Genomic DNA, 65915 nt, shown 5'->3' with positions numbered 1-65915 from the left:
CTCAGGCAAGCACTGGATGTCTGTGTAGCGGGGCCCTTACAGTTAACTTTGCTCCTGGCAACAGTTTTAGACCAAGAATGAGGGTAACATTCATCTTAGGGAAAAAAAAAGTGTGGATGTTTTATATACAGAACCAAACATTCTGAATTGAATCAAAAGACAGATTTTTGAAGCCAGGGTTCTGCTGATTGCCAGGGCTATGATGAAATCTCTTTACTCAATGTTCAAACTTTGTAATATTCTGTAACTTAGAATTCTGTCTGGAGCAGTTTTGAATAAAGCCAGGCTTTACAGTGGGTGGGAGAAACCAGATGGCACATTCAACGTTTACTTCTTCATCCATCACGTGTTTGCAAAGTACTGGGAACCCGGATGTGGACACAGCACGGGCAAGGAAGGCATGGACCCTTCCCTCGAGGGGAGCACTTGGGAGCAGAAGTGTCAGCTATCACACAACGCTTTAAAAAATTACAAATATGGGAAGTGCTACCAAGGAGATAGAACCTGCCGGGGCTGGGGTGGGGGGTGAGTTACAGGGCTGTGGGCGTGGGTGTAATCTCAAATAGCTCGGGGAAGCTTTAGGGAGACGAGGTCCTCAGGACTAGCATACATCAATGGGTAAGGGAGCTTCTGAGACGGCGACCCCGGTGCCGTGAGCGCCACCTGTGCTTCAGGTGTGTGTGTGGACCAGACACTCAACGTTCATCAACTGAGCAGGTGATTCTTCGTCAGGATGGTGCGGGTTATATCTGAATCCCGAAAAGTTAGCAGAAAAGGTTGAGGAATAATAACAACATGATAATAATTAGGAGGAAAGAAACATTCAGGTAACTGGTATTTTTCCCATTTGAAGTTTGTTCTTCAGTCTGGTGTTTGAACGCTGGCTGATTTGTGTGTGTACAGAGTGATCGGCCCTTGTAAGTACAAAGATGAAGTGAGGAAACACTTTTATTGGGAGAAGGAAATGGAGGGGGGGGGTGACTGGAAATAGAGAAAGAGGCTAATCTGGGTTAACTCTCGGATTGTTAGCAATTCCGGGGAAGACCGAATGCTTCCTAATACTGCAAAAAAAACACAGGCCCATCCTTCAGTGCCATGCCTGCCGCTAGGGATGAACTCCGCCCCAGCTCAGGCAGGCGCAGAACGGGGGGAGGACGTGTAGATGCTCTTTTAAATTCACTTTGAACTCATTTAGAGCCCACTGCCTTCTCCTGTCTGGGAACCGGCTGGGACCCAGCCAAGAAGGAATCTCCCAATAAAGCCCAGGACATGGATGGACCTAGAGATTATCATACTAAGTGAAGTAAGTCAGACAGAGAAAGACATATCTCCCAAAAAGCCCAGCTTTTTCTTTATAAGACAAAGAAAAAGCTTTGTGATGCAAAACACACACACACACACACACACACACACACACACACACACGCACATACACACGTCTCTTAGGGAGAGCAGGGATTTCCCAGAGAAGAAATTGGCCTGCATGGAGGACTTAAAAAAACCCTCTGCAAGAAAACAAGGAAGAATTGCAGAAAGAGGGAGAAGATGGGAGAGACAGGGTACCTCCTGGGGTCAGATCCAGGAGGCTGTCAATGACAGGGTGGTACAAGGGAGTGATTTGGGACCACGTGAACTAAAAATTCTCTCCTTGGTGTTTCTGATCTTATACCATGGCTCTGAGAGCCAGCGGACTCTTCCGAAAGAAACACCACCCAGGGCTGATGTAATTGATCAGGGGTGGACTGTCCAGGTGGATAGCATCCTGAAAAAGGGAAGATTCTCCACTGCCAACCATCTTATGAGAGAGCTGGGGTGAAGGATGCAGACTGACTTGGGTGGAGAGGGGAGACCCTCGGGGCTGGCCACATCAGACCCTCCAGTGGTATGGACAGTGGGATTAACTCCCTGATCGCCACTCCACTCCACTCTCCCCTCCACAGCGCTCTAAGCTAAGAACATCTTTGGATATATGAAAAAAAGCAGGGACCCTTTCCCAATGAGGTTGTATAAGTGTTTTTGCTCTAAGGATTTGAACTTGGATAAGCTTAGCAGAGCGTACTCTGCATGCAGACTGCGTGTTTGGGCGTTTATTGACACACCTGATAATAGGATCCCATCATTACGGAACCCTCTGGGGACAGATCATTAAGACTCTTTGATGGGAACCAACCTTGTGTTTACGACTTGAGTTACTAGGAGACAGTCTGCCTTTCATTAGCACACAGTAACATCTCACTTTTATGGGCCATTCCTTCAGTTCCTTTTCTTCATTAGATTTAACTGAAGGATGAAAGTCCAACGTTCCTCCACAAAGCCCAGGAAGGAAGATCCCTGTGTTTCACGCACTAATTGAATATGAAAGCCACAGACTTCAAAGGTGCACACAAATAAGAAAATTATGTTTTCTAAAGATACCTGGACCAGTGAAGGGTAATTTCAGAGGGACCCAGGGTTTCAAATTTAAGAGAAAATGTCCATATTGGGACTAGACGTGGGTGCAACACAGGCACCATTATGCATCTTCTAAAAGATGCACAAAACGGCACCCAACAGCACGCAGCTCAGCAGGTAGTGTGCAAGATTATGGAGCGTCCAAATTCCTGAATAGAAATGAGTGTGCTAGCCAAACTGAGGAATAAGTAGGTGGAGTCTTCTTTACCAAAGACGTTTCCCAAGGAGAATCTCTCTCTGCTTTCAGAAATAGTTGCTCTTTTTCCTGAGCAATTAATTTGTTCAAGTCATATGAAATTGTAAGTCATGTTACCTCTTTGGCTTCTAGAAAGCCTGACATTAACTATGTATGGCTCCCCTCTAGGGAGGGGCCAAGGTTTACCAGCACATCCTGAGAACACCCAGGTCACATCTGGCTTGTTCTTATTTTTGTAGCCTTTGATTTTGTTTGCCCAGATGCACTCAGCTATTTTTATATTCCACTTGGTCTCTTGAATTGTAGGTATTTCCGTAAGCTGCCTTGAATCATTTTTGGAATAAAGTGGGATAAAAATAAGTAACTAAAGAAATATTGATTGCAAGTTAAAAAACTCAAACTATTTAACCGTGCTAAACTACTGCCGTAAGATCTAAACTAATGCAGTAAGAGCAAAGCCAAGAGTATACATTTTCAAAAGCATAAACAATAAAGAACTGATAAGCAAAATATAAGTTTAGAACCACTCCTCTATGCTAAATACAACCACTTGCCATCAGACCAAGGTGATGTTCCCTATTTGATCTTCCCCCCGGAAAAGATGTCAAATTCTTGAAGCTTCTTGGTTCCACATGGAAACAAAACCCAGAGGTCATGCCAAACACACCCTAACATCTTGCCCTGCGGACTGATCTGGTTCTTTCATTGCAATTAAGTATCTTCTGTGAGTTTTGATAAGCAGTGAATCTGTCAAAGGTAAAATATTTTAACAAGTATCTTCACGCAGCATCTGTTATTTTGTGGATTATATATGATGCATGCCTTGGATGCCAGACACGAGGTGGGTAAAGCTGATGTTGCATTGGAATAGCTTCTAGACAGACGCAACCAATACGTACCTAAATTATTTCCTTATTAAAAAATATCTGATTCTTCTCAAGTTTCTTTTAGCAATGGTTTGTTGAGTCCTGACATTTCTACGCCATGCAACATAAAATTTCAATTTCTAAATATTTAAGGACACCAGTGCCAAAAATGAATGTCTTCTTTTTAAAACTATAATTTATTGATTCCACCAGAGTTGGTCTAGAATAGGGGAAGTAGTGGTAATAATATTATTTTCATTGGTCCATCTATATCTATGATATTTTATTCAGTATTTTAAGAGAACTGTTAATTTTCCAAACTGAAGCTTAACTAAATAAGAAAGAATGGAGCAATGATTTGCAGTACCGGATGCAAATCGTATTAGGAAAGTGTGAAAAAACTTTACCAAAGAAAAGAATTGGGGAGAACAGTTATTTGGAAGTCTGTCAAGTGGAGAAAGAGTCTAATTTCTGCTGACAGAACTAGGGTCTTGGGTGGAACTAGGGTCTAATATTCATCCCAATATTAGAAAGAATTTTTAAAGAATTACAAGTGTTCAGAAATGGAATGACATGCCTTGGAGGTTTCAGCAATGTTTCTGGAAATGTTCAAGCTGACCCTGGATGGCTTCGTGAGTTTCAACACCGAGGGGGTCACTGCATTGGGTATGTGATAGAACTAGATAGATCTAAATTTTCTTTGAATGTAAAGTCCTCTATTTGTTGCGACATAATTGTTATTCCTAGATGGTGGAAGGGCATAGTCTAACGATTGGTTTACTTCATGTTGGTCATGTTAAAATAAGTGAAGAATAATCAAAATAAACATTTGAACCTTAGAGTAATTTACGTAAGTCATGCCACCTAGGATTAGCTGAGCTGCCTGCACCACTGTGCTGTGTAGCATGACTCCTGGTAAAAAGCAGCCGGGCTGTGTAATCGGCCTGGAGGAAGATGCTGGGACTTCACAGACTTTACAATAACAGGTTGAATAACTGTTTTTATTTTATTTTATTTGTTATTTTATATTGGAGCATAGTTGATTAACAGTGTTGTGTTAGTTTCAGGTGTACAGCATGAGTAATTTTTTAAACTTGTTCGCTCATAGACGTTTGCATGTGTGGCCAAATTTTGCACAGAGTTCCTGTGAATTTTTATCACCACCATTTTCTCCAATATCCCGACGCTCTTTGAGTGAACTGTAACGGAGAAGATAACTTACTGGCTCTCTGTGGTCTGGAAAAATGATGAGACACAAGGCACCAGTGAACAAGTGGGCGAAGTACCATGGTGTTAAGGCCTCCATCACTCCTGGGGAGAAAGGTTACTCCAGAAACAGAAAGCATGGTTTGTTTTATTTCCAATCAGGCCGCTCACGTGAATTCATATTCTCTGCTTTATTATGCTGAAAATGACACGCGACTTCTGCCTATCTCTGGATCAATCATCACTTTGATGTTTTATTTATTGATGCACAAAAGGACTTGCCTTTCAAGTTTGTAATCTCTCATTTCAATGGAATTTTTCAAAGTATTAAGAGACTAGCTCTACAGGACTGTCTACCCAGTTGGAAATTGGCACAAGATTCTGAAGTGTTATTGGTGCCCCTGGGTGTTTCCTGCCATTTAGTTTCAAGCTAATAAGGAAATGCAGAGGTTGGCTGGAGTTTGCTGTGAATACTGTAGGTAGACATTTGTGCTGGAACAAACTCAAAGAAGGTTCTTTAGAGAATGCATTTTATCGTACCAGGGACTTTGTTTCCTTGGCTATTGAAATGACTCTTGTTTGGAAATCAGAGCTATTTCTCATCTTTGACCAGCTCTTTTGTAAAGTCTGCACTTCCATGTTTATACCATTCATTTATGACATCATCCAGTTGTTTCCACAGCAAAAATAGTCAGAGAAGAGAAAACAGAACTTTTTTTTTTGAGAAATGTCTATTCAAATCCTTTGACCATTTTTTAAAGCAAGTTATTTGGGGGGTTTTGGGTTTTTTTTTTTTTCCTGCTGCTATTGAGTTGTAGGAGTTCCTTATGTATTTTGGAGATTAACCCTTATCAGATATATGGTTTGCCATATTTTCTCTCATTCCATGGGTTGCTTTTTCCCTGTGTTGATTTTTTTCTTTGCTGTGAAGAAGCTTTTTTTTTTTTTTTTTGCGGTATGCGGGCCTCTCACTGTTGTGGCCTCTCCCGTTGAGGAGCACAGGCTCCGGATGCACAGGCTCAGCGGCCATGGCTCACAGGCCCAGCCGCTCCGCGGCATGTGGGATCCTACCGGATCGGGGCACGAACCCGTGTCCCCTGCATCGGCAGGCAGACCCTCAACCACTGCGCCACCAGGGAAGCCCTGTGAAGAAGATTTTTGGTTTGACATAATCCATTTGTTTATTTTTGCTTTTGTTGCCTATGCTTTTAGAATCATATCCATGAAATCACTGTCAAGACCAATGTCATGAAACTTTTCCCTTATGTTTTCTTCTTAGGAGTTTAACAGTTTTGGGTCTTATGTTTAAGCCTTGAATCCATTTTGACTTTGTGTTTTGCTTTGTTTTGTTTTGTCTATGGTGTAAGGGCCCAATTTCACTCTTTTGCATGTGAATATCCAGCCTTTCCAACACCATTCGTTGAAGAGACTCTTCTTGTGTATTCCTGGCACCCTTGTCAAGAGACCAGGTGACTGTGTGTCTGGCTTTGTGTCAGTACCCCACAGGACCGTGGGCTTGCAATAAATTCTGAAATCAGGAAATGTGATGCCTCCAGTTTTGCTCTTTCTCAAGATAGCTTTGGCTACTCAGGGTCCTTTATGGTTCCACATACATTTTAGGGTTGTTTTTTCTATTTCTGAAAAAAATGCCATTGAGATTTTGATGGGAATTGCATTGAATCTGCAGATCTCTTCGGGTAGTATGGCCATTTTAACAATGTTATTTCTTCCAATCCATGACCAAGATGTCTTCCCATTTATTTGTGCCTCCCTTAGTTTCTTTCATCAATGTTTTGTAGTTTTCAACGTACAAGTCTTTTACTTCCTTAGTTAAGATTATTCATATAATGAAAAGATAACCTATGAATTGGAGAAAACATTTTAAAACCATGTATCTAATAAAGGGTTAATAGCCAAAATAGAGAAGGAACTCCTACAACCCAACAGCAAAAAAGCCCACACACAGTCACCCCTCACACACAACAGACTGCACCATGTGGCTCTCTGAGCCCATGAACCCTTGCCCCTCTGAATTCCAATGTAACAGCTACATGGGATTCCTTAAATGAAGGGGGATGGGATTCCTTAAATGAAGGGGGATGGGATTTCTGGGTGGTATTCTCCAGGGCGTAGGGGCCACAGAGGTGGCTGTACAACAAATGGCAGAAACTAAGAGACCCAAATGCATCCATGGAAACCATGGCCTTGCTCTTTGAATGAGAGGCACTAGTTAGACCCTGAGACTCGCTTTCCAGTGGGCAGTGAGCTTGAGTAAAGGAGATGTATTTGTCCGGCCTCACACTGTTGGTGGCTGACAACTAGGTGTCAGTTCAGTCTCCCCCAGAGGGATGCTGCCGTATTAAGTGTCGGCTCCGTCACATCTTAGCTTCACATCTTAATGAGAAGTTGGAGGTCATGACTTGGCCAATATTCTTCCTTGTGATAGTGTTAATTCTGCCTAACGACACCAAGGAAATGGGGTTGCGATAAAACAGGGGCTCCAAATACATCAGCAATTGTCTACCCTGTGAGCCAGAAACACTCTTGGACCATCATAGGGATTTGAATAATTCAACTGGTATTTTAGGACATGTGATTCTCCTACTGGTATGAAAAGAATGCTTATGCATTTTCTCCAGAACCTAGAAATCAGTGGGAAACATTTATTATCCAGCTGCCTTTATTTGCTCTTATTTGCAGTTGTATCCTAATGAAGGCTGTTTGGGTTCATGAACCCTCGGATGTGTCAAGAAGGCCAGAAAAGTCTGTGCGGGGGAGAAAAGAGAGGACCTGCTCTCCCTGTCCCACCCACCACCCCTTCTCCCCCACCCCAACTCAGGTGGTCCAGCATCTCCCTTTGAGGACAGTGTCCTGAAATACCTAATTACATGCTGTCTGTTGGCTTCTGTAGTCCACTGCCAGGGACCCAGTATGTGTTACAGGGATGGGCTGTACCATTTAAAATAAAACATCGTGATGTTTCTGTGGACGGCTGTGAACATCATCTTTGTTTTCAAGAATATATTTAAAGAGTTGGTGGACTAGAGAACAGCGCTCTTACTATCGTAAAGCTTTTCCTTCAACCAGGAACCACAAGACTCTTACACTCAAGTTGTTTCCATCAGGTGTGGGTATGAGGCCCCACCAAGGATGCCCTGGGCTGCCAGCTCCTCTAACAGGGATCCTTCGTGTTGAGCAGCACAGAGAGTCACCCTGGTGGGCTGCACAGCACGGGAACCCGGAGACGGACTACTTAGGATGGACGGTGCCCGGCAGTTCCAGATGCTGGACATGATGGGCGATGTTCCTCTAGGACAGACGGCTGGGCTTGTCCTGTCTGAACAAACTCCCTTCGTTCTGTACAGGAGACACTGGGACCCTAGGAAACTCCTTCCTGAGTCCAGGGTCAACTGGATTTTATAGAGTCTGAAGCCTAGATCACAACCAAATTGCATTGTTGCCCAAGGTTCAACTTTCTGACCCCGTGCCTGACCGGCCTGCTTCTGGGGACGAGAAGTCTAGTCCCCAGAGGCCAACGACACCTAGGAGAGTTGTCCTATATTCACTCCCTACCTCCCCCAAATCTCGGAGTTACAGGAACCACCCACTTCTAACTTAGGGGTAGACTTGCCAGGGCCCGAGTGCCTGTCATGGAGTCTTTTCTGCTTGTCATGGAATATTCTAGAGTCAGCCATTCCTTCCTCAGAGATAGCATCTTGGTCTTGAGTTAAAATTTCCAGCTCTCAAACCTTAAAGATTGGTCATTATGTTTCTTCAAGGTGACGGGAAACCACTTAAAATGACGATCTTCATAGGCTGCACAGGCGGTTTAGTTTTAGGACGTGATGTATGTGGTGAGACGGTAACTAACAGCCATAAATCCAACTGACAATAATCTGTGAATAAACTATACTGGTCATTCTCTGTAGTGGATCAGAAAGTGAATTTCATGTCATCCCTAAGACACATATACATATAGTCACACACTGTATACACGTTAATGCCTATATATTTGGGTATATGTACCTATGTGTGTGTATACATAGGTGGAGTGTACGTTTAAACAGTGTGAATAGCTAAGTCCAGGTGAGTGGCTGTGAATTACGTGGCTATAAACCTATCATTTTTATGGTAAATCACTGAAGTATTCTCTAGCAGTGATCATCGCTTTTTACATAATTTTATTATATTCTTTAAAGATAGCATTAGTATTAATTAAATAGACCCACAGGTAAAATGTGTATTGTGGGAGTATTTTTGACATCTCTGTTTATAAACTTGGCAGACATTAAGTTAGTACTTTCATTTGAATAAGCCCCCTCAACCACAACGTCAAATATCATCTAGAGGTAAAGCACTGTGGTCCTCCGTGCCCCACTTATAACTTAACATCACAGCATCTCGTAAGGGTAACTCTTAAATATAGGTGTGACTCTAGACCTTGACCGTGGTTTCCACACTGGTCTTTAGTTATGTCCAGGCTTTCTGTCCTTTACTCACCATTTCCCTCCATCGGTCTCCCCTGGCAACCACCTTTGGCGTCCTGAGCGCACCATTCGTAATAATCCAAAGTGACATGCAGATGTCACTCATGCGCCCTCACAGACTCTGTAGAAGGAGGTGCCCTGAGACCCTCTGCAGTGACACAGCCGGGTCGGGCCGGCCCGTCCCGTGAGGAGGGTGGATGGTCTCGTGGGGCAGCCGGCTAGGATCCCCCCACCGCCTTCTCTGCACAGCCAGGCCCGTGGCGCCCACGCGTGGCCTCTGAGTCTTGGTCTTTGAAGTGACAGAGATGACAGACTGAAGCTCCAGACACGACGTGAGCCGGGATGCGGTCCCACGGAGACGAGGCCAGACCGAATGGGCACTGCGTCACTCGGGTCACCATCAGGCACCGTCACCCTCCCTGCACTGCTGCTCCTGTCCGTCTGTAGCGGGACAGCCTCCATCTGACACATACTCCACCACCCTGTCCCCCGGGCAGGTAAGAGCAGCGTGCATCCTGCAGCCACCCAGAGACCAGCATCAACATCTCCCAACAAGTTAAAACAACCAACGTTTAAATGACTCTGAAACTTTAATTACAGATACTTTTCAACATTTGAAAGTGTGGATTTGCTCTCTTTTTGCATAAAGCTGTCAAGGTGGTTCCGTTACACCAGTGTCTTTTCCTGCACCCCTATCTCTTCTTTATTTCATCAAAGGTGTCTGGATCGCAGTCCCAAACCAACTCTGCACTGCATTCCAGGTTGGAAAACTCGGAGAGTGAAACAGGCTCAAAGGAGCAGAAGGCAACCGCAGTGAAGCAGCAGGAAAAGCTGAAGCTGCTATTTGCTTCTCCTCAGTTCCCCCCCGAAATGCAATAATCATGAAGAGGAAGAAAAGAAGATGGAGCGCTTACCCTGCTCCCTCTGCCAACACGCTCGCCTGAACCTCTCTGTGGTCTTAAAGTGCAATTATATGGTGAGGACGCCCAGGCCTGGGATCCGACTGGATGCAGTTCAAAGCCAAAACTTCAAACAGCTCATGACTCAGGCCAGGCGGGCGGGGGCCAGGCGGGGGAGGAGGACTGTTCTCAGCCGCTCAAGTGCATCCGAGGAAGAAGTGTCTTTTCTTTCTGTAAAGAAAATCTGTAAATTGTAAGGCATCCTGGTTTGGAAAAATCAAACTCTGTAAGCGCTTCTATCCAAGACTGTGCCAGGGCTGCAGAGTCCAAAGGCCAGCGAGCCCAGCCAGCAGCAGGGGACACGGGCCGCTCCCAGGTGCCCGGCTCCGGTGCTGATGCTGCCCGGAGTCCTCAGAGAAGTCCTCAGCCCTGGGCGCCGAGGAGGCACACTGGACCAAGGGCATCTGGTAGGATGTGGCTCTCTTCTCGGGTCTGTCTGGGCTGGAGCCGTCGCTGGGCCTCTGGCCGTTGAAGAGCAGGTAGCGGCCGCGGGCATCCTGCTCCATCTTGAAGATCTCGTATTCCGTGTGAGGTAGTTTGATGCCCAGTGCCACACAGCCATTGGTATGGGTCACGTCCTGCTGGACACCCACCTGCCAGGAGCCCTCGGCCCCGCACTCGTTCCCGTTGAAGACATTGAGGAGCGAGGCAGTGGCTGCGTCCATGGGGGTGACCTTCATGTGGTTCACTGCCAAGGACACAGGACAGCTCCGTGATTCAAGGATGCCGGGGGCACCAAGCCTCACAGGCTTCTGCGCTCAAACCCACCCTGCAGACCAACCCACCAGACCGTAGCCCACAGAAAAGACCCTCAGATGGAAAAGGTTCCATGTCTGGACGTGACCGGTGGCCACACCAAGCACCCTGAAGGCGCCACCAGGCAAAGTCCAGCCCATCTGGCAGTAAAGGCTGAGCCCAGACTACAACTGGCCAAGCCCGTTCCTGTGAAGACACTGCTCTTTGGGATGGACACAGTATTCAACGAAGACTGGCATTTGTTTTTACGAATAGGTTTTGAGGTTTTTAAATAGTTTTGGTGTCAAGACACCTATATTAGTGAGCAGTCTATACTGGCCCGTACATCAGGCAACTAAAATAAATTAGGTTGCAAGCAAGAAAAATCTGCTCCAATCTGCTCAAAGGAAATCCCAGCCCTTGTAGAGGACCGCTTCTGAGGCTCTCCCAGGGGCCCATATCCTGCGTACACGTGAGAGCTTTGGAGGGGACTGAGACCCAGACAGCTGTTCTCTGGGCGACAGCTACCAAAGGCCCATTGTCCCTAGCGCCAATCTTCCTCCCTAAGGTCGGGGGGAGGGCAGTAAAATGCCCCAGGGCTTATCTGGGTTGGCAGAAATACTTCATATTAAATGGACTGAATCACAGGATGCTATCCTGGGAGGGGTATCTAGGCCAACCCTCTTATTTGTCCATGACAGGGTTGACACCTTCCTAAAAAGATGCACAAGCTTAAAAAAAAGTCTAGAAATAGAGATCACAAGGCCCCCACCACCCCTTGCTCACAGCCTTGCAGCCTGGAGAATGTCACCCTTTACCTGCCTTACTTAGGTGATCACCAGGCACACCGCCCGCCCGCCTGCAAGCACGTGGCATCGTCTCAAGGGCACGACGGGCACACTCTGCGCACCTGGGCGTCACTAACGCCAGCTCCGAGGCTGCAGAGAACGATGCAGGCAGGCAGTCCACTCCCCAACATCCCTAGCAGAGAAGATGCCCTTTGCCCCTGGCTCCGCCTCCACAAACACGTCCCCAAACTGCTGCCGTGACCTCGGGGTATGGGGTGTGGAGCAGGAGCCCTACCTTTGAACACAAACTCCGTGCCGCCCATGACCCTGGCGGAGTGCACGCCGCGGCTGTAGCGACCCTTGGCGTAGATGGTGAAGGTGGGATGCTTGCACACGGGGTCGGAGTAGTGGTAGTAGTGCCCCTCCCAGGTGTGGTTGTTGTCGTGGAAGATGAAGTGGCGCGTGAGGAAGAGGACCTCGGGCCGCACCTCGCAGCGCTGGCTCACCCACTCGCCGTGCAGGCCCACCGTCAGGTCCGCCTTGGGGGGCAGCAGGGGCGGCCGGTGCTCGTCCGACCGGTGGATGATGCGGCAGGCAATGCAGGCGTGGTCGTGGTTCTGGAGCCAAAACACAAACACGGGGGGGAAAAAAGTCTCCATGAGAGCAGTGCGCATGCGCTGCGTTCGACGCGGCTCACGGCAGAGGCGCCGGCAGCCCCTCAGGCACCGCCACCAGTAACCTGGGTACCCCAGGGGCAACTGGAGCCACAGACCGGGTGTGTGTGCCTGCGTGTGCTCACAAGTACATAAGTGTGTTTGGCTAACAGTAGAGCCTTGCCTAAATATTTCAGTTGTGATCTGGACCCCCTTTAGAATCCTGTTACATTTTCAGACCACTTGTCCCGGACACTTGATTCCAAAAAGAAAGGCTGGCATCACCTCACCCCAAGTAGGATGGCTACTATCAGAACGAGCAAAAAATGACAGCATTGGCGGGGCCGTGGAGAAACTGGAACTCTCGTGCACTGCTGGTAGGAACGGAAAGGGGTGCAGCTGCTGTGGAAAAGGATCACCTTAGGACCCAGCAACCCCACTTCTGGTTTATACCCCAAAGAACTGAAATCAGGGTCTCAAAGAGGTATTTGTTCACCCACGTTCACAGCAGCACGATTTGCAATAACCTAAAAACGGAAACAACACAATGTACATCGATGGCTGAATGGATCATCAAAACGTGGTCTAGACACACACTGGACTATGGTTCAGCCTCACAAAAGGACGGGAATCCTGACACACACGTTGTTACAAGGATGAACCGTGAGGGCGTCATTCTGAGTGAAATAAGCCAGTCACAGAAGGACAAATTCTGTGCGATCCCACTTATAGGAGGGACCTCAAGTCATCAAATCCATGGAGACAGAAAGCAGAATAGAGTTACCAGGGGCTGGGGTGGGGAGTTCGTGGCCAGATGGAGATGAAGATCGTATGACAATGTGAATGTCCTTGATGTCACTGAACTGACACCTAAACATGGCTAAGATGGTAAATTTTATGTGACGCGTATTTTACAACTAGATTCTTCCATTAAAAATAATTATGAGACACAAAAGAAGAAAAAGGACAGTACTCCAGTCGCCGTGGGTGACACAGGGCACTGTGTAGTGAGGGCAGAGGTCCCCATGAAGGAGGCATGAAGGACACAGCCCCAAAGGAGGCAAGAGCAGAGGCCCGGAGAGGCCGTGGGCACTCCTGTCCCTACCTGCGTCTGCTGGCCTGAGGCCTGGATGGTTTATGGGCTCTGAATGCTTCCTGCTTTACAGCTTCACACCATCTAATCAGTGCAAGAGAGTGGCCGCCCCGTCTTTCGGGAGCGCCTCTCTGGCCGGGCCTGCTTAGAGCACCAACATGGACCTGGCACAAGGGCTGTCTAGGGTTGCCACTTAGAAAACCTCCTCCGAGTAGAGTAGGGGGGCCCGAGACTGTCAGCCACGTAGATGCTGTTTGCCTGGAGGGCTCGGGGCTCACACAAAAAGCCAGGTCTGGAGACACAGGAGCTAGCTCCTTGCCCAGACTGCCATCCGCTGTTGGACCCAAGTCACCGGAGGCCCATGCGCCAGGGCCGCCTCCGCAGATGGGGCATCTCCACTAGTGGGCATCTCCACTACTCCCCCTCCCACGCAGGTCTGTAAAGCCTCCTGGGCTGCCAGACACCAGCCACACTAGAGGCCCACGTGAATGTGCCCGGCGCTGTGGCAGGAGGGCGACACTGGCCCTGCCCCTGCCCGGGGCCCACCGTGCAGCAGCTCCTGGTCCAGCAGCTCCTGGCCTGTAGACAGGGACTGACAGGTGGCCACTCGGGCGGGCAGGCAGGCACTTGTTTTCTGGGCAGAAATCCAAACCTCCAGGCCTTTCCATCGCCGGCACTGACTGCATGCGGGGCTACAGCGGTTCTTTGGTTGAAGGCTGGGTTGCCTGGGAGAGTAGGTGAGAATTGCAGGGGGCCAGGGTTCCCCAGCCACCCCTTCCACACTCTCCTCCCAGGACAGCTCAGCGCCCGCGGACAGTCCCTGTGCTCATCAGCTGAGCCTGGAGTTGTTATTTACGGGAGAGGAGGTCTGTTCGGGGCCTGCGGACAATGAGATCAAACAGGCAGCACAGAGGCCTCGCTGTCCCGGGGCCCATGCGTCTGTGGGCCTACAGTTTCCTACCAAGGCCTCTGGGACACACGGGAGAAAGTGCCCTGCAGCCTGTGGTCAGCAGTGAGCCGTCTGCAAGCTACAGCAAGGAAACAGACAGGAAGGACACGTGTACACAGACCACGAGGCCTGCACTTAACTGCACAGAAAGAGATGGTTCTGGCCTTGGCAGGAGATCCCCGGGCCAGTGACTGCAGCTGGGGACCCTGGGCCTAAATACCATAAGAAATGAGGATTAGACTAAGGTGGGTCCCACTCGGGCTCCCAGAACCACCATGAGGAGAAGTTTCTCGGCATGCGGTTGCACGCGTGCATGGCACTCAGTGGGAAAACCAAACAAATGGCACGGCTCCTGCTATATGTGCCACTATCTTTCAAACGCATAACAGGGTGAAAAAGACACAAATTCAGCTAAAAAAAAGCATCACTGAATTCAGTAATTCTGCCACTATGTATTTTCTTGTAAACTACTAGGAAGTGAAGGTTCCAATTTTTTACCCCAAAAGGGGGTTTTTACTGAAAGTCTGGGATGGAAAGTTAATATGATTTCTGTGACATCATATTAACTCCCACACCCAGGAAGTAGCCCCTTCCTTAATGGCTAACAAGCGTTATCATGATCAGCACCTTGATCAAACTGTACCTGCTGCCCCTGCTCCCGTGCCCCAGCCCCACATGGTCTGTGTGAAACCAGCCCTGTACTCAGACTCAAGTCTCTGAGATTTCACAGACAGGACGGGGGAGGGGGAAATCTGGTGCCGGTACCTGTTAGCCAGCACACTGAGTGGTGCAGGAGACGGCCCTGGAAAGAGAGAGGAACCTCTGAGAACATACACCAGGCAGCTTCCAAAACACCCACGAGGAGTGATGGCTCAGCTACTCCACTGGGAGCTCGCCAGCTGGAAGCTTGCTGACTGCCCCCCCGCCCAACACTCGCTCACTGAGCAGATCCTACGCAGCCCACGTGCACTGCAGGTCCCTACACGCCGACCCAGCCTCCATCCCCTTCTTTCTGTTCCCCACCACTCGGTTCGCTATCTGTGATTTGGGAATTTAAAAACATCAGTTGTGACCACTTCTTTTCTGAACATTCCAGGAAGACACGAGCCTCAATCCCTGAAAAGATTTGTTTTCTCAAATACCAATATCATTCAGGAAGTGCCCAGAAAGCTTCTTAGATTGAGCAGGCGGGGCAGGAACAAGGGGTCTTAGTTCTTGCAAGAGCCACTGCTCAGATGACACCAGGGATCAACTGCTCTTCAGAAAAGGAACCGGCTCGGAGGGGAGGGGGCACCAACGTGGGGCCCAGGCTGTTCCATGCCCAACACGCTGGAGTTTGGTGTTTTTCTTTAAGAATGACAGGGCACGGGTCCTGAGCTCCGAGATGAGTATCTGGCTGGGCTGTGGTCCTTCAGGCGAGAGATGGTCCCGGCTGAAGGGTTTCTGGTCGGCAGCAGAGAAAGGCAGGCCGGGTAGTTTCAGGGAAGCTTGTCACCCATCGGTAGGGAAGGCGTGGGAGGAAGCTGCCCCTTGGGTATTGGTCTCACCAAATTCCTGAACTAGCTACTTTACTTCATTGTGGTCAGACGTACATAACATGAAACTTCCCATCTAAGTAATTCACACTGTCGTGCAGCCACCCCCACCATCATCTCCAGAACTTTTTCATCTTCCCCAACTGCAACTCGATCCCCATTAAATACAACTCTCCATCCCACCCCCCATCGCAGCCCTTGACAACCACCATCCTACTTCCTTTGTCTATGGATCTGACTACTAGAGGGCCCACATGTAAGTGGGATCATACAGTATTTGTCCTTCTTGTAACTGGCTTATTTCTCGTAACATAATGTCTTCAAGGTTCATCCATGTTGTAGCAGGTGTCAGAATTTCCCTCCTTTTTAAGGCTGAATAGTTTTCCACTGTATGGATGGACCACATTTCGTTTATGCATTCATCCGTCAATGGACACCTGGGTTGCTTTCACTTTTTGGCTATTGTGAATAATGCTGCCGTGAACATGGGTGTCCAATCTATGTGAGAACATGCTTTCAATTCTTTTGGGTATCTACCTAGAAGTGGAATTGCTAGATTATATGGTGATTCTGTGTTCAATATTTTTTGAGAACCTGCCATATTGTTTTCCACAGCAGCTGCACCATTGTACATTCTCACCAGCAAAGCACGACGGTTCCAATTTCTCTACACCCTCACCAGCAGTTGTTATTTTCTTTTTTTTTTTTTGATAACAGCCAACCTAATAAGTGTGATGTGCTACCTCACTGAAGTTTTGACTTGCATTTCCCTCATGATTAGAAATGCTGAGCATCTTTTCATGTGCTTATGGCCTATGTGTACATCTGCTTTGGAGAAATGTCTATTCAAGTCCTTTGCCCATCTTTTAATCGGGTTGCTTTTTGCTGTTGTCGAGTTGACTAGTTACCGTTTTAACCAACTCTCTGGCTGGCATTAAGGAACCAAAGATGTCATAAGTCAGTGTGGGAGGTTTGGCCTCTCTGGGGATGCTGTCAACAAGGGGACAGTTTCAGCCAAGGTTGGATAAAGGGAACACCTTTCTGTTTTGTGGACAGATTTTTTAAAAATCTGATTTGTGCTCTTAATTACCACTCTCTTTGGCTTGAATAAAACCCCAAAGACCTACAGGAACAACCATGGAGAAGCAGAAATTAAGGCCCAGATATCACACTGGCTCTAAAGTTTCTCTTTTCCAAGATGCTTTTCTCAAAGAGCGGCCATTCACAATGACGAAAGGGGAAGAGTTTTTCAACATGAAGAGTGATTTGTACCATGAAATCTCGTTTGCTTCATGAAGTTACTCTGTTTGGTCCATGCTATGATCCATGGGTCTCATCTGAGAAGCCGTCTTTCCCAGGCTCTCCCGTTAGGCTTCACATCGCTCCCTCCCTTGCATCTCAGATAGGCTATTTTAACGTCAGGGTTCCTGTGCACAAGAAGCTGAGGGCTAGAGCCGAGGGACCAGAACGTGTTCCTTGCTGCTCTTCTTTACACCAACTATAAAAAGCTTTCATTCCTGGGTGGGGGTGGGGAATCCCTATACCATTATTAATCTCTTAAGAAAGAAATCAAGCTTATTCTAAAACATCACATTTTATCAGTGAGATGTCCTAGGCAGAGGGGGGTTTTCCCACTGTGCTTCCTGATCCTGGCCCGGCCCTGGGAACAGTTAAATAGCACAGTTTGCATGTACAGGGCGTTTGATGCCGGGGAAGTTCAAGTACATCATCTCTTACGCTTCTCAGTCTCCCAAAGAGACCACAGTACACGTCACAGATGAGGCCACCGAAGCACAGAGAGAGAGAGAATGACAGGGCTCGGAGGGATCTGGGACAGAACTCGGCTGTGGGGCTTGCAGAGTGCTCCCTTCCGGCCCCAGGCTGCCCCTTAGGCTGGGGTCTGCAAGGAACACACGTCTCCCTACCGAGGGCTCTGGTCCCTTGAAAAGGTCCTCTCTGGCCGATGACTGACGCGGTTCTCTAGGCTTTGCCCTGTTCCCTGCCAACATTTATTTCTGGAGAGCTGGTTCGTCAGCATTTGCTGACAGATCCACTTGTTTCCCAGCATCTTCCCAGAATGGAAAATGTTACTTGACGTGATCTTGTCGTGAATAAGTCAACTAGAGAAGCAGCCTGCGTAAGACATTTCTTGGGCTAAATGTTCTGTTTGAGGAGGAGAAATGGGGATAGATGATGAAATGCCCCTTCCTAGAGTTCTGCTCCCCCGGGTCACGTTTCTCAGGAAGAAACCTCCACGGGTGGCCAAGGATGATGCTGAAAGCTGTCTTCCCGGGTGCCATTCACCACATGTGTGACTGAACTGCAGACGCCCTACGGTAGGGCTTTCTACACGGACATCCTTCCCGGCTCCTCTCCGTGACATGGCAGGTATTTGAGGCCAAGACCAGCGCCCTCCCGTTTTCCTACGTCCCACGACACCTAGGAGAATACAGTAGGTGTGATACAGGCTCATGGCTCAGGGGCTGATGGATGGTTAGAAAGTTGTCCTCGGATACGCAACAAGATGAACAGAGCAGCCAGCATTCATCACAACCGTGAGCGCTGCCCGTCTTGTGGGAGGGGCCTCTTGGGGTGCCTTTCAGAGCTGGGATCCTGGGATGTTGTGGACTCGGGCTCATTCTGACCTCCCAAAGGAGCCGTGATGATTCCCCTTTCAGAAGAAAGTAGGGGAAATGGCCGTGGCCACACAGGTTGGGTCTCTGTAACTTCAGCCTTGGGGCCACACCCGGAGGCTGGCAGTGTGTCTGGCCAGGCCGGCGCAGCCAATGCCACGTGCACACGGCAGCGCTCGGACCCCCTCAGCCTGGCCACCGCCTGCCAGGAGCAGGTGGCAGGCGTTGAGGACAGAAGGACTTAGCCTCACAAGGACTCTGCACAGCAACCCTGTAGCTGTGATGCAACCACCACAGAGGGGCCCGGGCTGGAAGGACGATGGAAAAGGGTAAGAGAGGCACGGCCGGTTCCACGGGGCCTGCATTTGGCTGCCAGGTCTTCTGCGAGCGGAACCGACAGAACACCGCTTCCTGGAGGGAAAAAGGAGCATCGGTGGGTGCCCGGGAGCAGCACTGCATTTTCTAGAAATGGGATTTCCGTGAAGCTTAGACTCTGAGATGTGAGCTCCCAAAGGCCTTTCCTGTAAATCACATAAAAGATCATTTCATCTCCACCTTGCCTGTACATACACACTTTGCACAGAGCCCAGAGCTCGATAAAAGGACCATAAGAAGGTGGTGACTATACAAATGACTATAAGAATGGTTTCAGAAGAAAATGCTGATTAAGTTTTACTTGTTTGTTTCTTCCCCCCCTATTAATTTAAACGTATTTAAAGAGTTGAAGGAGACTCATCTTCATAATCACACTGGCTGTAAAGGCAGCAGACCCCACGTTTGGCCCCCTTCTCCCCTGCCCTCTGCCCACAGTGGCCAATGCCCCGCACACAGGACTTGACCCAGACTCTCCCATGGTCGATTTCCTGCCGCCCAGGTGTTCACGCTGTCCTCTCAGCTTCTGGACTTTTAAGGGATGAAACGTTTACCACTTGCATTGTCCCTGACGACGACTTCCTGGTCTGCTGACTCCTTAAATAAAAATCTTGCACTCAGGAATCCAGAAAAATAATGAACCGTTTCTGCACTCACAGCAGAGGCCAGCAGCTGTGCAGCGTGGCAATCGTGTGACTCTTCATATCTCGACCCAAATAAAATGTCCACGTGAGCAAGCCTTTCGGAGGCCAGACCCCATCACCCGACCCCCATCGCCGGCTCTTTTTTCATCCTGCGGGCAGCGCGTGCGGCCTGGCAGTGAGCGCCCGGCCCTGGGGCAGGGTCACGGTGTTCTGTAGGGGGCATACTGATTGAACAGAAGGTGGGCTTCTGACACTGTCTCGGTCACGACTCCTTGAAGGCCCTGGTCCTCTACCGCCTCTTCTGACTACCGTCACCTCCGCAAAACCCTCTTCTCTTTGCCCTGCGCTGACAGAAAGAGCAGGGACAGCGATTCCGCCAGGAGCTTCTGGATCCTTCTACTCGTGCACCTGTGACACCCACGTACCCACCCCGCCGGGAGCCACACCAGCCACGTGCCTAAGGAGAGACCCCTTCCTGCTGCAGAGCTGCCTCCTGGAGCTGGGCGGAAACTCCGATGTCCACAGCCGCGTGGTCCAAAGTCCCTCAGATGTCACAGATGTCCCCATAAATCTGTATTTCTCACATGCTCTGAGGAGGCTAGGAAAGACAAGCTCCCTCAAAAACAAATGACTGTTCACAGTCCAGAGGCCTGCAGGGAACTTAGGAGAGAAAGCACACGAGTACCCCTGCTTCCTCCCAGCGGTCCGGCACCCCCAAAACACTCTGCTGTGTTTCCGCCTCCGACGGGCAGCCCCACCCGCTATCAGCGTTCCAGGCAGGCTCTCTCAGAAACGTGGCTTGGGGAGAGTGGTCTGGTTTGCAGGCAAGCCCTTTGATTTACGGCCCTGCGGCCTCATCAGTGCAGGGTTTTGGAAAAAGACCAATTCTGCTTGCTTGCAAGTATGATCCTGAGGCCCTGGCATTTCCAATGACCCCAGCAATCATTTGCTCTTAATTACTTTTGATTCTGCCAAGGAAAGAGGGCACCTGGCTAACCCTCCACCGCACAGGAATCCAGGCAGAGGGTAAGGGCTGCCCTGATGCTAAACTCGATCCGCGCAAAGCATCTTCTTTCAGGGTTATTTTAGGGGGTCCTGTTTTTTTTAACGAAGAGTAGCCAACTTCATCCTGAAAGAATCCTCCCAGCTCACCTGATTCTCTTCAAACATCATTTTTGTTTTGCCGAAGGGCTCTGAACCTCACAGCAAAGCTGTATAAAGCTTAGAAAATCAAGTTGATTTAAAATCTCTATTTTTCCATGGTGTCCCGTTTCCAGAGGGGCTGAGACTAGTCGTTTTAAACTCAATTTAGCATTTAAACTAATTTTCAGCCAGGTCTCTATGGACCGGCGATTAGGGAAGGTGAAGGGTTCAGAGCGGGGTGGCGAGGCCTGTGGTCTGTCCGGATGCGCCCCCAGCCCTCCTCCTTCCCGGGGGGCGGGTGGTCTGCAGGAGCCCAGCGGGCAGGCAGCACCTGGGGCTTTGGAACGGCGCCAGCGGCCAAGTCCACTGATCCCTTCTCCTAGCCGGCCTGGGGAGGGGTCTCAAAACTTCCTGACTGCTTTCTCACTGCAGGCCGGGATGCACACGCCAGGGACAACAGGAGAAGAACGGGTCCTTTCAGCTCCCAGAGCCACGCGGACCTGGGCCGGCTTTCGGGGGAGAGCACAGGCCAGGTCCTGGACGCCGGCCTGCGTCCGCCCAGCCTCTTCATCGGCTTCCTCTGTGGCCACAGCGTTCCTCCGAGCCTCAGAATCCTGCCTTTTTGGAATCTGTTTTGAGCGTGGTGATGGAGTTTGGGTAGTATAAGATCACAGCACAAGTCACAGCAGGGACAGAAACGTTCACGGTGACAAGTATCTTTCCCCCGGCCACACTGTCCCCCTCCTCTGAGGCCATCGCTGTTCCACTGCAGAAACACTGGCTCCTGGTTCAGCTTACCTTCTTCTTCTATTACTAGCTTTACACATGGCACCACACTGTTCATGCTATTCTGTACCTTCCTTTAAAACAAAAAAGCTTAACAGTGTGTCCTGGATAATCTCCAAGATCCAAGGTTCTTTCCACCCTTAATATTTCTTGAATGAGGGATTGTGGCCTAGGGTTTAAAGAGTTTACTTCTTAAGAATCTGGGGAGACGGTCCCACAACTGCCCATGCAGAGGAGGGAAGAGAAAATGGGAGTGAGAGGAGTGGCAGAGACGGAGGTAAGGCAAGAAAGGTGGTTGTGGGTACTCCTTTCTTTTCCAGGCCTAAGGAGAGCTCAAGAGATCAAAGAGCCCACGTGGGCATCCGCAGGTGAGGAAACGGAGTCTGGACCCGACAACGTGCACCAACAGCCCAAGGTCAGGTTCAGAGTGGTAGCCAGTCGGTCCAGGCTGTCTGCTGCTTCCTCTGGGCAGGGGGCCTCCATCCAGCCTCCTCTCTCCTTCCTGGGCCCTGGCCACCCTACTCACCAGCATCCTCGCTGGAAGGTGAGCAGGGATGAAGGCTCTGCTCCTGGGAGGATCCTCCCACAGGCTCCGGCCAGGCTGGGTCAGGGCTCTGGCTCCCATGGGGTTTCTGGATGAGCTGCAGACCGTTTTCACTCACGACACCCTTACTCCCGGAGATAATGTGAATGTTGGCTCGACTGTGCTCATAGAAAGCCAGATGCATGTCTGAAAATCCCGTTCCCGCTGCCACCTGACACCAGGAGTTTGCAGAGAAGCGTCGTTAAGCTGCAGCGTCTGGATAAGGCGGCCACCTGCGAAGGTCCCTCGACGGTTCCTCCGTCTCCCAGAAGCCGGGCCCTCGCCCTGGCGGTCCCTAGGCAGAGTCCCATCTCGGTGCCTCTGCATCGGCTGTGGAGCAGGCAGAGCCCACTGCCCGCCCCCTCTCTGTGAGGACGCCTGGGGTCCCCGGGGCAGGAGGGCCGCCCTCTCCCTCGCAGCCCCGCCTCACCTGGCGCCTCTAGAACGCGCAGGGCACAGCACAGCGGACCTGGCCGGGGTCTGCGCGGAGCCCAGCGTCCCCTCGGCACGGGGAGGGGATGTCCCTGAGATGCGCAATCAGAGGAAGCCTCCCTGCCCGCTCGGCCTCCTGGCAGACGCCCCACAGTCATCATAAAGGCAACTTTCACGACACAAGCTCGCGGTAACAGACAGAAAGAAGACAACCGAGTGGTCCGGCGGGGGCAGTACCAGCAGGACCCTCACCAGGCATGAGCGCGCTCCAAGGACTGAGAAGAAAACAGATGCTTTAAAAACAAATAAACCACCAAACAAAAGTTGGACAAGCCCTGCAACTGGAGAGTTGCTGTTCTAGACAGGAGTCCAGAAAAGCCGGTCTGATGGTGGGCCGGTCTGATGGTGGGAGAAAGCCGCTGCCCCTCAGGCCCCCTTCCTGCCTCCCCAGCTTCTGCGGTGGTAATGACCCTGTTACGTGCAGACACGGACTCTGAGCCCGTGGGAAGGAAATGCCTGGAGAATTCCAAGTGTAATTACAGGGACTATCATTTAAGAAAAGAACATTAGAAGGTTTTAATTGTTTCCTGCCCCCTCCATCCTCCCCTCGGGTCACAGTGATTTCTCACTTAGTCCAATGGGAAGAGTGTGGGATTTGGGGAAATAGTCCAGTGGGGTCTGGGGAAAGGTTTGGGTGCAAGTTCCAGCCCTGAAACTCACCAACCAGTGACCTTGGGCAGGAGACCACCCCTCGCACCTCAGCTGCCCCCTCTTCTGCTAAGAGGTGGTCGTCACTGCCTCACAGAGTCGTTGTGGAGACGGAACAGGAGGTTCTAAGGGTCCACAGCCCCAGGCCAGCAGCACTGTCCCTGCCCCCGGCCCCAGGGCCAGGATCCCTGCTGGGCATCTTCCCAGGTAGGTTAGAACATCTCCATGTTTCCTGCAAGCTTTCCTCTTAGACTCACAGAAGTTCCCAGAGGGTCAGGGCAGAAGGGAGCCTTAGGAATTTTCGAGGACGACCACCAAGGCTGTTCTGCATCACCAGTCCTAGGACCACGACCCTCATCAAATAGGAAAACCGAGGCCCCATCACAGAGCAAGGCGGTGGCCCACCCAGGCCTCCTGACTGGGCTACGTGTCCCCCCACCCAACCTGCAGCCCTCCCGCCCCCGTCCCCCCCCAACAGCCCCTCCATGATGCAGAGCCCCGCCCCACCAGGGGCTATGCAGGGTGGTGAGGGGTACCTTGGCATTCTGCAGCGGGGGCTGGTAGCTGGACGGCCTGTAGAACATCCTCTGGGAGGCGTCAGTGTGGATGTCACCCAGGAAGAGCTCCTCCACCAGGCGGTCCAGGTTGTGCTGCAGGTACTGCTTCTCCACGCGGACCAGCTGCAGCTCGTGCATGGCAAAGTTCACGGCCCGGGTGCACTCGCGGCCGCCCTCCTCCCGCCACAGGTCATAGGGCACGTCCTGCACCCAGGGACCCCCAGCGGGCATGAAGCCAGGGCACGTGCGGTTGACCAGCTGGCCGAGCCGCTCCGCCACAGCCTCTGAGTGGCACACGACCTGCACGCGGTGCAGCTGGTAGTCAGCCTCGGTGCCGCCACGGATGATCCAGGAGGCCTGGCGCAGGCGGATCTTGCCGCGGACCACCAGTGTGTAGGTGGGGCTGGTGCAGCGGTTGCCGCCGTAGTAGAACTGGTAGGCCTTGAACGTGTTGTTGTGGTAGAACCGGTAGGACCTGGTGATGAACTCGGGGCCCGACCGCACCTCACAGCTGCAGAAAAGGGGGAGGAAGACGCCTGTGAGCCCAAAGCCACGAGGAGGAGGCTCATCACAGTGCCAGGAGATCACGGTAACGATAACAGGATGGTACTCCGGGCAGTTCAAGGAACCCGCACAGCAACCTATGAGCTGGGGGATGGGGGGTATTATTATTATTATTTACATCCCAAGGATCATTTTATTCTCTATTTTTTTTGTTGTTGAAGTATAGTTGACTTGCAATGTTTCAGGTATATAGCAGAATGATTCAGTTTTGTTCTTTTTCAGAGTCTTTTCCATTATAGGTTATTACAAGATATTGAGTATAGTTCCCTGTGCCATAAGGGTGGGTATTATTACTGTCCTGTTTTACAGATAGGGAAACTGAGGCATAAGAGCTGGGGCAATGTGTCCAAGGTCCCCTCACCAGCCAGCACTGGAGCCAGATGTGAGCCCGGGGGAGCCTGGCCCAGCACCCGTGCTCCCGGTCACTCTACACCGGGGTTGTCCTCCTTTCACTTTATGGACAAGACAGAAGGGCAGGAACCTGCCGTCCTCAGCACCCCCCTTGGCCTCACTCCCAGGCGGGAAGGAGGAAGGAGGGTGCGGGGCTGGCCTAGGAAAGATGCTCCCTGTGTTGTCAGAGATGTTGATTTCCTGACCACTTCCATCATCTGGACCGTGTCCACAGCAGCCAGGTGCCAGGTGTCTGCTGTCCTGGAATGGAATCTAGTCTCAGGGAGGCACCCCTTGGAGGCCACTGGAAATTCATCTCTTACCCCGTCCAGTCAAAATTAGTTTTCCCTCTAGCAGAAAATAAAGAGGCAGGTAGGGCTCCTTCGGTTGTGCTGCCGACAGTGGCAGAATGTTTTCTTTTTTTTTTTAATATTAATATATTTTAAAAATATTATTTATTTATTTATTTTTGGTTGCATTGGGTATTCGTTGTTGCACGCGGGCTTTCTCTAGTTGCGGCGAGCGGGGGCTACTCTTTGTCGCGGTGCGCCGGCTTCTCATTGCAGTGGCTTCCCTTGTTGCGGAGCACAGGCTCTAGGAGTGCAGGCTTCAGTAGTTGTGGCACGTGGGCTCAGCAGTTGTGGCTTGTGGGCTCTAGAGTGCAGGCTCAGTAGTTGTGGCGCATGGGCTTAGTTGCTCCGCGGCATGTGGGATCTTCCCGGACCAGGGATCGAACCTGTATTCCCTGCATTGGCAGGCAGATTCTTAACCACTGTGCCACCAGGGAAGTCTGCAAAATGTTTTCTGCTGTGGCATCAGGTAAAGGCTGGATGCCTAGGCCAGAAACACCTGGATGGGACCTTCCTCATCTGGTCTAACTGTAATCAATTTTTACAACTGCAGCACGGCCCACATCAGGAAATGAGGGGGTTTCCTTCCTTGCATTGGGCAAAGAATCTGTCCACTCATCGCCTTTAATCAGATCCTAGTCTCAGTGACATTGAGACTTCAGTCTTATCAGTCTTGGCCGTATAACCCTGCTTGTGTCTATTATTTATATATAAACTTATTAGATACAGTAGTTCTGGTTTGAGCTGAGTGGCGAAATCAAGCAGTGGGACTGAAATCCCAAAGGCCAGTGGTTCTCAAAACTACTATTAGTTTACAAACTGATGAATGGGTCACTTAGAAGTGGGTACCATGAGCTTAGTAAAGACTGTCACCTGCCGCAGATACCGCCAGACAGCAGCCAGAGGTGCTCTGGGCATCCGTCTCTGTGACAGGAGGGAGAGGAAGCCCATGTTCCTTCCCAGGGACAGAGGAGTCCTTCCGTGGGAGCAGCGATTCATGTCTGCTGCCGTTCAGACAGGAGGATCGCCGACTTCTAACACTTCATCTCAGCTTGAGGATCTGTTGATTTGGTCCCAAGCTCAAGCCCACCCACTTCTCCATCGCCCCATCCCCGACGCCCCTCACCCAGGCCTTGGTCATCTCCAGCTGGGACTGTTGAGTCTTTTAATTGGTCATCCCCAAGTTGAAACAATTTGGGACCTGGGACCCTTTTGCTGCAGTGCTTGTACCTGGACACTCGTCTCCTCGGGCAACAAAATACAAAGAAACTATAAGAGACTAAAAATAACTGCGCACATGCTCAGTTGGGGCAAATTATGGATAACAAGATACAAAGAGACCAAAAAGCCAACTGCCACTTCTGAAGAGTGAGGAGCAAAGCAGGGTACTGCACCTGCCCCCTGCACTCAACAACACCAAGGGTGGGCAGACCGCCTGAGCCACGCCTCCAGCCCCACCCCTGGAACTGCCCCTATCCTCACCCCATACAAGGAACCAGCTCGCCCTTCCTTGGGAAGCAAGCAAGGGAACCTGTTGTTTGTTCTTGCTCCCCCTTGCTGCACCAGGGGCCCCAATAAAGCCTGGCCTGAATTTCTTGTCTGGCCTCTTATCAATTTCTATGGATTAAGGAGGCCAAGAACCCTGGTTGTCCCCAAGTCACTCTTCCCACCACCCACTTGCAGCCAGAGCGCCCTTCAGTCATGCTGAATCAGGTTTGAGCACAGCCCTTGCTGAAATCTCTTCAATGACGTCCCAGTTCTCTTAGATTAAAAGCCAAACTGAAGAGACAAGGCGTGCAGGGGGCCCTGGGGGCTGGCCCCGCCTCCTCCTTGACCTGCCTGGGGCTGTTCCCCACCCCCAGAACAAGGGCTCCTGTCCGTGCTTCTCCGGTCCAGCCTCTGCTAGTCCTCCCACAGGGAAAGCTCTTCCCTGGTCTTGCACAGCCAAGGACATCTCAGCTCAAGTGTCCTCTTCTTGGTAGCCCTTCCTACCCCACCCTGTCCTAAAATAGGGGCCCTGGTATTCTCCTTGAGCACCTGTTGTTTCTTCCCTCTTCGTAACACTTCTTTGTGTATTTGTAAAATTCCCGAAGACAGGGGCCATGTCTGTTTGGTTCGCTGCTATACACACAAAATCTAGAACAGTGCTCACGTGCGGTAAATATTTGTGAGCTCCAGAAATATTTGTTGAACAAAATGATAAATTATTTAAAAGTACGTCGCGTTAAGATTGTTTGTGCCAATACTGACCATGCAGTTATTTTGAGAAACCCCATTTTTCGGAAAAAACCAAAAACCAAAAACCGCTAGGTCTTCCTCGTAAGATTTCTTTTTTGTCTTCTCTGGATGCCTGTGATCCCTCCCCAAGGTACCTGGAGGAGTGGTCTGCACAGAAGTGATCAGATCCCACCGTTAGCCTTGAGAATTTGCAACAATTTAATGCGCAGGAAAGAGATTGCAGGTCTGCCTCTGGGCTATTTTTAAAAGCTCTAATGGAAGATAAGCAAGAACTCAAACTGGGATAAATCTCAGCTCCACAGCCTGGAAAAGAAGCCAAGAGCTGCACCCTGGCTGGTTGAGGTAGCATGGGTACCTTTTAACTTACTCTCAGACCCTGAAGCTGTATATTAAATTACCGGAATACGGCTAGAATATTTAGACCATCAGAAGCTTGCAAGTCGTGTTTCAGGGTTGGTGAAACACAGACTCCTAATTTCACTTGCTAATGGTTTCTTTTCATACAGGAGTGGTCCTACGGGGTTCAATAAACAAGGACATATTCACTCCCATGTGGGATACAGTGGTACCGTATCACCGCTGCTGAGGCTAAGATTTCAACAGGACTGAGCTCTGTTTCTTCACCAACCCGAGTTTCAAAGCGTCGCTTGGCTGTGAGTTAGAACTCAGACAACCCCAGAATCACTGTAAATTCTAGAAAGTCTCTGTGCACCTGAGAAACCCTAAGAAGGCTCTGCATAGCAGTGCGCTCTCCAGGACCTCCCGGGACCCCCGCCCCAGCCTCTTACCCGGTAGACACCCAGTGGCCCTCGATGGCAGGCGGCATCTGCACAGTGATCCTGGCACCATTGTGGAGATGTTTGAGCATGTGGTGACACTGGGATTCCTTGAAAGCCCTCCAGGCACTTTTCTCCAAGGACCTAGGGTGGGACCTGCTGTCCGGATGAAGGAGGGCAGAGCCCTCTCCCAGCCCTGAAACAGATACATGCAAGGCAGGTGTCAGGGGAGCTGCAGAGACGTGAGGCCAGCTGAGGAGCTGTCCCCGAGGCGGGGACATCCCACAGGTGAGAAATGCCAGGTTTTATCACTGTCTTTGCTCGCCTAGAATTCACATTCTACAGTGTCCCAGGAGATCCTCTCCCAGGTGAGAAAACTGGGATCTGTGGAGATAACGAATGTGATTTGCATGAGGTCGCTTGGCGAGCTCCTGGCAAAGCCTGAGCTCAAACCCAGGTCCATGAAACTGCAAACAAGGCCGTGCATCCCACGAGCAGCTGAGCAGGGCTGCAGGGGACAGAACTGTGTGCTCCAGAGTCATCAAGGCTGGAGATGGGGCTGAGGGGACAGGTAGAAAAGGTAGTCAGGAAGGGTGGTCAGGTGCAGTGACACACAGACAGGAAGGCAGAGAGCCAGCAGCTTCAGTGAAGGGTGAATGGAGACGGGGAGAAAGGCCCAGGGAACAGCTAGGAGGTGCCCCACAGTGGGGACTCCCTTCTGCCCGCACCACCTCATGCACCTCGGGGTCTCTCAATCCCCAAACGGACGCCCTCTAGAGGGGGTGCAAGTCCTACGCCCGCCCTATAAGGGCTCAGGTGTGGCATTTCCCCCAGTGATCTTCCAAGGCTGCCCCTTAGAGTTGGTGACAAACAAACACATGTTACAGGGTTGATTGCACATCTGTATTTTCCACGGCTAAAGGGACACTAGGACTAAGTTTATCTTCACGTCGTCAGGGTTGGCCAAAATTTACACATGCAAAAGTACCACCAGCCTCGTGTGCAGGAAAAGGCAAGGAAAACAGATGGAGTTATCATCTGAACGCCCACTGTTTCCTCTGAGATTCACTCCTGAAGTGACTCACAATCTGATAGGTCTTTATTGTGGACCTACTAGGAATTCAGCACTGTGTTAGCAAAAAAAAAAAAAAAAAAACGACACTAGTTAGACAAACGTACAACAATAAAAGATGGATGCTAATGAAACTGTGGTAATCGTTTTGCAATGAATGTTAAACACAACCTCACCAGCAACCCCATTCAGCCAAACCAGGTGAGTCACACCTGAGCTAGAACAAGGGTGACACTAAAACTCAGAAATCTGTGTCAGGTGGAGTAGACATTAATGCTCAGGGCTGTTAAGCGAGGACCCCCTCCGTGGCCTCGAGCTCCCATCCCAGGGAAGGCACTTCCACTGAAACAGTGGTCCTGGGTGCTCCGTCCCTGACCCTCCCCAGAGAGAAGAAGGAAACAAGCCTGCTAACTGGGCGATTTTTCTCTGTTTCTTTGCAAAACCAGCCTGTTTTCAAAATACATAAAATACATGCATTTTGATCAGCCCCCTCCCACCCCCATAGTAAGGACCCTTCAGTGGTTGGGCTGTGGCACTGAGCCAGGTGGAAAGTCTGGAAAATGCAAGGGTGACCTGTTGGCAATCCTACATGGACATCCACCTGTACTGTGACTTCTGATGGGGTATTTATCCCAATTCCAGCATTTTAATCCCCATTTGTCTGGCACTTGTGCTGATCTCTCTCAGTTAGCTTTAAACTAGAGGACGGGGGGATACCTCCATCAACCCCAAGATTTGTGGTCATCTTGTCGATAGGAAGCACTTCCTGAATTCCCTGTCAGGAATGAAATCAAACAGTACAACTTGCCATCTGGTGGGCCAATTGGATGATAAATTGTAACGTGGCAAAAATACTGTCTTAACTTGTCACAAAGCACTGGGAGTTGCGGAAGAGTCTTCTTGAAATATGACACCCAGCATTCAGTAAAGAGGTCATGCTCTCACGATCAACCAAGCTATGTACTAAAAATTGATTTATAAACCCCTTTACACCCCGCAAATGTTTTCCCGTAAAGCTAAGGAGAGCCGGGAGGGGAGCGGATATCGGTGACATTCTGGAGCTGGGCTGCTTGGGTTTGAAACTAGATCAGCCACTTAAAGGATTTCATCAACTCCAAGATTTCAATGATTAAGATGCATCATTATTTTATTATCAGCGACAAAAACCCTTGCATTTAAACGATGACACCTGCCTTAGCAGCAGTCCCAACACCCTTGGGGCACGCACAGGGCCTCCAATTGCTTTCTCTCTCCAGAGAGAACTGGCACCGTGTCTGGCCTTCAGCTGCAACGCTTCACTCAGGACAGGTAGTCGGTTCGCTCTGCACGAATCTTGGCAACAAGGCTCAAACACAGCCTTATCTTTTTGTGGCATCTTTCTTTCCAAATAACTGTTTCTCGGTGAGAAAATATGCAAGTGCAGTTACTACCCCCCTCACCATGATAAATACTCGCCCCACTGATGTTACACGGACACCCCTGGCTCTGTTACTGGGCTGCCTGATTTCCACACTGTTTTTCTTTTCAGCGCTGAGAGTGGAGTTTACAAGTGAATTCTAACACTTGGCTGCAGTGTTTACTCTATTTTCAAAACCAACCTATTGGCAACTAAACCATAGATGGAGAGTAACAAGGACACACACAGAGGAAGTGACATGAGGAGAGTATGGGTCCAGGTTCACACAGGCGATGACAGGTCTGCCGCGTGACTGCCACCTGCAAGCTCACAGGGGCCAGAGGCCCCACCCACCGGAGATGCGCACACACTGCCCAGACCTTATACATGAAAAACTGTAAATCCTACAATCGATGAAACACATGATCAGCACTGTGACCATAAACAAGTCACTTAACTCCCCCAAGCCTTAGTGTGCTCATCTGTACGGAGCGGGTGACAGCACTGCCGTCACCTGGAGTTGGTCTCAGGATCCACTGAGATCATTTCCTTTAGCACGTGGTTCATGGTTCTTGTTAGACGTTAGTTACTATTATTTTAAATGATGAGTAAGGCTCTTGGAGGTCCTGAGGAAGGCCTTCCTAACTAACAGAATGGCTAGAATAATGGTAAGAGTCTCCTGGAGCCCAGCTCACTCTGCGCTCTGGAGGGACAGTGTGCACAGAGCGAGGCCCGGGCTCCTGGCAGCCAACTAACTGGTGACCCGAATGGAGAGCAGGAGTGGTGACAAGCTCTACTCGGTTTAACAAATAACTACACGCTGCCGCTCTGTGTAGCTTAGGGGCTGGAAGCATAAAGAAGATAGAAGATAAGTTTTTCTGACCCGGAGGCTCTTAAGGTCTCACTTGGACTGCACGTCCAAGGACTAGGGTGGGATGGTGGGGTCTGGGCAGGAGGTGGGTTCAGAGGCAAAGGAAGGGGCCGTGGTGCTCAGGACCTGCACGGTTGTGCAGGAGCCTGGAGCCGACAGTCAGCTTTTTAACCAGGGGGCGGGGAAGACATAAAATCCCAGAACCACCCATTTGCACATCATTAGAAAGCAGGCAGAAGATTACGTCACTCAGGGTTTCCAGAGACCAAGCTCCGTCTTGCTACTGCTCCTGTCAGACAGGAGCCAACGTCAGGGACCTGGCAAGGCCGTCGGCCCAGGAGGCCGGCAGGATAGCCAGATGGAGGACTCGACGGCCAGCCCCTCCCCAGGACACAGTGGCTGAGGGCTCACTCGCGAGGGTGGGACTGAATTTTTAGGATGGGAAAATAGGGTTGGAATTTATTCTCTTTTTATCTTTTTCCTTTGAAATACCCACCACCTCAATGACCCTTAGGGAGCAAAATTAAAAGGGTCAAGTGACAGCAGGCATTGCTGTCAGGCAAGAGAAGCCGTCTCTTAGGGTCAAGTATGGACGGGGTCACCAACACTTACTGGCTTATTTGGTGTGGGACGTGGATTACACCCCCCCCCCCCGCCCCCACGTGAGGCCTCCTTCTAGTAAATGGCTGGGAATGGAAAGGCCACTTGAAGCACCTAGTTCAGCCACAGGGGGGGCCATGTGGAACGCTCTCACCTTACATCCCACGACTTCCTTCTCAGCATCAGCCGTGGGTGCCCTCCAAGGAGACCAGCCTTAGACTTCTGGTCAACCCAGGGATCCCCATGTTCCTGCATCGCCAGAACTAGGTCAGCTCCAAATCTGAGACTGAAACTAGCAACTCACTCATTCAAACAATCAGAAAGGACTCTCTGCAGGGCCAGGCACTGTGCAGGCACAGAAGCTACAAACATTATGCCCCAAGGAATCGTCAGTTGGGGAAGAAATCAGAATCCCAATGGACTTACAAAGGGACTCAGAAAGATGGAGGGAGCAGGCAGCTATGCCTTGAAGACTGAACAGAAGTGGTCCAGGCAGGGTTTATACAGCACATGCCCAACATAAGGAGGGGCGGGAGATTCGTGCAGGGAGGATGGAGAGGCCTTGGGGGGGGAGATTGCAGGGTGGCCCAGGAGGGAACAGTGGCAAAACAGAGGCCAGGCTGTGATCAAGAGCTGTGAGTGCATCATCCTGAGCGTGGCCTGGGCTGAAACAGGGAAGAGGAACCACCCAAAGCTTGTAAGCAATGTAACGCAGGATAAGGATTCCATTTTGAAAAGACTGCTTTTCCCTTTTTTTGGAGGGCTAAGAAGCAGGAAGATCAATTATGAAGCTTCTGCCATGGTTCAGCGCATCATTTTTGCCTGAATAAATGAGAAAGACAAGAGAAGGGAACTGCTTTCAACAAAGCAGTAAATCTTTTTGGTGGTCCCGGAGAGGCACTGACCATCTTTGGCATGTTGTGGGAAAAGGTATTACCAAAAAGTTATTTGAAAAGAGAGGAAAGAAGGAAGGGAGGGAGGGAAAGACAGAGAGAGGAAAGTAAGGGTCTGTACTAATTTAGCACTATATCCGGAAAAAAACTTTTGCAAAATATTTATATGTCCACTTTCATACATCTTCAATTGTGTAAATAAACATCCAACTTAAGGGTGGTGACTAGCTGTAATAACAGTTCCTGCCTGAGTATACTTATTAGTTATAATAATAAATGTGCTTATTATATATAATAACTTTAAAAACCTTCACTTGATTGGATTATCTGTATAATCAGAAGTGTTGACTAACCACAATATTTGGTTGTCGATAATTCTGCTATTCAACGTTGAGTGCAGTTGACATTATGATCTTCCAGGCTCTTAAGGCAGATCACAGTGAGGTAATCGTTAGGAACATCAGTGCCTGTGGGATGTTGCTTTGGATACCGAGCTAGTGGGGTGGACAGGTGACAACCCTATTTAGTCCAAGAGAGGGTTTTCCCCTTGTGTCTCTCACGCGAGTGAGGAGGCACACACAAATAACATCAAGACTTTGATGAACTGAGGATTCTAGATACTTTGGTCAGTTGCAAAGACTGGTTCATTGGGCTCCATTCATTAAGATTTTTGCTGTAAATGAATCCAAGGAAAAGAGCATCTCGAAGGGTTAAACAACATCAGTGCAGTAAGAAAGGGACTGAGTTTTCAGGCTTCAAGGTGACTTTGGCTAAGTCAGCGGATAGGTGCCTTTCGTTCCCCTGTACAAAGTGAACATTACAGTAATGGGGATAATAACTAATGTTTCTAAAACACTCGAAGGCTCACTTCACGCCTATATTATCTCATGTATCAAATTCCAGTTACTACACGGGAACAGAAGGGAGTGGGTGGAGAACCAGCCTTCCATGTCAAGGGTTCTACGAACAGCCAGGCCCCCGATACCAGCGCCAGTGGGAGCCACCACAGCACCGCCCCGACCAGTGGCGTTCTGATGAAGCAGGTTATCAAAGTGACTTCACTACAAAATGGTCTCCAACATCCGGGGTCCCATGGCCTGGGCCCAGATCAAATGGTTATGACAAGGGGGCAGCTTCTCTCAAGCACGGGTGGGAGAAAAATGTAGACCCTGGAAGGAAATTGTTCTCCTGTTGAAAACAAATTAATTCCCGAAGGCTTCAGGGGACAATTTTATAGATGACCCTTTGCAGAGAACTACATGAGCTCCTTGGGTTCTGCGCGGATGTGTGTGTGTAAGAGTTTTTCACATCCACGGATGAAATCACTCACAACAGAAATCCTAAATGACTCCAGAATGATCTTTACTACTACCATGATTGCCAGTCTACTGTTCAGAGAGTGAAAACACCCAGAGATAGCAAATAAAAAACCAGATTTCCCCAAATAGAGGAAGCACAGGATTAACCATTTACATGGGCGTCTGTACCCTAAGTTCAAGGCCCGTGAGGCCAGGTGACTGTTGGCATCACCCAAGTCACCAGACTCTGCACACAGAAAGCAGCCCTGAGCACAGGCTGCAAAGGGAACAAATGCAGTATTTCTCCGTCGCCTGCAGCAACGCTTATTCCTGAGCCCTCGAGCCAGGCCACCAACAGGGACCAGGCAGAAGACAAAGGGCATGGGGCGGGGGATGGAGCAGAGACCCTGAGTCGTCCCTTCAGCAGGTGGCTGAGGGCCTACTGCGGGTGAGGTCGTCTCCAAGGCCTGCCCCATCGCTGACACGTGAAGAAAAGTGAGGGAGGAACACGGCGTGTGGCCAAGTCCCTGGGAGAATCCTCTTGATGTACCCAGCAGCTTTTCACCTGTCTATCTAGATCGAGAACCCAAAGCACCAAACCACTTTACACACAATAAAATGTGAACTGAGTTCGGAAGGAGACACTTTTCAGGCACACTTGGGAATGAACTCATCTTTGATCGGGTTAGTCACTGCATAGGCACTTCTAATGCTTAAAAAAATAAAATCAAAACAGCCAAATAAATATAATGTCAAGACATTCACAGTGGTGGTCTCTGAGAGGGTCTCTGAAAGGCCCTTTCCCGCTCACTTTGCACGTTTCTGTCCTTGATACAACGTGACCTGCGTCAATCCCACACCAGAGTGAGGAAGCATCTCACGGTGGAACTGGTGCGATGCAGAAAAACACGCAGCAGAGAAAACGGGAGCGATGAGGGGAAATGCAGGTGATGACTTTGCCGTGAAATCGCCCAGCCCCGGTGAGAGAGCCATCATCACTGTAATGTGGGCTGTGAAGTCGAGGCAGCTACGTGACCGCCTGCACAGCTTCCATGTTTTGGAACAAAAGCTGCCGTTCACTCCCAGGTGGGCACCTACACTCACCAAGCGCTTGCTTTTATTTCCATGTTGTTGGAGATCAAAGCTGAGAGAGCTGCTTTTGCCAATCTTTAAACCTTATCTAAAAGCACTTTCCCTTTATGAGAAACATAGTAAAGTCAAGATTTCAGATTCCTGGTTTCATTTAACTTTTGATGAAAATGAGGTAATTTTCTAAGTCGTTTTCTTCTAAGGCCATGGTCACCGGGCCAGACACTGGGGTCCAACCACAGACAGCACGGTTTTCCTGCTGGGCCTGGAGCTGATGGCTGCTGCCATAGCTGTGCTCTTCACACAGTCGTGTGTGTGTGTGTGTGTGTGTGTGTGTGTGTGTGTGTGTGTGTGTGTATGCGTATGTGTGTGTGCGTGCATGGTGTGTGTGTCTGGCGTGTCTGACTACGTGCATGGTATGTGTGTGTTTGTGTGTCTGGTGTGTGCATGGTGTGTGTGGGGTGTGCGTGTGTGTGTGGAGTGCTGGGATTCCCAGCAGGGAAGAACACCGCAGTCAAGGGCAGTGTGCCAGCCTCCCACCTCTGGGCTCTCCAATAAGCTCTTCTCATCCTGCCAGGTATTCTCAGGCCTCCTCAGGAAGGGGGGCTGCCCCTCCTCACAGCCCTGTCCTCAGCCGGCAGTGACACAGGCACGCAGGAGGCCCTCTTAATGTACCTGTCGACCGAATGGTTGGCTGAAGGAATGAAGCTAGAAAACCCTTCGAGAACAGATGAGCCTCAGTCACTACAGGGTGACACCACATCCTTACTCTGACCTAGATCCCTATCACATGACATTCCAAAATAACTTTACTCCCAATATGAACCCAAATTGAAAAGAACTCAATGGTCTGTGCACATAACATCTGGACACAGCAAGAGCTCATGCTCGGATGGTGGCAGGTTCTTCCTGAGCTTTTCCTTGGGATCGCTTCAATGCCGCGCACAGGCCACGTGCTGCCATGTCAGCTTTCCACAGGTGTACGAGATCACTAATGAGTCCTTTCATATTTCCAGTCCTAAAAGTTTTATGCTTCCCTTTAATTGATTCTATCAAATTGTCATCAGTCTGACCCTAAACGGTAGGTATTTACACAGTCCTATCATCCGCTGGTGTTGAGTTCTTTACTCCTTTAGGGAGAAAAAGAAGGACCACGGCTATGACGGGACGGCTCAGCCACGTGCTTGAAGATAGTCAGTTTCTCTCAAAAGAGAATATTTACCATCTGTCTAAGACCCTTGCTCCCTGCTATGAGCAGATGAGTAATATTTCTTTTCAAGATTACATTTTATGACTAAGGGGGAAAAAGTGCAGGAAAGGCAATGTTTTCTTGGTCACAAAAACTGCCTCCAGTAAAATGATATTTCAAAGATTCTACTTTACCCTACTGTAATGTTTCCTCACATTTTGTTGGTTAAGCAGTCATTCGGTAATCCACAGTTTGTTTGTTTGTTCAGTTTTAGTAGAATACACTCAAGTGAAAGGTGATAGCTCAGAAGTGTCTTCCCATTTCAGAAAAGTTGATGAATTCTACACAAGTAAATGGCGATGGAAGAACATCTCCCCAACAACGGCTCCAAAACTTAAAGTCAAATGTTTCCATTAATAAAGAGAATGAGCACTTTGGGGCACATTAAAGCACCACTTTTTCTGAAATATCTCATGTTAATCTGGTTTCTGGAACAGAATGATTTTCGTGGCTTTTCATCTAAGCAAATAAAACAGTGACAAGGGACATACCCCAGCTGCATACCTTCATGACATTCAATAGGTTTTACTTGGATTAAGAAATGCAATTGTTCTCAGACGCTGGAGGACAGGAAAGTAAGACCAACATGTATACTTTTATGCTGTCACATTTTGAACTTGGGTCTCCCACTACATTTACAGTTTTAAAACACAGCAAAAAATAAACAATGGACTCCAGTCTTTCCAGACCCTAATTTACTCACCAATAGAACCTAGGGGTGATTTATAACTTGCCTGAGTTGAAATAAAAGTAACCAAAAAAACTGAACAAAGATCGGATGGCAAACACAATAAAGAGTTTCTACAGCATCTTCACCCAGAATCTTCCTGAAGGCCTTGTGCACTTGTTAATCTTATTAATGAGACTTGTTAGTGTAACAAATAATCTATAAATGATGTCTGGAACTAAATTTCGTAAAGTTGGTCCCAAGTACATTCATAACCATAGAAAATATGTTTTTACCTACCTAATTGCTGTCATAAATATACAAGTAGCAAAATAAAAATGCCTCTGTATCAGGAAAAAAATCATGAAGCCATTCTAAAAGAGTACAGGTAATGTGCTTCAGACGGACGACTTCTATTAAGATACATAATCAAGCTCCATCTGTTACAACGGAATTTCTAAATACTTGCAAAGCCCCTAACTACAGAGTAGGACACACTCTCAAGTCATTCCCATGGGTTAGGTTGATTAATACCCATTTCCCATTAAAACTACTTCAACCAAGTAAAAATCAGACAGAAAAGAGAGAATACCCAATTTCTTCTTGGTGCTTTACATTATCCTAAGGAATCGTGACAAGCCTCTCTCAAATCGCAGAGATTTATACCCAGAAGGACCACTCCCTCGGTTTCTCCTCTGTGCTGGAGTCCCACGCGCCCTGAACGAGTGCAGTTGCTCTGTGGGCAACAGCAGCGTGAATAACTCTGCCACTGCAGGTTCACTTTGAAATGGGGTGACTTTTTGCAGGGTTATCCCCGTCATCCCATTAAACTTGGCAAACCTCCTTTTTTATTTTACATACTCTTCGTCATATGCACATGTGCACACACACGTGCACACGTGCAGGGGGTCTGGCCCCACCGGCTTACTCCCCCCTTCCTTACTCCCTCCCTGCACACTGTGGATCTGGGTGAACCCCTGACCTCAAGGAGCTCAGGCTGACTCCAGCTGGAATTTGGAAATCTGGGGCTATACTTGAACCTCACTGAGGATATACTTGGCCTCCCCTTACCAGCCGTTACCGCACTGTGGTGCAGGAAGTATGGTTACAACTTCCAGCTCTCAAAACAAGGAAGAAAAGTTCAGGGTGGGTTGGCCCAGGCTGTGTTTCTGAGCATGGCTTTTGTAGTCCAAAAGGCAAACGGCTTCATGAAAAAACAATTCTGTTCATGCCAAATTGTCAAGTACTTTTGCATTTTAAAGGCACTTGCCCATAGGACCATCTTCCTGCACAGATGCGACAGGAGACTTTTAGGGGACACGCTCCCCTGTGTCTCTCTCTCTGCCTCTTGTTTCTGGTGTGGGTGGCAGCTGTTGTTTGATCTGCCCATTGGCTCTGATGTGTTTCATGTTTCAGCCAAAGATGAAAACGGCTCTGTAATTCTAAGCAGATGGGCCTAGGAGTACAACCCTGTAATTACACCTTCTCTCTCTGGCCCTTGAACTGCCAGCCTTCCATCCTGACTTGGAAAGTCTGGGATCACTGGGGCTCCGGGCACACCTTGGCCATCAGGCAGGTCTGGCCCAGCCCAACTTGTGTGCAGGGCCTGTGGACCTGCGCTACCCATACTGCCAGCCCCAGCAGGGTGACAAAGAATACAGCTGCACAGGGCTCCCGGGTTGCTGTCTCCTCACCTTCCTAGATGGTGTGGGAGTCACCCCTGACCTTCAGCGCTGGCCAAATGCCTTCTGAAGCTGGATCAGAAACCTAGAGGCCATGAGGGTGCTGACCTGATGACCCGATGTGCAGAGGTTTGGGGTGCCCGTGGTGGGTGTGGAGGCAGGAGAGTCCTGCTCCTGGCGGACACTCTGCTGAACAGTCAGGTGTCCACCGTTAGGAAAAGCTGGCTCAGGACATCTGGATCAGCACGTGTTCTGCAGCCACCTGCCCCCATGATCGCCACAGATCTCCCACAAAATCTGCCTTCCCACCCCCGGTGCCATGCTATCTTAATTTTCCTCAGTGCAATTCCTGGAACTCTTTTAAAGCCTGCTGTTCTCTGGCTGAGGGTTTACTAGAGCTGCTGACGACATGTGACACATGAAACAGAAACAAAACGACCCAGAAGAGCGGGAGGAAACAAGCTCAGGTCCCGGAGAACTTAGGGGACTGGTTTTAATTACTGCACCTTGGCTGCTAGGAGGCCCCTGCTCCCTGAAAGTCCGTCCAGAGAACCTACCGGTCCACCTGGGAGAGACCCCTCCCCAGCCCCTCAACACACTCGTCCTCCGAGGGGCGAACACAAACACCCCGAGCTGCTTTTTCCCTGAAATGATCACAGTTCTCTGCACAGTGCCCCCAAAGCTTGGACCCCAGCAAGAGCCTTGCCTGCGCTCTGACACTCTGTAAACGGTCGCATAGACTGCGGTTCCATGACCGCCTATAGTCTGAAACCCCGCAGAGTGGACACAAGTGTCCGGGGACTTGGACATAAAGTCTGTGTGCGCGCCCTTCCAGAGAGAGCGCGGCCGGCGCCCGGGAAGGCGAGCCTCTTCCAGGGTGCCCAGGAGGGGGCTGCACCCGGCCGCGCGGTCCCCTCGGTTCCGGGGTGTCCACTCGGCTCCCGGCACCCCCAGACTCACCGTGAAGCAGGAGGGCCGGGAACAGGGATGTGAGCAGGAGGCGGCGCACACAGGACATCTCCAGGCCTCCTCCGGGGCCGCCCGCGCGCGCCGCACCGCCCGCCGTCCGGGGACCCAGCTTCCCGGGACCCGCCTGCAGCCCGGGCGGCGCGGCCCGGCCGCGCGGGGACAGGGCCAGGCCCGCGCTTCAGGCGGCCGCGGCGCGCCCCATGCCCGGCCCGGCCCCTCCGCTCCCGGCCTCCCGTCCCGCGCCCGGCCCTGCGCGCCCGGCCGCCCCGTGCTCGCCCGGCCGCCGCCGCCGCTCCGCGCTGCACTGGCCACAGCCGCCGCAACCGCCGCAGCTCCTCTTCATATTTCCAGGGCGCCGCCGCGGGAAAGGGGCGGGCGGGGGCGCGGCCTGGACGGGGCGGAGCGATGTGGGGCGGGACGGGCCGTGGCCTGGACTGGGGCGGGACGGGGCCTGGACGGTGGGCGGGGCGATGTGAGGGGAGAGGCCTGGATCGGGCGGGGCGAGGCCTGGATGGGGGCGGGGAGGGCGGGGTCTGAACGGAGATGGGCTATGCGGGGGCTGGGCTGGGTGGGGCGAGGTGATATGGGCGTGGGCGGGGCCTGGACCGGGCTGGGGATCCTCCCGGGACCCGGCTCAGGACTTGAAGGGTGCTGGGCACCGCCGCCCCTGCCCAGGCGCCCTCTGCACTTCTTCGCCCCCTGGCCCTCCCCTCCCCCTCCGGTGCCTCTGCTCTCTTCTTCCACTCCCCTCGCTGCCCTGCCCCGCCCTCCACTAGCCTCCTCCCCTCTTAGCCTCCGGCTCCGGCCCCGTTCCTCCCCTCCTCCTCGGCCGCTCACTCTAGGACAGCTCCTCCTGCGAGGGGCTCACAGACCTACGCCCGGGCCCCCGCCGCCAAAGGAGGAAAAAGTGTCCTTCACCCTCTCTGCACCCACCCGGGGCAGCTCTGGACCCCTGTCTTCCCTCCACTCACAGGGGCGGATTCCCCACTTGTAAAAGGCGTTCCAAAAGGGGTGGGGACGCTGCAAAGCCCAGGTCTCCAGCGGGTCGGAGAGAGGTCCGCGTGCCAAGCTTGGGGCGTGTGTGTGTGTGGCCCGCGCGCACGTGAGAACGAGGGAAAGGAGAGGAGAGAAGAGACGGCAGAAAAGAGAAGAGGTTTCCACCGCACGGGTGGGGATGCTGAGCGCCGCGTCCTGACGCCGGGTTCCCGAGCGCAGGAGCCCGGCCGCAGGCTCCAGCTGACCCAGGAAGGGGTGCAGGGCCCCCTCCACCCTCCCCTTCCAGGAGGCAGGACTCGTTGGGACACGGGAGAAATCTCAGAGGCCCCCTTCCCCGATCCCTCCTCCCTCCCAGCCCAAAGCTTGGTTCTGTTTAAGGTTTGTCAGTCTTGGGGAGTTCAGTTTTACATGGGCGTTGAAGACCCAAAGGCAGGGACAGTCTCCATCAGTCCATTCCAGGCGCTGGTTTCAGTCAAGGCGCCTCCCCTGCTGACGGAGGTGCCCGGCGCGCTCCGATGAATCTGGAGGGCTCTCCTCCAGGAGGGTTTGTCAGTAGGGAAGGCTGAATGTCACCTCCTCACGCTGGCTGAGGAGCAGCCAGGGACCACGTGGAATCAGGAGAACATTTCTGTACTCTGCTGGTGTTTTTCATAAATAAAATACTTAAAAAAGAATGCCTGATTTCCAAGAGAGTTTTCTGTCCCTTTGAACAATGTAGTAATTCAACTCTTTGTGCTGTAGACTTTCAAAACTAGCTGGACATTAGCATCTGCGTAAAACAGTAAAATGGATGAGAATACATGTGACAGTTGCCCTTTTTTTTTTTTTCCTGAGAAAGCCACAGGTCTTTTGATGTGATGGTGCTGACACTGTTCTAGGTGCTTTAGTTTTTATCACCATCAGTATCATCTTTCCATCTTTAACATGAGGGATTGCAACATGCACCACCTGCCTACCTCACAAGGATGCTGTGAGGATTACGGGCTGATGTTTGCAAATCTGGCATATGAAAGACTCCGTGTGTGAGAGAAGGGACGGTTGGTGTCATAAAACCTAGGAGCAGGAGAGTATCTGAGTTGGGCTTGCTGTGCAGCATCTCTCCGGACCAACTCTTCCCAATCACATGCTTGCCTCTTACTAGGTTTGGGTATCAGATTATGACCTGTGGGATTTGAATGTTGCCCAAGGGTCAGTTGGGTTTAAAGCAGGAACTTGAATTTCTCGTGAATGCTGGGCAGTTGGGAATGATGTAAACAGCATATTTGGCTGCTTAAACAGAACTTAGCCTTGTCACCAAGAACATCTAGTGGGCGATGTCTACTTTTCTATGCGTTTCGTCATTGGATGCCTTTTAGTCTATCAGGGAATATTTGAAACAAACAAATGACACGAGAGAGTGCCGGGGTGGTGTGTTTATGTACAAGCAACTGGGCCGATCGTCACTGAAATGTGAAGGTCATTCATCACATGTTAGCAGAACAATTAGGTAATACACTTACATAAATGATTATTTGATCTTGTTATTTAAAAGGAGAAGAAAACCAACAGGCCCGCCATAATTTGGTGTCAGCTTGACAATTAAGTTGATTCCATTTTTGTTTTTCCAACTGGTTTTACTGGTGTAGTAGAAACAGAGCCAGAATGATGTCACCAGTTTGAAATTTGTTTTGCCAGTTTATTTTCCACACGTGGTGTCATAGCTTTAAATGCTCGACCCTCAACATCCAGCCAGAGTCGCGGCTCTCAGAAATTCCTTCACTGCCTTGTGCCTGTCTGGAAGGGGAGACTCGTTCTCGATATAGGTTTCACTTTCTGCATTATATTTTATGTTTGCTGTTAGTGTACTCACTTCTGGAAGAGAATAGTGGAAAAAAAAACCAAAACAGTTTAAGTTTGTCTTAGAGTGATTACATGTGGATACATGCTTAGAGTAGCAGAATTGGGAGGACGGCATTCCCAGGCAGGAAGTAAGGTGGTTATGAGCTGCTCAGAATCTGGCCCCCTGAAACCAGCACAAGGAACTTCCCTGGGCCACTTGTAAGGACCAAGTCTTGAGCAGGTCCTGGTGATGATAGGAGAGTCCCAGGCAGGGGCAGCTGGACAAGATGCCCTTAGCAGCATCGGCAAGCATGCTAGACTATACGGAGCTACTGGTAAATAACTTTTGTCATGGTGATGGGGAAGGAGAAACACAAAGGGGCTGATTCCCAGCCACAAAGCAAATCAGAGGCACACTTGGAACCCCATGATTGTTCAGTCACCAGCTCACAAGGCTGCTCACATGGTTACCAAGTTGTCTTTTCCCATGAACACTGCAGATCCTAAGAGCCTCTATAATTGGCTCAGTCTTTGAGAACCAGCCCTTTGCTCTCCCCCAGTAACTCTGGATCATGAGGAAATTTTCCGGGATGTATTGTGCTGGGCACAGAGCTCGGGTGCTCACCTTGGCTTGATTTTCTTGGAAGGGTGTCTTGATTTTTAGGGAGCACAGAGCAGTAGACAAGCTCGATTTCACCGTTATCTTGAGAGACACAAGGACCAAAGTCCTTTAAAACCTGTGCTGCGATTTGGTTTCCTAGTGCAGCCTGTGAAATTGATCTAAAGGCGTGCAATCCTGCAAGCCATTTGGAATTTCAGAGATCCCAGGCCTTTTGGTTCGTGAACAAAATGATAGTTTTAAGAAGGGTCAGAGGAATTAAAACATCAATTCCAAAACGTGTCCAACTGTGAATATGGTTGAAAGCGTTATCCTGCCTCTGTGTCCTCAGAGGATGGGCAATGGCACCGGGAGTAGACTTTTCTCAAAACTTGGTAGATGTCAGCTCCAAGCCCGTGACACCATGGTGATTCCTTGGGACGGTAAAGGGTCAGCAGGAAAGGAATGGTGCTGGGTCACCTCTCCACTGCTTTCAGCACCTGACACAGTGCTTCCAATATTTTGCTCACAGCAGGGCTTAAGTAAATGATAAAGACGTTAAATTTGAAAAATCCTATACAGCTTCCTCAGAAGCAGAACTAATAAAATTATCCTGAGGAGTCCTTAGAAAGGGATGTCCTCTGGGTTATAGTTTTAAAATACATTAATTAGAACAACTCTATTTTGAAAATAACATGCAGTTTAGATGCATCTGTGAGTGGCACGGTCTTCTGAGCTTAAGAAATTAAAGCTTACTTTCCATTTTATACTCATGGTGGTTATCAGAGAAAACCAGTCAAATGTTTGTGAGCTTAGTGTCTGTTCATTCCTCCATCCATCCATCCATCCATCCATCAACATGTACTAACCAACTGCCAAGTGGACACTTATGTACAATGTCTGAAAATAGGGACAGATGTGGATGAGGGTGATTCAGTCTAACCAAGTTTGTTTGCGGAGCTGGTGACAAGACTGAGAGCCCTTCCCACTGAAAGAAAATACGAGCTCACCCAGGGGCAGGAGACGATAAATGACTTCAGTAGCGTTTTTGTCTGTACTTTTATGTCCTCTTATAATATTTTTTCCTGTAGGGCTGCTTGCCTTGTATGTCCAACTGCTTTATCTGCTTCACTAGATCATTTGCCTCTTTGAGGGCAGGAAGAAAATTGGGTATTATGTTACATCTCCTCCCCCGGCCCCTTCACAAGTCTTTCCATAAAGGACATTTGTTGGGCTGGTCTATGAGGCAGGATAAGATCAGAGCATCAAGAAAGAGTCTCTATGAGGCTGACACCACCCTCCACCACTGCAGCACACAACGACAGAAACAGGGGGACACAGAAGGGCTGGCATTCAACCCCGGCGCGCCTGAGGTTGTCAGTGCGCTCGTAGCAATGCTCAGACATGCTTGACAAATGAGAGACAGGATGGTGCTCTGGTCAAATCCCTACAGGAACATGGGCGAGCTACTTAACACGGCTGTGAGATGGAAGTAATAGGAGCATGAACCTGCACACCGTCCAGCGCTGTGTAAGCGTGCCCTAAAAATAACCCTCCGACACCGAGCACTGTAGGCTGGACCACCCGGCACAACTGCCCCCCAAAATCTATTTTTGGTGGGGGAGGGTGTTAAAAAGACTCAGCTACTACAATGGCTTGTGGCCCTCCAAAGGGTGAAATGTGCATCACGGGTGAACTGTATATCCACATTACCTACAACTTAATGGGGGAGGAGGGGGCAATTAGGAATAAATGTCTAAGAAAGCCCCTGGGGGGACAACAATGAGAAAACGTTTGAGAAACACTGTGTGAAAACAATAAATTACAAGATGACTCCTATTATAATTAATCATATATCAAATATGTACAATAACATCATTTCTTTAATTCACTAGGTATGTTTTGATTATATGAAACCAAATATATTTCATTTCAACTGGCCATCTGGAGTGGCCTTTTCCCATCTGGTTACATCATCATAACATCACATTCAATGTTGTTTATCTTTGATTTAAATACTTCAGCTATTACTAATCTCTTTTTACAGAGGGGAAAACTAAGGCCAAAGAAATTCAGTCATTTGCCTAAAAGTCACACAGCTTTATAGGGGTAGAGTCAGTAGGCTTTCTAACTCCCAGGAAGGTACTGTTTTCAGCTCAAAGCCTGTGCCATAAATAAACACATACACACATATATACATGCATACATACATTTTACCTCTCAGAAGCAGATTTATTTCTATGAGTTCTGAGACATTCAAGCTCAAAGGTAAGGCTAGACAGGCTATCTGGACATTTATTGCAGTTGGTATCTGGGTGCTTGGGTCTGCGGTTTACTGTTTTATGTGTAAAATATCCAAGCAGCTTAGTTTTTAGAACAGATTGTTGCAATGTGTAAAACAGGCAGGTTGACCAGATGGTCACTGAAAGGCTGCCCGCCACTATGAGTCTCCAAATGTAGAAGGCGCACGTCTGTGTTGTCGTGCCTTTGGTTGTGTGTGTCAGAGTGACGAGCTGTGTAGGCCTGGCCACATGCAATCACATTCCATCTACCTGAAACCCAGCTCTCCAAGGCAGGGCTGAGCTGAAACAAAACATTCCTGTGGTCCCCAAGTTCAGCATTGCCAAGTCCACGGTGGTGCTTAATCTCCACATTTGTGTAACACGTTGTAATTCTCAAAAGACTTTCAAAGGCACAGTCTCCTTTTGATCTTCATGCAGTTTTGTGAAGGCCAGAGGACAGCCAGGGCTGTTCTGACTTAGACACGTGAACTGGAGATTGGAGAGGTTTACCATGTCTGTGCTAATATCTCCCACTGACACTCAACACGGCAATGTTACCTTTCTGCACATGGACACTATGTATTTTATTCATGTTGGACCACATCAGGCCCTAACTTCGAGTCTGTTTTCTTGTACAGATTTTAGTGTCTTTGCTGCCTCTATCCTTACAAAGACAGCAGGGGGGGAAACTTTTATAAACAGACACAAGCGTTCACAAAGGCCCCAGAGTTCAGTCGAAAATAAATTAACCATATCCACCTAGGAAAACTACCTGTGTATACTGTTTGTTTTCTCAGATCTTGTCTCTAGATTTTTCATCTGCTTCAGCCCAGTGCCTGAGTTAGTAGCTCTTCACTGACTCCCAACTGGTGGGATGAAACAAAATGTTCTACTGTAAAGGACTCCTAGAGTTCCGTGAAGAGCCTCCAATACTCCGGCAAATCGGGGTGGAAAATAGACAGAGTGAAGTATACCAACCAGGCTCACAGAACAAGAAGCCAATGTGATGCTAAGCTCACCCAGAACAAAGGGGCAGGCGTGTTTAGGACGATTCTCCGGGTGTAAGAGTCTGACGCTCTTGGTTGGCTGACCCTTCATCAGTGGGGGTGGCCTTAGGGCTGCGGGGCAGGATTGCTTGCACCTCGAGGACAGCTGCAAGGTCACCGTGACACGAGCATCTGCAGGCGCTCCCGAGATGAAGCAGGGGGTCGGGCCCGTGGTGGGGCTGTCGGCATCTAGGCCAGACCTCGCTTCTCTCATCTTGGAACGCAAGCAGGGTGGACAGCTCCAAAGCTATCAGAAGTGAAACAACTGACCATAAAGCGGGTGGGAGAAATGCCAGGCGGGTCCTCTTACCCTCGGGGGGTGGCATCTACCCCTGATGGGTTCAGAGCTATGAGGAGACTGAGGCCCCTTGAAGTCAGACTTTCCCAATTTCCCAAGAGCTGGGGACAAGACCCCAGGTCCCCCCACCTCATTTCAGAGTATCCTCACTTCCACTCTGTGTTTCAGAACCATGCTTCCTGTCTCGGAGTGATTCAAAACTCGGAAAGCAGGACTTATGAGGCATCATGTTTGTTAAATTAATTGTAGTTTGGCTTTCCTCTTAGATTTATATCCTGCATCACTACTTTCCTTCATTGCATCACTTCTGCCCTTGCTGCTTCTGGAGATACGTTAGGTTCTCCTGCCCTTGTATCCAAATATTTTCTACTTGACAGCAAGCTCCTGGTTTACAATCACTTTATCAATTTTTCCCTCCTTTGGCATGAGGGAATGACATTTTAATTCAGCCTCTTTCAGTTCAGAATCAAGGATGTCCACAGCTAGGGCATGCCCATGAGCTACGGAAAATGTATAACCCAAGGCGACAGTGGCTGGTTGCTTGTTTAATGCCCATCATGCCTTTGATTTGGCTTCAGCAACATTTTATTTGGGGTGGAAATTTGACCAGCCAACACACCCCACTTCCCAGTGTCCTGGCAGAGAGGAGGGCGAGGAGACTTCAGTCCACAGCAGGCTAAGGTCTGGGACCCCCCCTCTGTCGCTGTTCTCGTTCCTCTGAGTGCTGAGCTCCAGCCGCACTGAATTAACTCACCCAAGTCGTATAACTGGTGAGCGGTGAGCTGTTAACCATCCCTACCTGCCCCACAAAGAAACTGAGTACCACGGGTGTTAACTGCCCAGGTTGGGAGGCTGCAAAGAGGCTGACCCAGGATTCGGATCCAGGCATTCCTGATTCCAGATCTTATGCTCCCGACTACACCCTGTGCTGGGCTCAACTAGTGATGCAGAGAATAAGCAGGGAGAGGGGAGAGCCTCGTCACGGGGGTGTGAGAGGAGCGGGGCCTCAGAGGACAGGAGCCTTTGACAGGTGCGCTCTTCCAGGAGATGCGGTACATACACACCTGCTAGCAGGGCAGCGAGGACCAGCGGAGCCCACGGGAGGTGAGGTGTGTGGAAACAGGTGGCCACTACCGGACACCCGGGAGAATAGCGCTCACACTGTGGGTTGGCCCCCAGCGCCCCGAGATTCTCCCACGTGCTGTGAACGCACAGTGCAAGGGAGGGGGATCACAGATGAGACCCGTGTGGTCCCAAAGGCACGGGGCCTTTGCTCTTTCTGCTACCCTCTTCACACACAGACAGCAACACACATGCCCCACACACGCGCACACACACTCCAAATATATGCAGCTTTGAGAATATTTCTGAAAATTAAAATCTCTGCAGTTACAAGTATAATCAAACGTGTATAGGAGTGATGGCTGGCAGATACCCTTCTGGTTTCCTAAAATTTCCCAGGAGGGTCCACTCAGCTCTATCCAGGACCCTCCTAAACAAGTGTGGTGAGAGGAGAGAGATCCACAGGGATCACTGCTAGTGATTTTCACGTTTTCAACGATGACAGAGGCAGCGTGGCCTTGTGTTTGGGGCAAAGGCCGCAGGTTCTGTCAGAGCAGATTTAACTTCTGCCTCCACCACCTACTGTCTGTGAGTCCTGGTGGAGCCCCAGCCTCAGGTTTCTCATCGGTGAATTGGTCATAACAGTGAAATTGTTACCTCTTGGGGTTGGAGGGTGGATTGGGGGTGTGAATTAGGTGAAGCACGAGCCTGGAGATCCTGGGAGGACCCTCATGGATGTTAAGGGCTAGGAAGCTGGAGGGGGCCTGAGCTTGGGTTTCCTCCTTTACGTCCCCTGAATTCTGGGCCTCCTGTTATGACTATTACTGGGAACAGAACCCACAGGCCAAGAGACAGCCTTCGTGTCCACTTTAAGTCATTTATTCATTAATATGCATTTATTTAGAACCCACGGTGTTTCAGGCACTGTCTACACAAGTGCACCACTATTTTCACCAGAAGAACACAGACAGGCACCGGATTAGGTGAGGGATCCTCACAAGGATTCATTTCCTGCCTCCCTCTCCCTGGGGCTGCCCTGCTCAGCTCCCATCTGACTGGGCTTCCTTCCTTCACCCCCTCCTCAGAGACCCTCCTGTCCTCTGCCCTTCATCCTTACCAAACAAGACTTGATCTCACAAAAGCGTTCATACTAGACCATAAATAACAAGGCTAAAGAGCTAGCATTTAAGGTGCAGTTGACACCCAGCGCTGGATGGAAACGGGAAAGGCAGAATTTCCGGGCTGGGTTGGAAGCAACCACCTAGAGCCCGGGGCGCCTCGTGAGCCTCTGCGCTTGTGTGGACAGGGCCACCCGCTCCCCTCGGGGGTGCGGGCGACAGGGTGGCGGGACTCGGCTTTGCTGTGTTTATTTTGAAATCCGGGGAAGCCAGATTTCTCTTCCATTTATGTTATGGCTCCAGTTGTTTTATTTATGATTTTTAGCTGGGGGTGGAGAATTTGGTAACACCAACGGGAGTGTCATTTTTGGGTTCTGGTCTGACTTGTCAAGGTTATCTAGTTCTGTTCTGTTTTCCAGCTTATGTAATAGAAATTCAGCACCTGAATTCTCTGAGCCATGAATCAGGTTGCAAAGCCCTCGCCTTTCCCACATGAGAGCAGAGGAAGAGAGGGACATGGCTCAGGTCTTTAGATGTGTGGGATGGTGGCGTCTCACACGAGCTGCCATGTTATCTTCTACGAGGTCCCGCTGGGGAACAGACCTGATGGGCAGGGCGGCCCCCAAAAGCTCTGCCTGCTTTTCATTCCATGCTTTGTCCTCTTGTCGCATCTTCCATTTCCTGGTGGCAATTTCTCCGTCGTCAGCAAGCTGGGGACCTGGGACTCCTGGTCTCTCTTCGCTGCTGGTCAGAGGCCTCACCCATGAGGCCTCCTATAATACGTGGGAAGTTGATGCATTTCAAGAGCTGGACCATGATCCCGTAATTGAATACACTGACGGCCTTTGTGTTGTCCAAGGACACTTCATGAAGTGGGAAATGCTGATGCCACCTAACAGTGGCACTTTGGGTCAAGATGGACTTGGCAGGCGGTCCTCAAGGTGGGTCAACCACACTGCACGTGGGTATGGCGGCTCAAGACTGAAGAAAACTACTCTATTTCAGTACTACCTAAGGAAAATAGAGTCTATTTTTACATCTGGGACTTGGTACGATGAGTGTCAGCTCTCACAAACTTATTTATAGCTCATTATGCAAATCAGTGTACCTGGCTTAAATGAATACACAAATAGGACAGAGTCTAACAGACACCTTACGATAGCTTCTTTCCCTGATGGGAAGAGGTTTGCTGTTGGCAGGTGAGAGCAGAGGCATTTTCTTACCAGAGTTCCAAAGTGATTTTTCCCAATTTCTATTCCTTTTGGATACAAAACTCTTTGAAGCTAAAATAAATAGAAATAAAAGGACAGAAAACAAACTGTAAAACTAAAACCATTTCCCTGGGCTGCAGTAAGCTTTGTGACTCCTTAAGAAATAGGAAATGCAAAGAAAAGTTTAGTCCCACCGAGAGGTAGGCTATCCGTGTTTATTTAAGATATTCCCTTTGTTTAGCTTCTTCTTTCAAAGTAGAACAACTTCTTCTCATAATATGAAGATGCAGGGTCTTCAGCGTATTCAGTTAATTTTATTTCAAGTGGAGACGGAAGTTGTTACAAAGGAGAAATGAAATAATTTAGCTTTAACGCGTTTGCCTTTGGGGGCCGTGTAGTTTAACTTAAAGTTCATGAAGTATACCAAATGGCTAAAAACCAGCCTGCAATTACACACAATAATAACAGTATTAAACACCATAGTTCTTACTGCACAATGAAGTCATCCTCAGGCAGCTGCTAAACAACCAAGCTGTGTGTGTGTGTGTGTGTGTGTGTGTGTGTGTGTGTGTGTGTGTGTGTGTTGCCTGCTTCCCACATTCACAGAATACACTCGGTAATATGAACAAAGTGGGGAGAAACAAACCAGTACTGGGCCAAGTGAATACTGCCAGCCAGCTGACAGTCTTCCGGGAGCATTCTGACACTAACATTCACACAAAAAGGGAAAATATTAAAACCATATCGCGCAGAACCGGCTAGTCTTATGAAGTGTGGACGGTGTCATTGGTTAGACAACACGGTTCTGTAAAACCAAACCAAACCATGTGCTGGACAAGCCCAGGGCCAGGGAGGCGGGATCGGGGCTGGTGTCTGCGCTCAATGAGCTTTCAGTGCCCTGACCTTCTGTGTCCCAACTCCATGGTGGCATCGCCCAGCCTCGAGACAGATGACAAGTGACGTGCTGCATTAGGTAGCACCGGTGTGAGCTAGACCGCCCGGGAGGCTGTTGACCAGACGCTGAGGAGGATTCTGAGTGTCTCCTGGTGAGCATTCCTGAGATAAGACGCCGGTGGCCTTAGTCACGACACGCTCCCGGGGGAGAGCCCCACAGACTCGAAGGGTGGAAACAGGCTTCTCTTCTGTTACTTAAGGCCATTCCTCAGGGCCGATGGTAACCGTTCGCCTTGACCTTGAAATCACCTCTTTGAACTAATTGTACGAGCGAGGGTTCTCAGCTGGGAAGCAACACAGACCAACTTTAGCTGATTTCAACAGAAAGCACGGACTGCTCTGGTAAAGTCATGGCCACTTGCTGTCACAGGACCAGACAGTGCAGACGGCCCCGTGGACGCCAGGACCCTGGACTCTGGGAACGGCCGCTGGAGCAGCTGCCCGACATACCTGAAGGGGGACTGCCAGCCCTGCGGCCCCACCACTCCACAGTGCTCTCCCAGGGGACCCATGTCACCAGGTGCTGCAGCTACAAACCCAGGGTGGGTGGGTTGGATTGGCGTCCCTGAGACTCTTGAACTTCCTCTTGGGGGAAGGATGGGCGTGTCTGCTATGATTCTGCCCCGGGGATCAGGGATCAGAGGATTCCAGCACCGGGATCTGGGGCTCAAGGAGCAGCAGTGTTTGAGGACCGCGGGTGGCTGGACTCTGATATTCTGGCCCATCTACCTGGAACGGTCTCTGCCTTCCCGGAACTGGGTGGGTGTGTGTGTGTGGGAGGGGGTCTCCTTGTAGAGGCAGTTGGGGGTTCAACGAGGGAACACACATTGGGAATAGAAAGCCATGTGGGGTGTGAACATGGAAGACGCCCCTGGGTGTTGGGGAGAGAGGATCCTGGGAGAACTGGCTTCATCCCGAGTGGGGCCGGCAGCCTGGTTGCTGGGAGGTCAGCTCAGAACACGTGGTTCCGGTCCCGTGGCTCCAGCATCCCTAGGCCCCAACCCTGGGGGCTGCTGAGGGTTGAGGAAGCTCCTCGTGCCACCACCCCCCGCCTCCCGTGCTCATGGAACGTCTGCTCCTGCAGAAGCCCAGGGAGGCCCAGAAAGGCCAAGCACTTTCCCTGTTCCCGGGCCCATGATGCACAGAGGAAAGAGTTTCCAACCTCAACGGTCTCGGATGTAACTGGCACGTGTGGATTTTACATCCCACCGCGTGGCGATGCGTCTCCCCAGACCTGAGATCGGAGACAGGAGGATGAACACATGAACACGGTTGGGAAAAACACTCAGAGCGTACGTGTGCCCCCACCATTGCCCTCGGGGGGCAGGAAGAAAACAGCGGCATTTCTGCCTACTTTTGTTTTTATGTTAGATTTTCAAAGAAGCATAGTCCATCATGAAGCAAAAAGATACTGTTTATGCCATTAATAATGTTCAGGATTGTTTAGTTTATCCTCTCTTCATCCTTTAAAAAATCATAGTCTTGGGGCTTCCTTGGTGGCGCAGTGGTTAAGAATCCACCTGCCAATGCAGGGGACACGGGTTCGAGCCCTGGTCCGGGAAGATCCCACGTGCCGCGGAGCAACTAAGCCCGTGCACCACAACTACTGAGCCTGCACTCCAGAGCCCACGAGCCGCAACTACTGAGCCTGCTTGCCACAACTACTGAAGCCCACGTGCCTAGAGCCCGAGCTCCACAACAAGAGCCACCACAATGAGAAGTCAGTGCACTGCAACGAAGAGCAGCCCCCGCTCACTGCAACTAGAGAAAGCCTGTGCGCAGCAACGAAGACCCAACGCAGCCAAAAATAAATAAATTAAATAAATAAATTTATAAAAAAAGAGAAAAAATCATAGTCTTTGTGTATGTTTTATTAAGGATAGAGTGATTTGTTTTTAACAATAAGGGGTATGTGATCAAAAATGTTGAGCCCTCAGCTCTAGATGTTTTATAAAATCGGAAGAAATTGGATCCCTTCCTTCAGGCAAGGAAAGTGGAAGATGAATCTCTCTCCATTGGGTAGAGGCTGCTTTCTTTGCACCATATAAAGCTAAATTTAAAACCTCGAGGGGATTACTGAACTTTGCTAATTTTGTCTCAGATAAAAAGTTAAGGACAAAGGTTAAAGTATTAACTAGAGAAAGTGTGTATAATGTCACCTGTTGAACTCTTCATAAATATATTGACTATTAAGTTTTTTAAAAACATTACCTGAAAAGCATGTGTCAAAAATAGCTGGTAGCAGTAAATTAATAATTATGAAACAGAAACTGTTGACCAATTGAATATAGTAAAAGGAATTCTAGCCTGTTTCATTTAATTTCTATGTCTCTTAAATGACTCATTTTCAGCTTCTAATTTGGATACATTTTCCATAAGAGTTTACTAAATAATGTCAGAGCTTTGTGGTTTTTTTTTAAGGATTCTTATAAATGATATGCTCTAAAGTGGAAGTTTGGGGAATGTTTATGCCACATTAACTTTATCGCAAAGATTCGTGTATTCTACATGATCAGTGAAATCTGGTTATTTTAATTTAGTGCTTTATGAGCAACGTTTTACTTGATTTTAAATAAAGAATGCTGTGGAGCCAGTGACACAGCAGCGTTTGGGTCTTTTGCCTATTTACCTGCTGACTTTTGATCCATCAACACATTGTCGCTTCCAGCTAGTTTCTCGTGAATCACCACCCATATCAATACGTTCTTTTCACATCATGACTCTGAATATAGCTGAACTGGAGAGGCATGAAATATCTGGTCTGTTCAACTCCTCCGCACAAAGTTAAATTAAAAAGGAATGCAATGCAAGATAATACAGTAATTTACAGTTGTTACTGAACAATTCCTGAAACATCCAATCATCTGTAATGAACCCACCACCGTTTCAGTAATGAACAAATAAGTAAATGAATAAGTGAAATTGCTCACCTGATGCATTGTAAATATAGAACATTTTCTGCACGAACTATAGTGTAGGTAATCACTTGACTGTATATGGGTTTATTTTGTGTCTATCCAGCAAAATGGCACAGATCAGCTATTTCAACAAATATGATCAACAAAGATCGGTTACAGTGAACAGATTCCAAACAAAATCCCAAACTTCATTATTAATGGCTTGAAGATAATTTAAAAATGCACTTTCCTACTTATTGACTTAAAACCCTTCTACTTAATTTTGACTAAATTTTGCGAGTCCTTCAGAATCCCAGGGCCCTGGCATGGGGTCTGCTTCCTACTGAGTGTCGGGGACGTCTCGCCCCAATTGCTTCCAGACGTCTTCCCTCACTCACACCAGCAACTCGCCAACATGTGCACTTCTTTTGGGCGGGGCGTAATCCTTTTTGAATCAGAGTTTGTTTTTTCAATATTCAGGGTATGAAACTGGACTACGAAAACTTGGGCATTTGACGTTGTCCAAATCCCATCTCTTCGTATGTATCTGATGAACGTTAATGATTTGTTTTAGGTTTTCTTCCAATGATTTACTTTAAGAAAGCTTCCCAAATGCATGCTCTTTCAAGACAATACTGTATAAAACATACATCTGAAATGTCACATGTGGCTTGCTGAAAACAATTATGTTTCTTCATTGGAAGTTTTTTTCTTTTTCCATAGTTTCACTGACTCTTAAAATGTCAAGGAAAAATTCTAGGAAAAAAAATCAGTTAAATTACATTCACATGAACAATAACAAGCCGTCTCGGAAGGCAGAATGATTTGACCACAACATATACATACCGGTATCCATGTAAATGCACACACACACACGTGTACAGCTGTGTATGCTCAGATCTCTGTCTTCAGGCACCCACCGACGGCAATCATAAACTTTGAAGATTAAGTCTATTTCAAAAAAACAAAAAGAAAAAAAAACTATAAAGGAGAAGAAAGCTTTGAAACATGTCTGTAAACCATGTGAAACGCATTTAGGTTTTTCAAAGAGAACTGAAGGCTTTCAATTTCAACAGAAGTAAATTGCTGTCATTATTAATAGCAGGCATGTGGCGGTGGTTTTAATTGAGACCAAAAGTATACAAAGACAGTGTGGGCTCAGGGGCTGTAAAATATGCAAAAGCAATTTTTAGTCCCCTAGAGGGTTTTTTTTTTAATGTCTAAAACTTCAATGTGTAGCCTTAGAGCTCAAGGGATAAGATATTGTGAAAAGTAGTGATAATCCTTTGATCACAAAAAGAATGTCTATCATTATGATTAAATGAGGGGAGATAAGACCCATGGCTTTTAATGAGAATTAGGGCAAAATTCACTCTTACAGACGCTTCCGGGCGTCGTGTGGACACCTGCGCCTTTGTCATTTTCCCACATTCTTTCCCCAGGGATTACACACTTCTCTGCAACGTGGTTTGACTTAAGAAACTAAATATAATTTAATAAGTTCTGCTGCCTTAATAAAAGAGTTAATAAAACTGCCAAGGACTTATAAATATACACTGATATTACCTGGAGAGTAGTAGAAAGTGGCAATGCTGTCTTCAAAGAACTTCTCGGATGAGAAGGTAGATTTCTGCCAATAATTGCACTCGAGTGTCATGAGTTGATATTAAAAACGCGGCCAGGGACTTCCCTGGTAGCGCAGTGCTTAAGAATCCGCCTGCCAATGCAGGGGACATGGGTTCAATCCCTGGTCCGGGAAGATCCCACATGCCACCAAGCAAATAAGCCCGTGCGCCACAACTACTGAGCCTGCGCTCTAGAGCCCGTGAGCCACAACTACTGAGTGTGTATGCCACAACTACTGAAGCCCACGTGCCTAGAGCTTGTGCTCTGCAACTAGAGAAGCCACAGCAATGAGAAGCCTGTGCACCACAACAAAGAGTAGCCCCCACTCGCCGCAACTAGAGAAAGCCCGCATGCAGCAACGAAGACCCAACGTAGCCAAAAATAAATAAAATAACATTGAAAAAAAAAAAAAAAACGTGGCCAGGCTCAAAGTAAGGCAGACATCGCAGGGGGTTGGCGAGGCTGCTGGAGAGGGGTCCCTGCTCAGGGAGGGTTTCTGGGGCACTGGTTCTCACCCTTCAGGTCCATCGGAATCCCTGGGGGACTTGTCATAACACAGATTTCTGAATCAGTAGGTCTGGGGTGGGGTCCAAGGATTCCTATTTCTGACGAGGTCCCAGGGGATGCTAAAGCTGCTGGTTGGAGCCCACCCTTTGAGAGGGTGCCCACCTGCCATCCCAGGGGATGAGATGTGGGCTGGGTTTTGTAGGAGGAGAAAGAGGACCATTCTCAGCTCATACAATACGAGCGGTGACAGCCCAGAGGGAGTTTTCGGGGAGCTGTACATAGTGGTAGGGAGACCAGTCATCCTGGTTTTCCAGGGACTGAAAGTTTCCCGGGAAGCACAACTAAAACAGGGCAGTCCTGGGCGAACCTGACAGGTTGTTCACCTGGGAAACGCAGGGGATACGGCCAGAGAGGTGGGCGTCATTCACCCCTGGTCAAGAGGCTATAACTGACCAGGAAGCCACGAGCAGCCATCAGAGGGGCTTCAGCAGAGGAGGAGCATAATAAGGTTACATTTTAGGAAAATGACTCTGAAAATCGTGTGGATGACAGACAAGCAGAGGGAGAAACGCAGGCGGGGGATTCAATGAATTCAGGGAGAAAGGCAAGGTGTTTGCGGTGTGACGTGTGAGGAGGCAAAGATGCACGTGTGCTAAGACACAGAGTTCGTCGGACTCGGTGACCCTGAAGAAATTCTCAAATGCTTGATATGGTGTTTCTTAACGTCCTCATTGCTGGTGGTAGCAGTGTCTGTGCTGCGGTCTTTGTAGGAGCCCTGATGAGAAGCTGTTTGCAGCAGCTGTGCCCAGAGCATCTGTTTGGTCCCCGACTTCCCTCAAGGAGGGAACATCCTGCCTCGTGTCAGGGGTCGAACACGATCTGTTCTATTTCGTTCATGGCTTTTTCCCCTCCCTGGTCCTGGGCATGCCCGTTCTCTCTGGTCTTTGCTCCGGATTCCGCATCAGTAAGGCCAGCTGCATTCCTGGCCTCTGCCCATCTTCAGGGGTATATACTACAGTGACTAATTATGATTTTTAAATGAATGTGTGTTGCTCGAAATTAATCCCTTCTCCATTTTTGGCTCCACTGAGAGATAGCACCTCCAAACTCCATCTCTGTGAGCTGTGCTGGCCAGGGGGTGTTTCCAGGCAGGATGAGCAGCACCTTCTCCTAAACATCTCTGCTGATTGGACATAATTCCCAAGTTTCAGCATGAATCAGCCAGCCTGATAAGAGCTCAGTGCCATTTCTAAACGACTGCTGTGCAAACAGGGGCCAAGCAGGCTTTTGGCTTTTCTCTAGGGTTAACAGGTTTAAAACGCAGGAAGAGGGGAGTGTCTTGGAAATGGCTGTGTGCAGGGTGACCAGCACGGGGACAGCCCCTTCCCCTCATCAAGAGGAGACCAGACACCTGCTACCCAAACAGACATTTCCGGCGGCTCTTGGGCACCTTTGCTTGGCTTATTGCAAGAGGTGTGTCCTGCAGTTTCCCTGGGAAAAGGCTGCTGGAGATTGGGCAAAGGGTGGAGATTGGCAGGTTCATCTTTAGGGCTTAATTATCCTCTGCCCCTCTCCTTTCAAGGCCATGCTGCTCCCCACCCCAGTGGAGACAGAGGCCTCCTGCTGCCCCCAGGCTGTGATGGGAGCCCTCCCACGCTAGCCCACCTCACACGTGCCTGATATTTCAGCCTTATCACTACACTCCTCAGGGGCCAAAATCAGTGAGTTGAGCCTATGACGTGAGCCAGGGGCCTTTCAGAGGAGCGTTTGGCAAAAAATTCTCACCTGAAGGAAATTACTCGTAGGTCTCCATCTCCACCTTATCCTTCCATCCCTCTGTCCCTTAGTTCTTTTTTTATTTTAATTTTATTGGAGCATAGTTGATTTACAATGTTGTGTTAGTTTCAGGTGTACAGCAAAGTGATTCAGCTATACATATACATATAGCCATTCTTTTTCAGATTCTTTTGTCATATAGGTTATCACAGAGCATTGAGTAGAGTTCCCTGTGCTCTACAGTAGGTCCCTGTTGGTTATCCTCTGCCCCTTAGCTCTTCATTGACATCTGTTCTCAAACTGACCTCCTTTTGTGTGATACTCAAGCTTTGGGGCCTCCAGTTTGCAAAGACCTGCTCCCTGGCCAATGCTGCTTCCACCCCCATCTCTGCTCCCTCGCATTCTCAACCTCCCAGTGTCCCCAGCCCCAGGCTCCTCCGACCTTGGTACTGCTGCCCCTCGCTCAGTACAGGTGCCAGCCCACCTCTGCCATCCCTCTGGGCTTGGTGTTTCAGCCACCAGCAATTTGAAACACGATTTGATAAATGAATCCAAGTGGATGTAACCATAGTTGATAATTCAAAAGGATGACAATTTTGGACAAGCTGGTGACTTTTTCTGTCCTTCAAATCTCACCATGTCTGCTTGTCTGTGGGTCTAGTCCTGCGCCTGTGGGAACAGCTTTTAAGTCGACTATCAGAGTATACAGCCTTCTCCCTCCTGATCCACCAATTTTTCACCTCCTGAAGCCAATTTTTTTTCCTTTAAGAATAACTACTTTATACTTTTTGTGAAAATGATTGATAATTGTTGTAAAAAGTCACACAATGCAGAAAAATACAAAGAGAGGAAAAAAATCACCCCAAACCTTGTCACAAAGAATTAGGTGTCATTATCATTATGTGAATACATTTCCAGCCATATTTCCATGAATAGATACCAATGAAAACATAGGCCGACTTAACAGTATCGTCTTATAAACATGGTATCGTGCTGTGCATCCTACTTTTAAAAAAATAATTTAATTTTCCCTAAATTAAGCAGAAACCTATGCAAAATGGAGGGATTTTGGGAATTCAGATCAATGTTTTTTTCTCCACAAAAGATTCTTCATAATTAACGAGAAAGATCAGGAAAACGTTGTGGTAGGAGGCGTTAGTTGTTATAAAGAACGTTTCATTTTTAGGTAGGATAGATCCACTTTTGTGAAAAATGGGACATGAATACTTTTACTATCCCCCTGCCTCCTCTTTCATGTCGTTTTGTGATTCTAAGTTTTAGAACATTTATATTTCATGTTGTAACCATGGGTTGTTGAGCACAGCTCTCTTTGTAAACAATTTCTTTCTCACCGTTAGTTCTTTTATTATTCCTTGTTCTATTCCTTGTTTCTTTATTTTGATTTATCCCTTGGTTGGCTGGATTTCATTCTCAAATGCTTGAAAGGAAAACTTGGCTGGATATCATATTCCTGGATCACTTTCCCTTAGAATCCGTAAACATCGCTCCACTATTTTCTGGCACGAAATGTTAGACCTCAGTTTCTCTGTTTATGCCTTGGTTGCATCAATACATAGTTTTTCAAGAAGGACTCTAGGGTGCTGTATTTCTCTGGTCCTTTCATGTTGGGGACGTTTTAGACTTGAATGCATCTCGGTTGGGTGTAACATCCTTGGATCACGTTAGCTTCCCCTTATAACATTGCTCCACTGTTTTTTGGCTTTAATATTGCTGTGGACAAGCCTGAGGCTGGCCAGATGCTCCCTAGAAGATTCTCTACTTGGACAACTGACGAATTATTGATTTTCTCCAGGAAAGTTAATAACAACCAGGATAAGTCTCAATAGTCATAATTTTTGTATTGATTCTCTGAAAAATATGCCACCATGATCCGGAGTTTCTCTTCTCCCTGCATTTCAGGAAAATGCTTTTCATGATATGTTTTTGAGTGCCTTTTAGTTTTTCACTGGCTGACCTTTTTCTTAAGGACACTAACTTTTATCTATTACATTGTTCTTGTTGTAAGTGATTTGTCTTTTTCCTTTGCATTTACTCTGATAATATGAAACCATTCTTTAATGTTAGTAATTGATTTCTGACCTTAAGTATTTTGTTTCTTGCTGTTTCTAATCTATTTCTTGGTTCCGTAATGGTATTATTTCCATGCTCAATTTATTTCTGCAGCTTTACAATTCTATAATCCTCTATCTGTGTTCTTTTTCAAATCCTATCTTGCTTATTATTTTATGGAGCGCTTTTCAATGTTAAAGCAGTGATTTTATGTGCAGAGAAGATGATTTATGAGTTGTTTGGCTTCACATGAATATCTGACTGATTCAAATGGCAAATGTTAAAATCAAATTTCAAGACTTCAGATGTAACGCACACATCTTATCATTCTGTTTATAAATGTAAATCAACACAAATAATTAATCTTATAAGTTTGACTCAGTTTATCTCTATATTTATTTTTAATGTTTTGTCTTTTTTAAAATTTTATTTATTTATTTATTTATTTTTGGCTGCATTGGGTCTTTTGTTGCTGCGCGTGGGCTTTCTCTAGTTGCGGTGAGTGGGGGCTACTCTTCTTTGTGATGCACAGGCTTCTCATTGCGGTGGCTTCTCTTGTTGTGGAGCATGGGCTCCAGGCATGCAGGCCTCAGCTGTTGTGTCACATGGGTTCAGTAGTTGTGGCGCATGGGCTTAGTTGCTCCACAGCATGTGGGATCTTCCCAGACCAGGGCTCAAACCCGTGTCCCCTGCATTGGCAGCTGGATTCTTAACCACTGCGCCACCAGGGAAGTCCCTATATTTATTTTTATTTATTTATTTATTTTTATTTTTTGCGGTACGCGGGCCTCTCACTGTTGCGGCCTCTCCCGTTGCAGAGCACAGGCTCCAGACGCGCAGGCTCAGCGGCCATGGCTCACGGGCCCAACCGCTCCGCGGCATGTAGGATCTTTCCGGACCGGGGGGGCACGAACCCGTGTCCCCTGCATCGGCAGGTGGACTCTCGACCACTGCGCCACCAGGGAAGCCCCCTATATTAATTTTTAGAAGCCCATGTATTGATACATTTCCATATTGAACAAGAAGGGGTGGTTTTGCCTCCTTGGGTGGACTGGGGTTTTCTGGACAAAAACTCCTAGGGCATCAGTGCAGTTATTCATCAAAGGGGGATCTGCACCCAGAACTCAGGATCTGGGGCTACACACCTGCAGGATGAGTCTGTCCAAGTGAAGAAGCAGGGACGGTTGTGCAGATTGTGTCCTGCACTGGGCACTATGGGAGCCGAAATCCAACCTGCACTCCACCGAGCCGTGGCCCCAGCAAGGATGGAGAAGGAAGGGCACTGTGCTGACCGCTGTGCCCAGACAGCGTGCCGTTTGCTGACTGGTCCAGCCAGAAGAGCATCTTTTTATTCACCCACTTATTCTCCTAGAACTTGTGCCTTTTTCTAATCTGTACCAAGGTGGCTTCCACGCTCAAGTGTTATTGGTAGCCCTGAGTCCTGGATAGATATGCTCACCTTCCTGACAGTCAGGGTTAGGGCAGCCGAAAACCCAAACCTTCACTTCTAGGAGGTTCGGTTTCACAACCGGCTCATCCTGTGCTTACTGCCCAGGCTTCTGGGACTGCTGTCCTCTAGGTGTTAATCTCTGACTGGGACACACAGCATTCTGCTCGGAGCTCATGTTACTGTCGATTTACTTTGTGACATGATGCTTTCAATTAACCTCTCTCCTGCCTCAGTGGATACAGCATTATTTTACTTTTTTTTTTTTTTTTGGCTATATCACAGCCACATGCTATAATCATTTATTAACATGTGTTTTCAAAATTCTATAGTGTAAAGCACTCTGGGAATTTCTTCTTTTCCTCAAGTTATATTTGAACTTCTTCCATTTCTTAAGTTACGCGTTCTTCCTAATTGGGTCCTTGGTCATTCAGTGCTCCTTTCCTTTTCCTCCCTTCCTTCCTTGCTTCCTTCTTTTTTTCTCTCTCCCCTTTCTTTTTATTTTGCAGCAGATTTGTGTACTGGCTAAGAAGAGGCTTTTGTTCTTATTTAAAACAGGGTTTTTTTTTAGCTGTTTAGGATTACAGAAAACATTGAGGGAAAAGTACAGAGAGTTCCCACATACCCTCGACTCCCCCCCTCCATTTCTCCTATTACGAACATCTTGCCTGGGTGGGGTACATTTGTCACAATTGATGAGCCAATATTCATATATTATTATTAAACTAAGGGCCACAGTCTGTAGTAGGGTTCACTCTTTGTGTTGTACTTCCTCTGGGTTTTGACAAATGTACAGTGACATATGACTGTCACTACAGTGTCACGCAGAAGAGGTTCACTGTCCTAACAAGCCCCTGTGTTCCACCTCTTCCTCAGGGAAAGCCCTTTCATCTGTGCTAGTTTGGGTACCCTGCTGATCATACCAGATGTTCACTGAGTCCTTCACAGTGCTACAAACTGTGAAGAAGTCCTGACTCCTGAGGATTAATAATAATCTCCAAATATCAACCCCTCTGTTCAGTGATGTAGGTAAGAAGGGGGCCGACTGGTGTAGATGTAGCGATTTCCCCAGGATGAAAATCGTAGGTTCCTTTACCATGGTCCCCACTTAAATGTCAACACCCCGGGCTTCCCGGGTGGCGCAGTGGTTCAGAATCTGCCTGCCAATGCAGGGGACACGGGTTCGAGCCCTGGTCTGGGAAGATCCCTCATGCCGCAGAGCAACTGGGCCCGTGAGCCACAACTACTGAGCCTGCACATCTGGCGCCTGTGCTCCACAACAGGAGAGGCCGTGACAGTGAGAGGCCCGCGCACCGCGATGAAGAGTGGCCCCTGCCCGCCGCAACCAGAGAAAGCCCTCACACAGAAACGAAGACCCAACGCAGCCAAATAAATAAATAAAACGAATTTATTAAAAAAAAAAAAATGTCAACACCCCACTCAAGTCCTGGTAAAGCCAAGGTGACAAAAATAAAGTTGGTCTACAACACACTTCCTGAGTAGAAGTTGCAGCAAAATATTTAACTGAAAAGAAACGGTTCATGCACAAGTACCATTCACCTGCCCTTATTTATTGACACGATGGGAAGTTTGTTAAAATCTACTAGAAATGTCTGAAATGTCTGAGGGGGAAGGAAATCCACCTTTGGAGCCTTTTTTCCCATGATTTCAATAACACGATTCATAAAACCCAAGAATTGAAGATAGGATTTTGACATCACTACGGGCAACGTTACTGACAATATCCTACAAAAACACGTGAGAAGTGCCAGACGTCTGGAGTTGTGAAGAAAATGGTCTCAACTTTCAAAAGAGGGGGGAGGGCTTCCCTGGTGGCGCAGTGGTTGAGAGTCCGCCTGCCGAGGCAGGGGACGCGGGTTCGTGCCCCGGTCCGGGAAGATCCCACGTGCCGCGGAGCGGCTGGGCCCGTGAGCCATGGCCGCTGACCCTGCGCGCCCGGAGCCTGTGCTCCACAACGGGAGAGGCCACAACAGTGAGAGGCCCGCGTACAGAAAAAAAAAAAAAAATAAAGAGGGGAGAAAGGCTGATAGGAAGACTCCACAGCAAATGATTGGAGTCAGGTTGTGAGTATTCCTTAAACAAGGGCAGTGGCAGTTCTGTGGTCCCTCAGATGTGTGGGGAGGTCTCCTGGCATCCGAAGCATCTTCAGGAAGGAGGCACGTCCTTGCTCTCCAAGGCATGAAAGCCTCCTCTTGACCCTAAGAAGAAGGTGACACCTTGTTATCGGGCATACGAGGCCACAGAGGAAGGACAGTTTACATTACCCGTTTAGCTCTGATGTCAGATTGACCTGTTTTGCCAGTTACCGGTTGTGTGACCAAGGGCAAGTTAATTAATATCTAACTCTCAGTTTTCTTATCTATCAAATGCAGAAATCAGTAGTTCCTCTTTAGTAAGTTTGTTTTGAAGGGTAACTGAGGACACATTCAAACCTCTTAGCGCAGGACAGTTACCCTGCCCACAACAAACGCAGCTGTGTACAGGTTGGTTAAAGGCTGGTTACAGTCATGCCGGACTCCTCCTCAGCTGGAAAGCCCCAACCTTCAAAGGTTTTAGCACATCCTGCCAGTGATATCTTAGAGAGAATTCCTGGGCTGAATGTTGGGCTGGATGATCTAATAATCTCTTCCAGCTCTAAGATTCCACAATCCTTTAGCTTTGACAAAACCACAATTTCCAGGCACAGCCGAAACGGTACTGGGCCACAGGATGATTCCTTCTTCACTCCTTTGGGAGACTCGTGTTGCCATGGCTGCCTCTTGTCCGGTTAGCACTGCGACTCTTCTATGCCAGTGGGTGTCGTGCCACAGTAGATGGTCACAGAGTCTGTCCCCTAGAAAGCAGAGAACGAATGCAGCCTGCATTCGTGTATTAATTCATCCAGTAAAAATGTACGTGTATCTTCCAGCTCACCACCCCCATTGCCGCAAAGGAAAACCCTCAGGGGGGCAGGACCACAGATCACAGTTGTCGTGGGGAACAGAAATGCCCAGAGTGTCCTGCCCGGGGTCAGGCTCAGTGGAGATGTGTGGCCTCACCGAGCAGGAGTCAGTGCTGGTCGTGGGTTTGGGGGCCTGGCGAATGCCAGGAAGGCCTCCTGTTGCCATTTCTGAATCTGGAAAATGCAGTCGTCTGCATCACCATTTTCCTGAGTTGGGAAGAAGTTGTATCAAATGAAAGATATTCACCCCTCGAATTCTGAGAAGCTGGGTGTTTCCCAGGCCTCGAGACCAGAGGAGACGGGGTCGTCAGAAACGCAGTCAGGCTGCACGGAGGCTGTGACCGTGGGTCTGGTCGTGTGTTTTGTGACCACACATGTTTACAACAGTAGGGTTTCAGCAGAACAATCATTTCAGCTGTTTAAGCCGGTGATGCTCGTGTCTTGGCTTATAAAGTGTACTTTACCCTCAAACCTCATTTTCAACCCAAATTTCAGACAAAAAAGAGATCAGAGAAATTTCCACTGCAGTCATCTGGTTAAGAGCCCTGGCTTGGCACAGGTGGAAGTGAGACCATCCCAGGTCCGCATCAGGGGTGCTGGCAGAGGTCACCACCCAGGATGGAGAAATCAAAGGAGCAGCCTGGGGTGATCCTGCCAGGATATATCCTTCCAGGGACATAAAACTGGAACAAATGGGTCCATTGGCTTAGTAACGAAATGCATACGGCTTTCACAGTGTGCTGTCTTTTCTGGAACATTTATGAGTTCTGAACGTGTGTGTTCATTTGTGGGTTTACCATCCAAGAGCGAGTCCCTTCTGAGCCCACACGTCTGTCCTTGTGGTTTCTGGCACGTTTCCTAATCTGCAGTGGAATCGGCATGCAGCGGGGATCAAAGGGCAGGCCCACCAGCCTCCCCCATGCCCTCGGCCCCCCGGGGCCTCTCTGAGTAGCTTTAGGCTGAGAACCTCGCTTTTCTCTGAAACTGAACTTCAATTGAAGTCGGCCCACTATCTGACCTCCACTTACACCTCCTTCTAGAAGTCCTCTTATATCACTGCTTAGGAGAGTTCCCTAGCACACCCACTTTTGAGAAGATAAAAAATAAAGCATTAAGGGCATCGCTAGTGTTACCGCCTCTGTCTCCCTTCCTGCCTAGACCTATTTACTGAGGACAGACTGTGTGGCTAGAGCTGGCACCGTGGACATATGTGACCAAAGCCACTGAGAAGCGGGATCAAAGGTAACATCAGGGCTTCCCTGGTGACGCAGTGGTTGGGAGTCCGCCTGCCGATGCAGGGGACACAGGTTCGTGCCCCGGTCCGGGAGGATCCCACATGCCGCGGAGCGGCTGGGCCCGTGAGCCAT

The 65915-nt window shown here is 49.1% G+C and overlaps 1 protein-coding gene across 2 annotated transcripts; it reads right to left on the bottom strand.

Annotated features, from left to right (window-relative positions):
- Window positions 1-8711: 8711 nt before the first annotated feature.
- On the bottom strand, window positions 8712-40073 carry APCDD1 (APC down-regulated 1; the record flags this gene model as incomplete). Of its 2 annotated transcripts, XM_082852496.1 has the most annotated exons (5): window positions 8712-10853; window positions 11984-12305; window positions 23756-24287; window positions 28107-28290; window positions 39872-40073. In XM_082852496.1, 5 exons carry the CDS (start codon window positions 39927-39929, stop codon window positions 10402-10404), a joined length of 1548 nt encoding a protein of 515 aa, XP_082708622.1. In that variant the 3' UTR covers window positions 8712-10401. The 2 variants fall into 2 exon arrangements, with proteins under 2 accessions (XP_082708622.1, XP_082708621.1); XM_082852495.1 differs by lacking the exon at window positions 39872-40073 and having other exon boundaries at window positions 28107-28375.
- Between the last annotated feature and the right edge of the window lie 25842 nt (window positions 40074-65915).

Source organism: Leucopleurus acutus (assembly GCF_964270905.1).
Source record: "Leucopleurus acutus genome assembly, chromosome: 13".
Taxonomy (NCBI): Eukaryota; Metazoa; Chordata; class Mammalia; order Artiodactyla; family Delphinidae; genus Leucopleurus; species Leucopleurus acutus.
The sequence above is the reverse complement of the archived record's forward strand: the minus strand, read 5'-3'. Positions and strand labels throughout refer to the sequence as shown.